We start from the raw sequence: 66,772 nt of genomic DNA, 5'->3' as shown, positions 1-66,772 counted from the left end.
ATATGTATGAAGATATTTTCCAAAAGAAAAAGAGTAAACAAATTTGCTTCATGAAGCAAGATGTTGAACGGCCAAAGAGGGAGAAAACAAATGAGGTAACAAATCAAAGGACATTGAATGCAAGGGTTGCACGTACAAGGGTAGTAAGAGGAAACAAGAATTTGCTCATGGATATGTGATATTCAATAGAAAAGAGGAAACTACCTTTTCAAGGCAAACCTCCTCTTATAAATACCCCACCTCATTCACAATTCACAACACACAATTTTAGAGATTGAGAGCTTATCTCTCTAAGCTTGTAGCCGCCCCCTCTCTCTCTCTAGAATCTCTTCTTGTTCTTTTTTTTGGCACCTAGGTCCTCATTAGACCTAGCGTTTTGTTTTAGCTCTTTGGCTCAAAGACTTGTTCTTGAGTCATAGTGTTTAAAAGTGCCCACACACTAAATCCTAACCATTCTCTAAAGACTCTAGTGGTAGAAACTTGCGTGGTTACTCACAGGTTCAAGAAGACTAGTGGGAGAGGCGAACTGAGTGTAGAGATGAGTGTTTCAACCTTTCTAAGGCTTCTCATTGTTCAAGCTCCATTCAAGGTGGGTACCGAGTAAAAACTAAATGTAGTTTTAAAATTTTAAATTATATGTTCATGCACTTTGTCTAGAAGAAATTTTTTATATTCCGCCGCTTGCTAGAAGCGATAAATCTTTACTTAATCGTAGATCTATTCCAACATGGAGAAGAGGCTGAATGATTTGCTAGATAACGAAGCAACGTATTCGCGCCAAAGAAGTTGGACCAAATGGTTCAAGAGCGGCGATAAAATACAAGCTTCTTTCATCGAAAGGAGTCGCAACGTAAGAAGAAGAACTGAATTGTGGGTTTGAAGGACGAAAAAGGTACGTGGACCGAGGAACCGATAGATTAAGACAACATAATTTCTCACTACTTCTAATAACTATTCTCCTCTGGAGAACCAAACAGATCGGAGGTGGAATGGGTCACTGAGTCCGTTGCTCCGATAATTTTGGTCGAGGAAAACTAGGAGCTCATTCGCGACATTACGGTGGATGAGGTCCTACAAGCTTTTCTCGAGATAGACCTGATGATGGCATTCGGGAAAGATGAATTCTCTGGCCAATTTTTTAGATGTAGGTTGTTGGGGGTGATGACACTCAGGTGTGCTTGGGTATTTTGAATGAAAAATGCGATTTTTGGGTTGTTGAAGGAAACCTTTATCACCTTGATCCCTAAGTGCAAGGAAACAAGATGTATCCAAGACTTTATAACGATCAGTTTGTGCAATATTATGTACAAGCCAAACTCTGAATGCATAGATAACCATCTTAAGCTCACCATGGATTCAGCTATTTCGGAGAATCAAAGCGGTTTTGTGGAGGGCGACAAATTTTTGGCAATGTTATGATTGGCTTTGAGGGTATCCATATGATGAGGATGGGGTGGTTTGGGAATGGTTATTGTAACCCTTAAACTCAACATTCCAAAAGCCTATGATCGGGTGGAGTGGAATTTTTTCGATGCCATGATGACTAGGCACATGTACGATTGCCGATGGGTCTCCCTTGTTATGAGATGTGTTCACACAGTGCGCTTCTCTTTTGTGCTCAACGGGGATATGAGGGGGGGGGGGGGATATTGTGGCTCAAAGATGGCTCCGAAAAGGAGACCATTTTTTCCCTTCATCTTCCTCTTTTGTTCCGAGGGTCTTTCGGCGCTCTTTTGGAAAGCAGAGTTTTCAGGCAAGATCAAGGGTTTAAATTTTGGCCGCCTGAGTATTCAAGTCTCCGATATTTTCTTCGTTAATGATTGTTTGATCTTATTCAAAGCCACGGTTCACGAGGGTCTTGAGGTGCGGAAATGCTTGGATCTTTATGCTTGGGCGTCTGGTCAAGTGGTCAACTATGAGAAATCGGACCGATGATTTGGAAAGAAGGTGAAAAAGGATATGAGCATGGTGGTAGCTTTGCCACTCGGTGTTAAGATCTCTCTTAGACACGAGAGGTTTGAACAAGGTGAAAGGGTGGAAGATCACTTTTTCTCTATGGGCGGGAAAAAGGTGGTCATTAAGGCGGTGCTACAAGCTATTCCTAGCTATGTTATGCATTTCTTTAAGCTCCCGGCTAGTCTCATCACGGTTCTACATCGCTTGGCCGCCAACTTTTTGTGGGGTAGTAGTGCGGAGACAAGAAATATGCATTGGGGGAGTTGGGACAAGCTTTGTCTCCGGAAGGAAAATGGTGGTCTCGAGTTTCGAGACCTAGCATGGTCCATCAAAGATTTATTGGCTAAAAGTCTTTAGATGTTGATGTGGTTTCCCTCTTCTTTAGGGGCTATGATCTTTAAAGCTAGTTACCATCCTAACACTACCATCCTTCTTTCCCTGAAGTTATTGTACGCGTCTAGTATTTGGAGGGGCTTGTTGTGGGGCCGTAGAGTTATTGAGCGAGGAACGAGATAAAGGGTCGATGTGGGGGAATCAATAGAGGCCTAAACGGGGAGGTGGATCTTGAAGCCGGGGGAGTTCACATTTATTAAAGTGTACACCGTTAGATTATCTCTTTTTAGTCATGAACGGTAGAGATCAATATCTTAAATGTCTTTATATTAAACACAGACCAAATTCTGTTAGCTAGTCAACCACAAATCACAACAGAATTCAGTTGTGCCAATAAGTATAAATATATATATATACCTCTCTCTCTCAATCGTCTCTTCCGCCTCGTTAAGCGAAATTAGCCGATGGACCTGAGAAGGAGTCATTTGTAGATATCGAATTGAGAGATTCGATTCGTATTTCTTTAGATTATATGGCGAATTGAACTTCTGGGGGAGTTAGAGTCTCCGATCGACTGGTTAGGTTGACAACCACCGATTCATATTCAGATCCGAGGCCTCCAAGGATGTAGAAGATTAGGTCATCATCCTTGACCACCATGCCGGCACAACTGAGATCATCGGCGATCAATTTCATCTTGAGAATGAACTATTGGCTTTGATGCCCACAAGAAGAGTAGTAGTTGTTGCTTATATTCATTTCATGTAATAAAGTCTCACAAAGACTCTTACATTGTAACTACTGAATAATTAATGAAGAGTCGAAACTTTCATTCATTCTTCCTTGTTTCTTTGAAGCTTTATGATAAACCTTAGTCTTTAGTCCTTAAACAAACCTAACAACAAATGAAGAGTCAAATACAGATTTGTATGAACAAACTCTTCATGGTTTGCTTAAAACAGTATAATCACAATCTAAGGATCAAAGGGCTATTGATATCAGTATGATTGTTAGGAGAACCTATGATGTCTGGTTATGAGATATAGAGAGTTGAAGACTCTATAGTTCTTCCTATGTATCTTCTGAAGATTCTGAATTGACCAGTGCACTTCTAGAGACAATGTAAGATCAAATCATTTAACCTCCTCTGTCCCAAAGTCACTATGTATGAATTGCATCATGCTTACCTCAATCCTGAAGTGAGAGTTGTCACTTCATAGATTACATAGTCTCATTTGAGAAAGTCAGAGTTCTAAATTCACTATGTGATATAGACAAGACCTATTGATGAAGTACTAAGTTATGAAGATGTAATGAACAACTTTGTGAAGATCTCATAGATATGGAATTCATGTACAAGATTGCTGAAATGCAATGTATCACCTCATTCTTTGTTCTTTGGAATGTGAATAAATGAACTGGCCAGTGTCCAAATTGTGTCATGACTCTTTTGGATGAATCAATGTGACTTGTTAGCTCCTCGTCAATACATTGTTTCTAACTTATTCACAAGTGACAAAGGAGTTGAGGAAATAACAACTAGAAGGGTAAAATGTTAATTTTATAAATCTCATCTACTCGATAATATTCATGAAGAGTAAACATAGATAATATTCAATGGATCCACTCATCACAATTAAATAGAATTTTGAATAGAAAACATATTCATTTGAACCGAGAGATTTTCAATTCAACTCTTTAGTGGAGTCAATTGACATTAAGCTAGAACTTGGAAAAGGTTTGTGAACTTTTGTGTCCAAGCATGCTAGCTCAAGCTTTGTTCATTTGGATCCATGAAGTCATTACCACAAGTCATTAGAGTAGGATTAGTTAAACTAGTAGCTAAGTCAAGACAAGTTCAAGTGTTGAACTAGACGAGTTTTACGAAAATTGTCTAAAGGGTAATTTTGTCCATAAAGACATAAGATGGTAATAATGTCAAAGTAAGATTTTTGAAATCATCATATGATGATAATGTGAATTAATTCACACGGCCAAGAATTGGATTTGGGCCTCAAGGATTGAATTTCATTTTATGTGAAAATTCTACATGGGCATTTCTTGTATTGTCTTGAACAAATAAAGAAACATCTAGAAGCATGTTCTAGATGAAGAATTTCGTGGCCACCATCATCAAAGAAAGAGGGAAATTATTTTGTGTATTGATTTATAAAGATACATGCCAAAAAAGAAAAGAGGAAACAAATTTATAGCACATGCTATATATGTTGGACGTCCAAGAGGGAAGAAAAAGGGAACCAATTTCCAACCTTGGTATTATTATGATAGGAATTGGAAATAAATATTGTGATCATGAATATATGATATTCAATAGAAAAGAGGAAATTACATCTTTTGCATTGATCCAAGGCAATCTCTTCTCCTATAAATACCACACATCATTCACAATGTTGAAATAAGTTTTTGATGAGCCTTTCTCTCTCTTACTTGGCCGTCCACCTCTCTCTCCCTCTCTTCCTCTTGTTCTTTTGTTTTGGCACCTAGGTCCTCATTAGACCTAGCGTTTTGTATTAGCTCTTTGGCTCTAAGACTAGTTCTTGAGTCATTGTGTTTAATAGTGCCCCCACACTAAATCCTTTCCAAACTCGAAGACTCTAGTGGTAGAAACTATCGTGGTTACTCGGATTCAAGAAGACACGAAAGAGACAAGCTAAGTGGGGAGATGAGCGATTCAACCAATCCAAAGGCTTCTCAATGCTCAAGCTTCAAGTGAGGTTGGTACCGAGTGAAAACTCATTATAGTTTTTATTTTAGATTACATGTTCATGCACTTTGTCTAGGTAGTAAAATCGTTTTACTTTTTAAAGAAGTTTTTATTTTCCGCCACTTACAAGAAGCGATAAATTATTTTTAATCATAGATCTATTCCAACAAATGGTATCAGAGCTATGGTCAAAGTTTAAGCATGTGCATGTAATTTAAACTATGAGTATGAAAATTGTTTTCTTAATTTTACTCGGGTAGTGAATTTGCTAGAATTGTTTTTATAGATTTTTAATTTGTTACTCGAGCCTTTAAATTAAAATACATGTTTATTTTCTACACTATTGTGATGCTATTAAAACACATTAGAATCAGTTCTAAAAGTTTTTAATTTTTACATAATCAAAATCGTGTTTTGAGAAGTTTGAGAATTTCGGGTAATTTCATGAAGTAGTAATATTGTCTTGCTTGCTTTATTTATTTACTTGCTTGTTTTATGTTTGTTGTTATTTTCTTTTGTGCTATATTGTTACCTTGTTAAGAAAACACCTCAATAAGACTTAACAACTCAATAAAACATTTCGTTACACTAAATTCTTTTGCACTTTTGTCCTCGGCCGAATTTCTATCCAAAATTCCTTGAGCTTAAGAATACCTCTCGTTAAAACGAGTGCATCTCTCTGCTCGGAACTCGGATATGAATGGTTCTTAAACCAAATTAAAGGCTGTGAGTCTAATTTCCAAATAATTCGTATTTAGCTCAATTGGACAATGGTGCCGCCGTCTACAGTGTTTTTACTCCGAGGTGCTTGCAGTCCGGGATTCCAGGATTTCTGAAAATTTTGGATTTCGGATCCCTTTTCGAGAGTTTTAGAACTCGATTTTTCAAGTATAATAAACATAATGTGTAAGATTGAAAAGTTTTGATAATTTGAATATTTACTTGAAATGTAGATTTTATAAAAACTAGTTTGAATTTTGAAAAGTTGTTTTCACTTTCAAACTTGAAAATGTTTTGTGATCCAAATCAAATATGTTTTCAAAATGTTTTCAAAACTATATCTATATCACTTATGTTCAAAATTTATTGCCCTTGATAATTTAAGTGGCAGGTCTCCTCGAAGACTAGTTGGCAAGAAGATGTTTAATCTCAAACTTCAAGTGTTCAAGTGAGTTAAAAGTTAAAACTTTTCTCACACACTTTCCCTTGTAGAAAAGAGGAAATTTCTAAGTATGTACCGCCTTTGTGCATTAACACTGATCTCCCTTGAAACATGTCGATCTAGGAATCAATTTCTAGAATTCCACTATATCTCTTTATACACTAGGAAACGTATAAGAGACGATGTGCCAACTCTAAAAACTAAGTGGGAGGGTTATACTTTTTGTTTGCAACCCACGATCCTAAACCCTAATGAAAAGTGCAAGTGTCGCCAGACTAAGAGTCACCCTCGTGGCCCTCTCTTAAATGAGAGTACTCAACGGTGCTTTGCTCTGATCATTGCTATAAGAGCTACGTCCGAGAGTGAAACAATGAGACAAGACCTCCCCTCGGTGGATTGCTTTTCAAAGTAGATCTCATGGACTAAGTGGTCGGTTACACAATTAGATTAAATCCCTTAGTAATCCTCTCTCGAGGCCCTGCAAAAGGATATGAGTTATTAAACTTTTTTACAAGGTGGTTACTCAAAAATCGATGTATTGACATCTTGGGTATGCATTGATGATAAGTCATTTACTTATGAAATGAGACTCTTTTCGGCCTTCCCTCGAAGGAGTAAAGTATCATTTCATTCATAACACCTTCGGATTTCTTCTGTCTTGTTCATCCTAAAAACTTAAACAAATTTAAATCCTAAACCAAAAGACTAATCATAAACTTGTTTCAACATAATTTTAGCAAAATGTCTCTTAACCCTCTCTCAACCATCATTTCCTTAAACAAACTCGAAGGCGAAAACTACGTTGATTGGAAACGTAACCTCGACATTGTCCTTACCGTTGACAAGCACAAGTGGGTACTCACCACCTTGTGTCTTCTCCAGACGAATGATGATTCAACTCAAGAGGACAAAGACGCCTTGGCAGCCTGGCTCCGCTCCGATGAGATTGGGAGGTGCTATATCTTAGCATCGATGAATAATGTGCTATCATGACATTGAGACAGTTGCTGACATGCTCTATAATCTCCATGAGATGTTTGGAGGGCAAGGGCGTCAGGCCAGACAACAAGCAGTCCGACAGTTTATTAACTGTCGCATTACGGATGGGACTTCTGTCAGAGACCATATGATGCTGATCATTTGTTATCCGACTGAAATGGAAATCCTAGGATCGGAGATTGATGGCGAGACTAAAATAGATATGATCTTGGAAACTCTCCCGGAATCTTTCGATACCTTCAAGATGAACTTCTCCATGAACAAGCTAGTGTACAGTGTTACCGAGCTAATGAAGGAGCTTCACACTGCTGAAGGTCTCACTAAGAGAAAGAGGAACCATGGAGAGGCACATGCTACTGAGCACAAAGCCTTCACCTCTAGATCTAAGAAGAGACCTCACAAGGCCGAAAAGAAGAACCAAGGCAAGGTTCAGAAGAAGAAGAAGCCTCGGGCAATCAAAGTGGACAAGTCTAACGATAAATGCCACCACTGCAATGAACCCGGACACTGGCGCAGGAACTGTCTTGCCTACCTCAAAGCAAAGGAAAATTGTATTGTACTTATTACTGAAGCACGCTTAGTAGTTGATAATGTATCAACATGGATTCTTGACTCTGATGCTACTAACCATATTTGTTGTTCCTTGACTGGTTTTAGGAAAAGCAAAAGCGTAGAAGAAGGTGACTTTTCCTTCAGATGGAGTGATGGGAGCTCGGTGTCCGCAAAGGGCGTGGGATCAGCGACGCTATCTTTTGAAGATCAAACTTTAAATTTGAATAATGTTTATTTTGTTCCTTCCTTCTGGAAAAACTTGATATCTGTTGCTCGTCGTTGTGAGCAAGATTATTGTTTAAAATTTATTAAGATGGAATTCGAATTTCTCTTTCCAATAATTTTTCGTCACTGATGCATGTATAAAGAATGCTTTCTTTTACATTTATCCCATTCAACCTTCACTTTTAGACACTGAAATAGATAACGATCTAGTTAGGGAGCCAAAAAGGATCAAACTTTCTGATTCATCCGACCTAATAAAATCAACATATCTCTAGCACTTAAGACTTGGTCATATCAGTCTAGACATGATTAAGAGACTTGTGAGGGACGGTCCACTCCAAGCCTCTACAATAGGTTCATTGTCTACTTGTGAATCTTGTGTAAAAAGAAAAATGACTAAACGACCTTTCTCAGCTAAGGGTCGTAGAGCCACTGAGTTGTTGGAACACGTACATTCTGATGTATGTGGTCCACTGAGTACACATGCATGGGGAGGATATGAATGCTTCGTTACCTTCACCGATGATTACTCAAGATACGGTTTTGTCTATATGCTCAAACACAAATCCGAGCTCTTTGACGAATTTAAGGTCTTCGGGGCTTTAGTGGAAAAGCAAACTGGCAAACAGATCAAAACTCTTCGATCCGATCGAGGTGATGAGTATATGTATGGAGAGTTCGATGACTTTCTTAAAGAAAAATGTATTGCTTCTCAGGCACACCTTAGCAAAACGGAGTGTCAGAGAAAAAGAACCAAACTCTAATAGAGATGGTTAGATCGATGATGAGTTACTCATCACTCCCTCTTTCCTTTTGGGGATATACCCTCAAAACAATAGCTTACATTATGAACCAAGCCCCGTCTAAAACGGTTCTTGGTACTCCTTATGAATGATGGACTGGGCGTAAAGTAACTCTATGCCACATCAGAATTTGGGGTTGCCCTGCACATGTGCTAAGGCAAAAGACTAGCAAGTTGGCTAGTAGATCAAAATTATGTCTGTTTGTTGGATATCCGAAGGAAACCAAAGGTTTCATATTCTATAGTCCCGATGATAACAAAACGTTTGTTAGCACAAATGCTCGTTTCCTTGAGGAGGACTTTATGACAAATGTAAAACCTAGAAGCAAAATTGTGCTTGAAGAAAAGTTGGGTGAGGATGCTTCTACCTCATCTGTAAGAACTGTTCTTACCCCAAGTGAAACATAACCTAACTCATCAGAATCTCGTCAGGTAGTACTTAAACGTAGTGGGAGGGCTTCTCAAAAGCCTAACAGATACATGTCTTATAGAGATACTTTCGTAGCCGTCTCTGACATGGATGACCCTACTACCTACAGCCAAGCAATGGCTGGTTCTGAATCAACCATTTGGCTTGACGCCATGAAAGTTGAAATGCAAGAAGGGATCAAACCCGTAGGGTGTAAGTGGATATACAAGAAGAAAATTGGTCCGGATGGGAACGTTGAGATGTTCAAAGCACGACTAGTGGCTAAAGGTTATACCCAAAAGGAGGGTATTGACTATGAGGATACCTTATCGCCAGTCGCGATGCTTAAATCCATCCGCATACTTCTATCCATTGCTGCAGCTCTGGACTATGAGATCTGGCAAATGGATGTTAAGCTGCCTTTCTGAATGCCAATCTTGACGAGCACATTTATATGGCTCAACCGGACGGTTTCGTGGAAGTATGTCAAGAGATCAAGGTTTGTGAGTTGCTTAATTCGATTTATGGATTAAAGCAAGCATCTAGGTCATGGAATATTAGATTCGATGAAATTGTGAAGAACTTCGGTTTTGAGCAATCGATAGATGAGCCTTGTGTTTACAAGTTAATGCACGAGGGCTAGATTGTGTTTCTAATATTGTATGTCGATGATATATTACTCATAGGTAATGACGTGTGTAAGTTATCTGAGGTTAAAATTTGGCTAGCAAAGCAATTCGATATGAAGGATCTAGGAGAAGCCGTGTACATTATGGGGATTCAAATCTTTCGAGATTGGAAGAACCGGACTATATCGCTCTCTCAAGCATCTTACATTGATAAGGTGATGGATCGCTTCTCAATGCAAGACTCTAGAAAGGCCAAACACCCTTTAGGCATGGAGTCTCCCAAGACTGCACAAGAGATTGAGGACATGAGAAAGATTCCTTACGCCTCAACCGTAGGAAGTCTCATGTATGTTATGCTTTGTACTAGACCAGATATCTGCTTCGCAGTTGGCGTAGTAAGTCGTTTTCAGTCCCACCCTGGACCCGAGTACTAGATTGCTATTAAGCATATTCTCAAGTATCTTCGGAGAACTAGGAACTTGATGCTTACATATTAAGGTACTGACCTGACTATGACAGGATATATAGACTCTAATTTTCAGGATATCCACTTCAGGATCTATGCTCATCCTAAATGGTGGATCTGTTGTTTGGAGGAGTATCAAGCAATCTTGCATTACTGACTCCATAATGGAAGCAGAATATGTGGCTGCTTGTGAAGCATCTAAAGAGGCTGTATGGTTTAAAAAATTCATTAAGTATTTGGAAGTCGTTCTAAAAGTCGACAAGCCCATGACACTTTATTATGATAACAGTGGGGCTGTCGCTAACTCAGAGGAACCTCGAAGCCATAAGCGCTCTAAGCATATTGAGAGGAAATACCATTTGATTCGAGAGATCGTGCAGCACAGAGATGTGGATGTGAAGAAGATCTCGACGATGGACAACGTAGCATATCCATTCACCAAGGCTTTAGCCAGCAAGGTCTTCGACCAACATCGAGAGGGATTGGGCATAAAGGACTACTCACATCTTCTTTGAGTCAAGTGAGAGTTTGTTGGCTTTGATGCCCACAAGAAGAGTAGTAGTTGTTGCTTATATGGATTTGATGTAATAAAGTCTCACAAAGACTCTTACTTGTAACTGCTGAATAATTAATAAAGAGTTGAAACTTTCATTCATTCTTCCTTGTTTGTTTGAAGCTTTATGATAAACCTTAGTCTCTAGTCCTTAAACAAACCTAACAACAAATCAAGAGTCAAATACAGATTTGCATGAACATACTCTTAATGGTTTGCTTAAGATAGTATATTCACAATCTAATGATCAAAGGGCTATTGATTTCAGTATGATTGTTAGGAGAACCTATGATGTCTGGTTATGAGACATAGAGAGTTGGAGATTCTATAGTTCTTCCTATGTATTTTCTGAAGATACTGAATTGACCAGTGCACTTCTAGAGACAATGTAAGATCAAACCATTTAAAATCTTCTGTCTCAAAGTCACTATGTATGAATTGCATCATGCTTACCTCAATCTTGAAATGAGACATGTCACTTCATAGCTTACATAATCTCATTTGAGAAAGTCAGAGTTTTAGATTCACTATGTGATGTAGACAAGACCTATTGATGAAGTACTAAGTTATGAAGATGTCATGAACAACTTTGTGAAGATCCCATAGATATGGAATTCATGTACAAGATTGCTGAAAGGAAAAATGATATTTTTGGCCCTTCAACTTTGTCACCAGTAACAAATTAGTCCCTAAACAAACAAAAAATCTGCAGTTTTACCCTGCTCATTGTAATTGTATCATATTTGGTCCTTATGTTACTTATATCGTGAAAATAAACGAAATTTGATCGTGTGTCTATCATGTGTTGAAAAAAAAAGTATATTGGTAATAACGTGAATTCACAACATTCGAATCCATTCGGCAGTGTTTCTTAGGCGGTTTGGCTTTCATAAAGTCGTTGTCGCCACCATCGGTAAGTAATTAATCTCTCTCGGAATGGGTCTGTCTCGAATTAATCTCTCATGTTATAACTAATACAGCATTGTTTTTCAACACATGATAAACACACAATCGAATCTCGTTTACTTTGGCGATATAAGTAACATAAGAACCAATTATAATACAATTACAATGACGAAGGGGTAAAAATGCGGATTTTTTTTGTTCATGGACCAACTTGTTACTGGTGACAAAATTGAAGGGCCAAATTTATCATTTTTCCTTGCTGAAATGTAATATATATCACCTCATGCTTTGTTCATTGGAATGTGAATAAATGAACTGGCCAGTGACCAAATTGAGTCATGACTCTTTTGGATGAATCAATGTGACTTGTTAGCTACTCCTCAATATATTGTTTCTAACTTATTCACAAGTAACAAAGGAGTTGAGGAAATAACAACTAGAAGGGTAAAATGTTAATTTTATAAATCTCATCTAGTCGATAATATTCATGACGGGTAAACATAGATAATATTCAATGGATCCACTCATCACAATTAAGTAGAATTTTGAGTAGAAAATATATTCATTTGAACCGAGAGATTTTCAGTGTCAACTCTTAATTGGAGTCAGTTGACATTAAGCTAGAACTTGGAAAAAGTTTGTGAACTTTTGTGTCCAAGCATGCTAGCTCAAGCTTTGTTCATTTGGATCCATGAGGTCACTACCACAAGTCATTAGAGTAGGATTAGTTAAACTAGTAGCTAAATCAAAACAAGTTCAAGTGTTGAACTAGACAAGTTTTACGAAAATTGTCTAAAGGGTAATTTTGTCCATAAAGATATAAGATGGTATAAATGTCAAAGTAAGATTTTGGACATTATCATATGATGATAATGTGGATTAATTTACACGGCCAAGAATTGAATTTGGGCCTTGAGGATTGAATTTCATTTTATGTGAAAATTCTACATGAGTATTTCTTGTATTGTCTTGAAGAAATAAAGAAACATCTAGAAGCATGTTCTAGATGAAGAATTTTGTGGCCACCATCATCAAAGAAAGAAGGAAATTAGTTTGTGCATTGATGTATGAAGATACTTTCCAAAAAGGAAAAGAGGAAAGAAAGTTATAGCACATGTTGTATACGTTGGACGTCCAAGAGAGAAGAAAAAATTAAACAAATTTCCAACCTTGGTATTATTATGATAGGAATGGGAAATAAATATTGTGATCATGAATATATGATATTCAATAGAAAAGAGGAAATTACATCTTTTGCATTGATCCAAGGCAATCTCTTCTCCTATAAATACCACATCTCATTCACAATGTTGAAATAAGTTTTTGATAAGCCTTTCTCTCTCTTACTTGGCCGTCCACCTCTCTCTCCCTCTCTTCCTCTTGCTCTTTTGTTTTGGCACCTAGGGCATCATTAGACCTAGCGTTTTGTATTAGCTCTTTGGCTCTAAGACTAGTTCTTAAGCCATTGTGTTTAATAGTGCCCACACACTAAATCATTTCCAAACTCAAAGACTCTAGTGGTAAAAACTATCGTGGTTACTCGGATTCAAGAAGACACAAAAGAGACAAGCTAAGTGGGGAGACGAGCGATTCAACCAATCCAAAGGCTTCTCAATGCTCAAGCTTCAAGCGAGGTTGGTACCGAGTGAAAACTCATTATAGTTTTTATTTTAGATTACATGTTCATGCACTTTGTCTAGGTAGTAAAATCGTTTAACATGTTTTAAAGAATTTTTTATTTTCAACCGCTTACAAGAAGCGATAAATTATTCTTAATCCTGGATCAATTTCAACATGAACTCGTTGGTTGTTAGGTTTCCTTTCTTCGTCGATTGCAGAGCAAATTGGAGTCGAAGAACTCTAACTTTAGACGTCTTCTGGAAGATCTGGTTCAGTGTTGACTAGACTGTCATCGCCGTGAGACAACGATTGACGTGACCTAGCGTTCCTTCAAAGATGGAGGCAAAAATCCAACTCATGAGGAATTGATCATGTCTGAGCCACAGATAATACTCTGGATTTGGTACTTGACTTGTTTCACCATTTTTGTTGACTAAGCTCTGAGATTGAGAAGGACATGTGAGAGTACCAAGAGGAAAACCTTCTAATCCATGAGCGCGAGCTGTAGAGAGTACTTGTGTGCTCCAGAAGTGGAAATTGTTTCGATCCAATTTGATAGATAATGGATTGATATGCGGAACTGCATTCTGATACATTTAGACTTGATTCTCCAGCGATTGAAGCTGAGGATCGTTCACTGTCGGTGACGCTGCTGTGCCGATTGAAGATGCCATTGATGAAGTTGATGAGCTTAGTTGAGCCTTTGCTCTGATACCATAACAAAATCTAGAGATGATTGAGAGAGAGAGAGAGACTGATCGGCACAACTAAATTTTGTTATGATTTGTGATTGACTAGCTAACCGAATTTGGTCAACGTTTAATATATTTGAGATATTGATATCTATCGTTCATGACTAACAAACACTAATCTAACGGTGTACACTTTAATAACATTCCACTTCAACACTCGGATCCTGTAGGGAGTTAGAGTGGCAGATCTTAAGCTTCGAAATTGCTCGTCGAACCTGGGCTCCCTTATGAGTCATGTTCGACTGAGGATGCGATGGAAATTCTAAAGATCCTAGATAGTGAGCTATTCTAGGGCTGATGAACTTTGCTGGTCCTTTGGGCAAGACGAGGAATTTTCTGTGAAGAGTGGCTATCGACTTTTGAACAACCTACACGAAGAAGGGAGTTTTTCGATCTTAATCCGATGGAGAGATGTGGAAGGATATCTGGAAGCTCTGAGTCCCCATGAAGATCCATATGTTCATGTTGAGGGTAGCTTGAGGTTGGTTCTCGTCAAATCACAACCTAGTGAGACGTGGCATCTAGGTGAGTCCCATGTACCCTCACTACGATCCAGGTACGGAAAGCGTGTTTCACGTGATCTGGGGCTGTCGGGAGATCAAACCGCCGTGGAAGGCTATGGGTTAGTGGTGCAACATAAAAAAAACTCGTACAATGGAGATATGAATGGTTTCCTTGGTCAAATGAAAAACCTCCTCTGCGTGGATAACTTTGAGGTGTTTGTGACCCATATGTGGAGCTCTTGAAATCGATGAAACAACTCCTACCACAATAGAAAAAGGGGAAATCTTATAAATTACTCTATTCATTTCCTCAACGAGTTCCAGGTAGCTATAAGCGTGGAAAGGAAGACGTTTTCCTAGATGGTCTCCCCCGGAGGTAGGTACGATCGCAATTTCGGTTGATGTAGCCATCAGCGAGGCAGATTCTCGATGTGGCATTGATTAAGTGCTCAATGCCTTTTCGTTCCACTGAAATCGCCCTTATTCACCACTCAAAATCTGAGTTGTTTGCCATCGTCAAGGGCCTTAGATTTTCTTGAGAAATGGGCCACAGAAGAGTGTTTGTGGAGTCTGACTTTGCCACTGCGGTGGTACTTTTTTCACAGGAAGAATCGACGCATCACAGAGGACGGAACACTGGTAAATGATTCTCATGCTGCAGCCAACCAGTTTGTTGTTTGTAATGTTGTTTATCATTCTCGAACTTCTAATGGTATAGCCCATGTTTTGGCTAAAAAAAGTTTTAAGCCTAGAATTTGACTATGTTTTAACTGAATAATTAAACAAGCTAGCAACGAATTGAGCTCAAGATTACGAAAGAGAATGTCAACTAAAATTACATAAATAAATCAAACTAAAGATATATGTGGATTAACGTTAACGAATATGTAGAAGACATAGGCAACGGCTTCGCAAAACTCTCTTATGGTCGGGATTCCTTGAAGTACACATAATTTTTCAGCTCACACTCTTCACTAATCACATTCATATAATATTATCACTAAATCTCTCTTGATCATCTAACAATCCATGTCAATACCGAATTTTTATCTCTCGATCTCAAATCCTAAAAATACGACAAGCATTACATTCAGGAGTGTACACACGGCTCCGTATCAGCCTAGCTATCTCTAGTCCTAAGAATGTACTAGGCTTATCCAATTCACTTGCACAATTATTTACTCTCTCTCGAACGACTAAACAATCCTAGAAAACATGTACAAGCATTAAACATGAAATTGAATCAAGCAAGAGAAGATGAACACAAAAAATACTTCAATTAAATATATCAATCCACGACCATAATCAAAGATGCTAAACCATCACCCTCTCAGAGATTAGTTCATGGCGGCAAGAGTAACATATGAAGAAAATAAACAAAGCAAACCATAATCAAACTCAAACAATACTAAAAAAACGAGGGTTCCAAAATTAAAGAGAAAAAGATAAAACGCTGAATCGATGATGGCGAACGGTGGTGACGAACGAGTTTTCTTCTCCGGTCTTCCTTCTCTCCCACAATTCCAGCACTCAAAGGGTCATCCATGCTTAAATTGACTTTGGCCACTGCGTGACTTCGACCTACCATTTCCTCAGTTCTCATTTTGGTAGTGACTTCTCCCCATGTTCTCCACGTGAAAGGCCGAGCTCGTCGAGGCCTTGCCATAATCAATTCTTCACACTTCTTTAGCAAGAATGCAATCTCGCACGTCGTTGATCTTTGACTTCGCGCTTCCAACGGAATTGGGAACAACTGCCATTTTTGGCTCCCAGTTGTTCGGTAGAGATGCAAACAATATTATGTTGGTGAAAAACCGGGTTGGTATCAGACACGAACAATCGCTCTGACGCCAGGGGTTGTTGATTATTCACCTTATCATAATAACCGTGCGGAAAAAATAATTAATTACGCTATCTAAAGCTAAGCAATTTAATGGTTATTAAAACAAGATCTAGTTTTGTTTAATTAGTTTAACCATGAGAGCATATGTGTCAAGCAACCAATATAAAGAGACGAGTTATTAGAAAACTTAAGGGTTTCTCCTTAAGCTTTTTGAATCGGAATCTCCTTTGTTTCACCTTAATGACACCTTAGTCTTCCGAAACGTAATCTCCGGACGAACAAGAATACAGTGTGAGCACACTCTGAACCTCACTACGACTCTGATTTATGATTTCAGATCGTACCGTGTTTATGAGAATGGAATCACGGAATTCCGAGGGAGAGCTAAAGAGCGAGAATTTCGTCCACACTAGGTGTAATTGGCAAAAATTTTGCCTTAGCAAAAGTGTATGTGTTGCTTCCTCTTAGACTCCTATTTATAGTGGTAGAAAGGAGATATTCGAAGAAGATCCTAGAGATATTTAATTTTCCTTTATTCTTTCCTATTTTGTAGTTAAGTATGAGCCATTAGATCTTGACTACAAATCTCACTTTTTCTCTTATCCATCAGATCATAATTTAGCATATTTATTTCGCTTATTTTTCTCGTATATTTAAGGAATCTATATATTTGAGAATAATGAAGACAATATCTTATTTCCTTATTTAATGGAGAGAATATCTCTACCATTATTATTCTCCTAGATATTATGAAATTGATTATGAGAGAGAATAAATGAAAATATTTTATTTCCTTTTTTAATGGAAAGAAAATATCTAAACCATTATTATTCTCTCTCTTATTTAATTAGCTATCACAAATCTAGCAGCTAATTAAAGAGAGAATATTGGGTAATTAATATTGGGTAGTTACCCAACATAGTGCTATTGGGCCTAGGAATTTCGAATTAAATTAATTATTTACTTGATCCAACAATAAATAATTAATTACACAATAAATATTTAATTCGGCAAATAGACAAATTTCCGAATGAATGCTGCTAAACAATTTCAAGCTGTGAGATTGCAATAATAATATTTATTATTACCAGAGAGTTCTTATTCGTCTTTAGTAGAGCCGAATCGGGGACTATAGACCTAGTAATAGAAACTTAACAAATCCGATGAAAAAGATGAAAAAGTCATTTCTCTTTTTCCATCGATTTTTCTAATCTTGGTCAAATACTCCAATATGTAAGCTAAGACTGAACCCTCCTTTATACTAGAATTATATTTACTCATCGTGACGAGTGTTCACTGATCTAGTCAGTTCGTGATCAAGATCCTCCAGGTTCAACCCGTATCGAGAAAGGTCAATTATTCCATTATACCTTTCTTGATACATATATATCCTAAGCAACGTTGCTTCCTCAGCGAAAGATTCTTCCAAATGTACATACTTCATAAGTGCCGACAATATATTGATTATGGAATCAACCCTTAGGTGAGTGAACATTGACCTTCTTTCAGGAAGGCTGGATTCCGTATCTATCAACCACTTCCCACTGAATCATGTTCCAAAACTCCCAAGACATAAGCTGTGATTAGCACGATAGTAGCCTTTTTTGCGAATGAGTCAAAGAGCGCGGTAACATGATCCAGTGTCCATGATCACTTCAGGATTTAGATCAAGTCTCACTGTGACCATAATAGTGACATCGGTTAGTGTGTCGTAACGGTACTTACACGACACATCTACAACCAAAGCATGTCCGAGTCGTGCACTTACCACAAATGTGGAATGCTCGCACGTCATGATCAACCTTTACTAGTGTTCCACATATATGACTTTAGATACAGCTATCCAAGTGTGTATCAGTCATCGGCCATGTTTTAGCTCACCGCTCGAACTCAGGTTCCCAGCATGTGACTCAGTTTAATACGGAGGCTACGGATGATAGTTGCTATTGATTTTGATATTCAGAGCTCAACCCACTAATCATATGTTGCTAATAAAGTAAACCATTATTCTATTTAGTAATCATTTATGATTTATTCATTATCTCTCATGGGCAAGACTTCCTAACAATCTCTCGCTTTGACCAGAGAAGATAAGGCAATTCCTTTTAGCCATTTTATTCTAAGCCATGTCATACAGACAGTTAGAAGTCTGACCAAGATTGAGATTCCCATCATCATATGGAGTCTCACATTAATCTATTAATCTATCGATTTTGTCTCATCAATGTATTTCTCGTCTAACATTCTTTAGTTCATGCTGCTTAGCAAGTGATCCTTGACTTACCTTTATAAGGTCAAGTCAAGTTGTCCATTAGTAAATCAATTTACTATAGAACACATTAACAGTTTGCATACGATTAGATCATACACCAGACTTTATATCTTCTTGATAATAAGTCCCCAATCACAGGTGTACATCCCTTTGGCACCAAGACTAGTTGTACCACGGCATGTTTTAATCTCATCACCACTAACTATAGTGTAGTATCATTGAACATATTTTTAAAAACTTTTATTGACATGTTTTCATTACTTGGTTATTACATAGTCGATCTTTATTGGTCGTGTTCATATTCAATATACACGGGACTCAAGGTTCTACTATATCTATAATAACTAAGTATCTCACGATTTTCAGAAATCATCGTGTTTTAAACATTTGTTAGATTTCGCAGAAATTAAGAATTGTCAAGGGACTAATGGTTAGCCCTTCTAATGAAAATATCTTCAGTCTCGTCAGTCGAGCTATATACCTTATGTCAATAAGAATATTTGAGATAATATGGAAAGAGCTAGTTCTTTCTAAAACTTAGGTTATAGAAACGGTCAGCTCTGTCAATTTCCTCGAGTCAATAGTTGACACGTGTTTAAGGAGTTACATATATCGATCATTCTCGTAATATTGGTTTCATTCAATAAATTCTTAAGTACAATCGTACTTAGTTTATTTCATTATTGGATCAACCTTTGTGAAGGTTTTAGTAGCTACACTACTTAGATCAATGTCATAAGTTTTTCAAAATTTTATCCACAAGGACATTTCAACTTTCAAATGGAAGACCCAATGAATTGGTTCGTGGTATCAGAAGAGCATTATCGTTGCCAATGTCTCTAATCAAGGGCTCAAACCCTTTTTGTACCAATAAGCTTATTTAAGCTTGAATGCATTCATTAACCATTTATACATCCCTTTTAATCTATTAAGTCGAAGACTTAACTGGCAGATCTACTAAATTGGGTTTATGACATCTTTTAAGTTATTATGATCTTCATGATCAAATCTTTATTGAGTGAAAGATATTATTGATGGTATTGAGGTGGCGAGGATCCTTGCAAGGATGCTTCCACTATTTCATTAACCATGCTCATAAGGAAAGTATCATTTTTTCTATTTATTGAACCATGTGGTAAGGTAATTTTAATTATCCTTCCACTCAAATTATTTAATGATAGCAAAATGTCATCATTAATGATAAGCTGGAACATGTGAACGATGTTGCTTGCATTGAACAACAAGTGGCTAGATTTGGAACCTCCCACATAATTGACGAACAACAGTGACTAGGATCCAATTAAGGATGCTTCCACTTAATAATTTAAAACATAGTGGCTAAGGTCCTTTTAAGGATGCTCCCACATATTATTGAACTAGAGTAGTTAGGTTCTTATTAAGAAAGCTCCCACTTATTTAGTGAACTAGCTAGAGTAGCTAGGTTCCAATTAAAGATGCTCCCACTAATTCATTATCATCAACACTATCTTTGCGTTATGTTTCCTTGTTACCTCTTATTCGCACAACTCATTGTCGAGACAAGGTAATTTTTCTTTAGACGCTCTCGGAGCTCTAAAGAGTTCTTAAACATATAAACATATTCAATTATAAGAAATAAAGCAATCAAATGCTAATTAAATTTCTAACATAGATATAACTAATAGAACATCACAATGCTCACTTATAGTGTATGAATGGAACACTAAGTCATTCACACTCTATAACATCCACATTATTAATCACAATGCATTTATGCATAAACATTATCATAAAAACTTCAAATGCATTACAGGAATCATAGAGGGAAAAATATTCATATGACACGACCATGTGTCCAAAAAAGAATATAAAACATAATGTATTGTATAAGGGAAAACAAGAGATTCATCCTATCTGAAATAGCCACGAAGAGTACAGTTCAGAAAACCTCGGATGATAAAGACACATCAACATGCTCAAAGTATCAATCCAAAAATAAAACTAGCACAGAATTAGATCAAGACGGAGCATCGGCTTCTCTACAACTCGGGCTTGAATCCAACATTGTTCAGCAAGCTCATCAACACTTGCGTGTTCCATCATATCTACTCTGCAACAAGAGAAGAAGTATGCTCATGAATAATTATCCTCAAAAATATTTTTAGGATATATTTAATCATGAATTTTAAGGTACCATACCAGCATTCTTCTTGTTTTTCTCAAGCTCGACCAAATACAAAGGACAGTGCCTTCGCCAATGGCCTTCAGTATTGCAGTGGTGACATTTACCAGCGTTTTCTTGCTTCTTATCTTTTCCTTTTCCACCCCTCTTGAAGTTTTTCCTTTCCCTCTTAGCGGGAGCTTTCCCCTTTGAAGTACTAGGTCGTGCTTTAGATGACCACACCAGAAGTCCACTTCTTCTTGGTTTTCTGATGAGAACTTTTGTCAGCATAATTTACCGATCCTTTGTTCTTCCCATGTCGAGTGATAGACTCAAAAGTCTCTAATTCATTCAACGACTGAGACACTCAATAACTCAACTTATTCATGATATAGTTGGATGTGAACTGTATGAAGTCACTCGAAATGGAATTTATGATTATTCCCACCTTAGTGACCTCATCCATCTGTGCTCCATGGAGTTCAACTTCGGTGAAGTAGTTAGTTATTTTCATTACATGATACCTCACCGGGGTTCCCACAGTCATCCTAGTGCTAGTGCACTTACAGGTGAACTCTATGCGGGCTTACTCGCTTTGCATCCCAAACATTTCTTGCAGCGAGTCAAGGTTTACCACAACAGTCTCCTTCCCTTCTATTTTTGTTCGCAACGCATTAGATATGCTCGCGAGCATGTAGGCCATATCTTTGTTGTTAGCCATGACCCACTTGTCATAATCCTTCCTTAAGTTCTTGGAGGCATTAGGAGCAGGAAGGGGAGGTCTCTCTTCAGTGAGGATAAAGCGTATGCTTTCACTCACCAGCACGATGTTAAGGTTCGACATGGGAAGTTATCACCAGTGAGAATGTCTTTCGACAACAAGGCCATAATAGGGTTCGACATGATTACTACAATTTATAACAGCAATTATTAGCAACATGAAAAGAAATAACTATCAATATTAATTTAGGAAAATAAAAACTTAATTCATAAGCACGGGATAAAACACTAGAATAAAAGAACACAGTTTTTATATTCCATGGTAATTCACCAATAGCCACAGAATGTTTCACTAAGGTGACGTAACGGAGTGCACCTAGTAAACATGAGAACCATCTCAGATTAATGAGCAGTCACAGTACGACTGTTAAAAAGTAGATTTTATGACTGTTGTGCACAGTCATAAAAATCCGACAGTCATGAATAAACATTTTATGACTATCAAATATAAGATTATATGACTCTTGAGTGATTGATTATATGACTGTCACAAATTTTTAATGACTGTGGCTTCTAAGACTGCAAAGCAACAGTCGTAATATGTATTTTACGACTATTATGGACAGTCACCAATGGCCATTTTTTTAGTAGTGAGTTCATGTACATTCATAACTATGCTCATTAACTACCAGTTTATAAGAATCTTTGACCATATGAAACAACCACCGGTCATTTCATACATGAGTCAACCCAACATTTCAATAGACAAAGCTTAGCCCATGCGTGCTAGGGAAGCCTAGGTCAAGCACAAGATCCACTTCTCTACCTATCGTCAGAAACACAACCTTGGTATTTGCATGCGCTTACACATTCCAAAGGGAATGGACCACCATGTCTAAAAGACCGTCGGTCACGAGGCGAGCAAGACCACCCTCACGATGTTGTGTTAATGTTGGAGGCCTATGACTCAATATACTATCAGTATTTTAATTTTCCTAGCATTAACTTTAATCTAGGTGATCCACTCGAGTTAACTAAATCGTATTAAAAACTCGAATGTTTCTAAGCTACCCTTAAAAACATAAGTTTCGATATAGCTTAGTTATTATGAATTTTGTGACATCTAGTCTTGATTATCCTAATGGTAATCTATCACGGAAAAATTTCTTGTTGTGAGGGAAGACATTGTCTTTTATTAACCCCCCAGCTTAGCCTCTATATCGGCTTGGTGACAAAGATTTCCGATCCGTTCAACTCATTCATTAATTAACTATCCTAATCATATTAGACAATTTCAAATGAATGAAAGCCCATGATAACCCACAAAGCAAGTTCCAAGTTATATCAAGCATGGCATGAAGCAATAAATAAACAAGCATAGCAAGCATGGTTTGATTCGGTTTGATCGTATCCTATTTGACTCTATAAAATAAAAAATAAAAAAGATGCACCCAATCATATTGGCCCATGGATTCAATTGGGCCCATTCATATGTCCCTTAGAAAAATAAAACAATATCAAATTATTTGATTTTTCTAGTTTTATCGAAAAATAAGTTAATTAAGTAACGGTCCATTCATATGTCCCATTGAAAAATAAATCGATATCATAATCATATATTTTCCAATGTTTTAAATAAAAATCTTAGGGCCCAGCCCATACAATTAATTAAATAAAACATTTAGAACTTTAAAAAAATAGTAATAAATTCGATAAAACTTTGTACATTGGTTAGACTTTCATGGGTAAATAAAACTTGCGTTCGCTTTCAATGATATATGGAGACACATATAAGGTGAGGGAAAATAAATATCAAAGAGAAAAAGAAAAAGAATTTAATAAAGAAAATATAAAACTATTTAAAGATATATATATATATATATATATATATATATATATATATATATAATCACATACACTCAAAATAATGTATGTTATTGATATAGTATAATATAGTATTAGTAATTATGATTATAAAATACATAAAAAAAATACAAAATATATTGATGAGAGAGGGAGAAAAAAAAAACAATATACATAAAAAAATTACAAAATATATCGATGAAAAAAAAATTAAAGGAGAAAAAAAGAAAAAAAATTAAGGCAACCACGTGTTGCCGCCTGGCGATGCCACGTGGCGGCCTGAGGATGAAAATTAGGGAAGAAGTGGTGTTTATTATCTATGTTATATATATGATGCTTATACTATTTTTTTTTTTGCTACGGCTATTATCTTTCACTTCCGTGTGTGTTATCTTTCACCAGATGATAATAAGCATTATGTTTTTATGCTAGCTCTTTTTAGTACAGTAACTCTGATATTTATATTAATAACTAAGAATTAGCTTTAGGATTTCATTATATACATCGAAATTTATATATATATAACTTGACATTAATTCATGTTATGCTTTAGTATGTGTTGTTAATGCTTTAAAATGTATCAGCACTAAAAATCAAAATGTTTTGATCCAGTGCCGGACCTCGTAATCTCACTAAGGTCCAAATTGGTATGAGAATCTCCAATCCAAACTCCACGTAAAGGAATTGTAGGTTAGTTTGCGAGTTCGCTCCAAGCTATGAGCTCATTCTTCGCTCCAAGCTATGTGTTTAGTCTTCGCTCCAGCTACGACGATGTTGTAGCTGTGAGGACGCTCCAACTATGCTTGTGTGTTCCTGAGAGACAAAGAACACTTGAGCTATTGGGGATTTGTTAATAAAATTCGTATAAAAATAATATAAAAATGTTTGCAATTTTTCCTAATAGTTAAATTTTTTGCTATTTTGCTCTTAGAAAAACTAAAAAAACTCTTATCATTTTGCTTAATAAATTAAAATTTCTATTATTTTTTTAGAGAAAGTTTAAAACGATCATATTGTCTAATTTTTACTTAAATTTTTATATCTTCAATCATATCATCATATCTATATACATATTTATAATTTAGCTCCCCCTCAAGCTATTTTCTAGATATATATATTTTTTTATTTTCAATATTTTACAAAACAAAGACCCAAATACAATAAGTTCATACTAATTGTTAGAATTTTTGTGCCATTTGTCCCTAATAATTTCTCATTATTCTTCTTAAAATATATTGTTCCCCATGTGCATATATTATTATGTCTTTACTTCAAGTCATTGACGAGCTGCCTTAGGCCCACCAGGGGCTTAAGCCCCTCCTCAATCTGATTTTGGGCTTAAATTTTTTTTAATTGTTTTATGGGCTTTACTATTATTTGGAATATAAAATATTTCAGCCCAATAACAACAGGTCTACGTATTTAGATAATTATTTGATGCTCTCCTCTTTTAATATTCTCTTCTCTCTCTTTGTGTGCACGGTTTCAAAGGAAAAATTACTGTCTCCGAGAATTGAAAAAATGGACGCTAGCCAACAAAAAACTGATGGAGATAAAGGTATTAGTTATTTTATTGTATGTTTGTGTCATTGTGTGTTGTTTTTAAAGGTGATCATATGGGATCCCGCGGGACGCCGTTTCCCGTATTTTTTGTACCATATGGGAAATGGGAAAAAACCGTATTAGGAAATGTTGTACCGGGACTTTTGTCCCGGAACCATCCGGGAAATGAGATGGAACTGGTATCCTCGTTTAGCATCATTTAGTACCATATTTTTAAAATTGTATTTTTTTAATTGAAAATATATGAATTTTTATTTATTTTTAAATGTATTTATGATTAAAATAAAATGAAAAAAATAAATATGGGAAATATGGGAATCCCGGAACCGCGAAATATGGTACCGGGAATGAAAATGGTTCCGGGAAATCCCGATACCATTTTTTACGGTTCCGGGAGTCCCATTTCCCGCAAAATATGGGACGGGACCAGGGGATCCCATTTCCCGGGTTCGATATGGCCAGCTTTAATTGTTTTCATTAAGAGTAACAAACGGGTATTGATTATTGTTATATTTTTTTTGTCTCTTTATACTTGTTTGGATGATGTATTACCCTTGCTACCAAATTCATGGCTACAGAGTCTGGAGTCCAGACCATATTTATATGACTTTGAATTTTTTGTGTATTGATTTAAAGCTCTAGACCAAATTCATGGCTCAAGTTAACGCTTTTTTTTTCAATTTTAAAGCTATGTTTAGTAAGAGTAACTAAGTTCACTCATGCTGCTGTTGTGTTTTTTTTTTAATTAATGCTTGTGTTACTGAGATAAGCTGTATTATTTTTTGTATTAGCAGTTAAGACTACTTTGTTGAGGTATTTCAAGCGAAAGGCGGAAAACTCTTTTATGCTTATTGAGAAAAATGGCACATAGAATAAATCTAGCAAAGTGGATTCAATCCGGCCGAATTGCAAACTGATCCTGGATTGCGGACTCCGATTTCTGAGTATCATCCTAATATATGTGATCAAGTTCGATGAGCATACACTCAATTAGGCCCTTGTCAGCCTCGAGACCATTCATTTCCTTTGATGAATTTTGGGAAACAGTCAAGACGGTTCAATGTGGCATGGTTTGATGAATATTCTAATTGGATAGAATATAGTAAAGATAAAAATGCTATATTTTGTCTTTGTTGCTACTTATTCAAGCCAAATGTCGGAGGCCAAGCGGGTGGTGATGCATTTGTTGGAAAAGGGTTTCAAAATTACAAAAAAAAAAAAAAAAAAAAAATTCAAGAACACGTTGGAGGCCCCTTAAGTTCTCACAATCAAGCATGGACAAAGTATGAAGCCTTGAAGAATGAAAAACAACATCTCGAAGGAATTTTTGCTAGGCAAACTGAAAGTATTCACAATGAATATCGACGGAGATTGGAAGCTTCGGTTGATTGTGTTCGATTTTTGTTAAGACAAGGGCTTCCCCTTCGCGGTGATGAAGAATCTGAATATTCAAACAATTGAGGTAATTTTATTGAGCTTCTACAGTTTATTTCCAATCATAATTCCGACATAAAATCCGTTGTATTTGATAAGGCTCCTGATAATCTAAAACTTATATCACCTGAAATCCAAAGAGATGTTATAAGTTCTGCAGCGGCTCAAACAATAAAGGTCATTATGCAGAACCTTGGTAGTTCATTGTTCTTGATATTGGTTGACGAGTCGCGTGATATCTCAATGAAAGAGCAGATGGCGGTCATATTGCGTTATGTGAACAAGGATGGACAAGTCATTGAACGTTTTGTCAGGATTGAGCACGTCGCTAATACTACCGCTTTGTCACTGAAAGGCCACGATTGACAAGTTATTTAGTAGATACGGATTGAGTGTGTCGAGATTACGAGGACAAGGCTATGATGGAGCAAGTAATATGCAAGGAGAATTCAATGGTCTAAAGGCACTTATTTTGAAAGAAAATCAAAGTGCTTTTTATGTTAATTGTTTCGCTCATCAATTACAACTCGCGCTTGTTGCTCATGCAAAGAAACATGATCAAGTGACTTCATTCTTCATATCGGTCACAAGCATAGTAAATGTTGTCGGATCTTCGTCAAAGCATTGCGATATTCTTCGAGAAAAACAAAGATCGATAATTATTGAAGAAATCAAGGATGGTGAGATCTCAAGTGGTCGAGGTCTTAATCAAGAAACTTCTCTCAAGCGCCCTGGTGATACTCGATGGGGATCACATTACGGTACATTAGTTAGCTTCATCACCTTGTTTTCATCTATAACCGAGGTTCTTGAAATTATGACAAACGATGGTACAAGCTCGGAACAAAGATTAGAAGCGGGCAACTTATTAGATGTGATGCTGTCATTTGAATTTGTGTTCAACTTATTTCTAATGAGAAGCTTGCTCGGGGCTACAAATGAGTTGTCGAAAGCACTCCAAAGGAAAGATCAAGATATTGTAAACGCCATGAGCTTGGTGAAAATTTGCAAGCAACGACTACAAAACATGAGGGACAATGGATGGGCTTCTCTTTTCGATCAAGTTTCCATTTTTTTTATGGAAAACACGACATATGTGTTCCAATAATGGAGGAGTCATTCATAGCTCGAGGCCGATCGCGACGTAAAGCTAAAAAAACCACAAATTTGTATCACTTTCAAGTGGAGTTATTCTATGCGATCATTGATATGCAACTCCAAGAATTGAATGACCGCTTTATTGAGGTGAACACTGAGTTGATTCTTTGTCTAGCATGCTTGAGTCCAAAGGATTCATTTTCGGCTTATAATCATGGAAAGCTCATCCAATATGCCAAGTTCTATCCATGTGATTTTTCTTCTTCGGAGCTTACGAGACTCGAGGATCAACTTGAGACTTACATTTTAAATGTAGTTCCAATGTTGAGTTCATAGGATTAAAAGGCATTGGTGAACTTACTCACAAAATGGTTCAGACGCAAAAAGATAAAGTCTATCCTTTGGTTTACCGACTTTTGACATTAGCCTTGATTTTGCTCGTGGCTACTGCCGGAGTTGAAAGAACATTTTCTGCGATGCATTTTGTGAAGAATAGGCTACGCAACAGAATGGGAGACGAGTTGTTGAATGATGTCTTAGTTGTATACATTGAAAAAAAAAATATTTGATAGTCTTGGCAATGAAGTTATTATGCAACACTTCCAAAAAATGAAAACTCGTCGAGGAAAATTGTAATATTTATTTTTATTATATGAAAGTTATTTTGAAACATTATATTATTAGCCCCCCTTGTCGAATTCTCTGGCTCCGTCCCTGCTTCAAGTCTTCGTCTTTTCCTTAAAAAAATGAGTTATTTTCAGAATTTTCATGGACGATAGAGGCAAGTTGATATGGTACAATCCCAAAAGTATTTTTTATATATATTTAGCTTGTGAGGCATACATAAATGATTTCAAACGTAAAAAATTTAAATAATTTTGTCCATTTTGAAGTAATTACACAAGTAAAATTAGGGATGACAATTTCGTGTTCGTGTCGTGTTAATCGTGTTTGTATAAATAATTGCTAGAACCAAATCCGATCATTTATTAATCGTGTTTGAAATCTAGATCCAAATCCGACCATTTATTTTTTTTACAGATCCATAACCGTTTAAATTAAACCGTTTGATAGTCGTATTAAATGGGTATTTAACCGTGTTTTAACCGTGTTTAGACATTCGGACTCAATTAGTTGCGATATAATTATAAAAAACATAATAGTCATACGATCAGAATTGTCCTCTTTCTTTTTGTACTAACTTCCGATACATCGACACTGTTTGTTCAACTGACTTAGAATCACAATCCATTTATTGCCTGTAAAAAAATAAAAATAAAAACACTTACACCTAAAACAAACACACTTTAAACTCAAGTCAAAATCAGAAGTTCAACAATGCCCAAGACCAGAAGTTCAACAATACCGAAAATCAAAAGTTCAACAAGTACATAATCAATACCCAAATTCACATTCACATATTCAACAAATATACTACGAGTGACTCTCTAACCAATACTCATACGATTTAAAGAAACTGAATATGATACGTTATAATGAGACTATAGTTATTGTGACTGTCAATTATAAATTATGATTTTTCAATATGAATTTAATTGAATGGAAATCAAACAAAATTGAATATGATTCGTTATTATGAGATGATAGTTATTGTGATTGTGAATTGAATTGAATTAAAATCACATAAAATTGAATATGATACGTTATTATGAGATGCTAGTTATTGTGATTGTAAATTGTAATTGTTCAATATGAATTGCATTGAATTGAAATAAAATAAAATTGAATGTGATACGGTATTATGAGACTACATTTATTGTGACTGTCAATTTCAAATTGTGATTTTTCAATATGAATTTAATTGAAATCCAATAAAATTGAATATGATACGTTATTATGAGATGATAGTTATTATGATTGTGAATGAAAATTGTTCGATATGAATTGAAATAAAACAAAATTGAATATGATACGTTATTATGAGACTAAAGTAATTGTGATTGTTCGAAATGAATTGGGATTCTTATTGCTCCCGTTAAGTCAATTGGTATACTATTGACTATATGTTATCATACCTGAATTGATATTTATATGAATATACTTTATTTATTACATCATGTTTTCTAATATCAATTTTATGTTTATAATTATAATTTTATGTTTATATTTATAATTTTGCATATATAATATTAATCGTGTTTAAATGGATCGTAATCGTGTTATTACTCGTAATCGTGTTAATTGGATCATATTCGTGCGGGTCGTAATCGTGTTTCGTGTCGATCATTTAATAATCGTGTTAATCGGCTTTTTATCGTGTTACCGTAATCGTGTCGTTTTGAACCATTATTTAATCGTGTTAGCGTGTTCGATCCAATTAATAACCGACCCATTTATTGAGATCCAAATCCGCTTTAAATCGTGTCGTAACCGTTTCGTGTTTCGTGTTTCGTGTTCGGATCAAATTGCCGCCCCTAAGTAAAATACCAAAAAATATCGGTACATAACCCACAATCTGCTTGATGCAAAAATCAACACCAATTAGCAGCCTATAAATAAAGACCGCACATGCATCTTTACATGAAAACATCATTTGGCAGTATGGATAGGCACAGAACATTACATAATATTATTTTTAAAATACGATACTTATAAATAACAATTGTTTTGTTAATTATAAACATTTAATTGAGATTATTTTCCTTCTATATGAAATTGTAAACACTAAACAAAATTAATCAAAGCCCAAAACAATAAACAATTTTTTTATAACATATGTAAACATCACAAACTAATATGTTAAGTAAATGAGTCACAAATATACAAATGCAATATGTTAAGTAATAAAAAACTATATATATAAAAAAAAATATATATATATATATATATATATATTTCATTGAAAGTATTTTTGTACCAACAAATATAAAGAACTCATATTTTTTTTTATCAATTTTGACATATTGAATTTCGATTAAAAAATAGTGAGGATATCATATTTTGGGAATAATCCCGATATATTCGATTTCGGTTTAAAAATAACGAGAATGTCATATTTTGGGAATAATCTTTTACTTTTTAGACACGTGCTAAAAAAATCAATTTTTTTAAATAAATCATGACTATTTTATTACATGTTTCCCATTTACTATGAGAGAGAGAGAGAGAGAGAGAGAGAGAGAGAGAGAGAGAGAGAGAGAGATGGGGTAAAACGGTGAAAATGAGAAGTAATTATTCACTTACATATTTCCATAACACAATGGGGAGCGAAGAGATATGGTGGTACTTTTCTTGTCTTAAAAAAGTTGGAAAAAAAGGCGAAGAGAAAGAGAAAAATGGAAAAGAAGCGAGAAAGTTAATAGAGAAAAAAATTAATTAAGAAAAAAGAATTAGCTCTCTTCTCACTGTCACAGTTAACGAAGCTCTCTCTCTCTCTGTCTCCAACTACTGAAGAACAAGAACAAAATACAAACCCAAGTTGATTGTGGATACTCAGTCCCAGACACTGAACGTGTTTATTCTCTGCCAAAACCCCCATAACCATTCATGATTTCTCTGACACTACTTAGCTTGAACGAATTCACATCTCAGTGATCTTATTCCCCTCTATTCGGGGTTCGTTCGGAGTTCAGAGAGCCATGAGAAGAAATTCATTTTTCCTTCTCACTCTCGTAGCACTTTTTATTACTTACTCCTTCCATTTTCAAGCTCAAGCCGCTCCTGCAGGTAATATAACTCTTGATTTGGGGTTCTTTTTTTTTTTTATCCCTTTTTTCGTTATTCGTACTCGGTTTCTTGAGATTTCGTGAGCCATTGAAGTCAATCCCGCTTAAAATTCTCTGTTGCTACTTTTATATATTGCTATAATTGGTTCATGTGATCGATTTTTTATTCGGGATATCGGATCGTTATTGTGATTTAGGACCATTGATAAAGCACTTGTCGTCTCTGCTCAAATGGACAAGGTCATACTCATCCTCTAAAGCACCTCAAACAGGTTCTGTGAAATAGCTCTCTATAAGATTTTTTATTTAGTTCAGTAGATTCATGGTCATTTTATCACACGTTATGTACGTTGTTTTTGCAGATGGAAATGTTGTTCAGTTTGAGAATGGGTACTTAGTTGAGACTGTTGTGGAAGGGAATGATATCGGAGTCGTCCCTTACAAAATCGGTGTTTCCGAGGACGGAGAACTCTTTGCTGTTGATTCGATTAATAGCAAAGTTGTCCGAGTCACACCACCACTGTCCCAATGTAATTATAATTTTTTTTTTCTTTTTTCTGTTTTCGTTGTTTGAGGATGTGTGAACAGTGAATGAATTAAAATATATATATATATATATATATATATATATATATATATATATATTTGGGTTCTTCTGGTTTAATTATGTTGCAGATAGTAGGGCAAGATTAATTGCCGGATCGTTTCAAGGCTACACCGGCCACGTCGATGGAAAGCCGAGCGAAGCACGTTTCAATCATCCCAAAGGAGTCACCATGGATGATCAAGGGAACGTTTACGTAGCTGATACCTTGAATCTTGCTATCCGAAAGATCAGCGATTCTGGTATTAATAATACATGTCTCTCTTCTGAAGTTTTGATGAAAAATGTGTGCTATAAATGGGTTTCAAATTTCAATAATGGGATCCAGTTCAACTAAGCTGTAATGATTAGATATTCAATTGCTTAAAATAGTAGAACTTTCTTCTCTGCTACTGCTATAAATGTGGTCGGAAACTGTTGTGTATGCCCTGAATAGGCTTAAAAAACTTGTAATCGTAGGGATGTAGTTGTGGGTTGAGGGATCGGATTTACGTCTTGGGTTTTGGACACTTTCTCATTTTTTTTTTATTTTTAGTGGATTTCACCCCACTACCGGTAGTTTTTTCTGATCTTGGGTTTTCTGCGTATTCTTTTTTTCTTTTTCTTTTTTTATAGTATATTTACTGTTTTATTGGCATCCAGTTATAACGTAAACTCGTACAGGTGTCACGACCATCGCCGGGGGAAAATCAAATGTGGCAGGTTACACAGACGGGCCTAGCGAGGACGCCAAATTCTCCAATGATTTCGATGTGGTCTATGTCCGCCCGACTTGTTCCTTGTTGGTCATCGACAGAGGCAACGCGGCTCTGAGACAGATTCCCCTCGGTGTAGAGGATTGCAACTATCAGTACAGTTCGATTTCTCCCATAGGTTCGGATTATCTATCTTTTCCTCATCTTTCGAATCTAGTTTTCCCGGTGAATCTCGTTTTTATTTTGCTAATTTAGTAGTGTTTAAGTGGGCTTAGAAAGCATTGTCATTCTTAAAATACATCGAAAATTTGGCTTGTCATAAACTTGATATACAACTCATTAGAGATGCAATTCCACTTGAAGATCTTTAGAGGGACAGCTCTTTGTTTTCTTGGAACTTTATAACACCCTTCGATTACATTGGAACATTGTTTCGGCTATGATGAATAAATTATGATGCAAGTTGAGAATTAATTGAAAAATATGGAATCTATTCTCAGATGTGCTCATGGTTCTTGGTGCTGTTGTGATTGGTTATGCCACGTGCATGCTTCAGCAGGGATTCGGACCTTCCTCTCCAAAATTGGTACGCCTTTTACAACTTCATAACCAAAACGACATTGTGATTGTAAATAATGGTTTTTTTGCAAGTTTATCTAAACTGGTATGCGAGTCCTTTTCGCATGATTTACTTTCTATCCTCGTCCCCCGGCTTTGTTAGTATTAATAAAATACTTTTGTTTCTTTAAAAAAAACATGATTTATTTATTTTTCTATGAAATTCAACTGCTAAAAAACTGAAAAACATATTTACAAATTAAAATAAGCTAATATTATAACAGAAACAAATTAGATTATATTGTAACTCTAAACAACATTGCATAATTTTATTTTAACGAAAATAGGATAATTAGAATCAGTTATTTTTTTTAATGATACTTTTAAAGATTATAAACAAGTTAATTTGTGTTTGAAAATATGTTAGAGCTCATTTAGGTGTGAATTTCATCAAATAAGTATTACCTTCTTACACGAAGAGTACTAAAATGCTACAATATTAGTAGCGTCTAGACCATTTTTCTCCAAAAACTAGTTCATGGGGGGGCCATATGTTATTTTTATAATCCATGCATGTTATAGGGCTTGAAATGATCCAGAAACTTCCACTCTAAATTGATTCGATGCATTGATGTTATGGCAGCCATCGGAACACGAATCTAAAAGGAAACAGACAACCTGGTTTGCGGACCCCACAAAAGAGGAACCGGGATGGCCATCTTTCGGACAGCTCGTCATCGACCTATCGAAGATCGGAGCCGAAGCTCTGGGCGGCGTGTTCCTCTACTTCGTTCCGTCCCGACTCGGCCCCAAGAAAGGCCTCACTCCGTTGAAAGACTCTCTCAGGATGCCCGAAGACGACCGGCCAGCGGGGCCCACCTCGGTCCAGAGGCACGTCGCAAACCCACCTCCGGTCTCCGAGGCTCGCCACGTCCACGGGCCCAATCTGAGCGAGAAGTATTCGGAAAACTCGAAGCCCGCGAAGATGAAATCGAGCAGTTTCAAAGAGCGGCCTTCGAAAAGACATGACTACGCCGAGTTCTACGGGGCCGGCGGCGAAGCCCCTCCTCCGGCTGGAAGGTCGAAGAGCCAGAAGGAGAGGACGAGGCACCGGCAGCGAGAGAAGAGCGGCGAGGTGGGTTTCGCGTCGGAGCAGAAGCCCAAGCCCAAGACCAAGCCTGTCGAGCCCAAGCCCGTGGATTACGACAACCCGAAATTCGATCACTACAACATGAGGAACAGCAGGTACGGGCCCGATGATTCCTTCCGATTTTAAATATTAGAATGTCCGGTTATCGTGACTGCCTTGGAGCCTGTTTTTTTTTTGGGATTGAAACAGAAAAGAAAGATGAAAATAGTGAGTTTGTTTTGTCAGCATCAACTACTAAAGAGGACTTTTCTGTACAAGTGATTATTGATCATTTTTAGCAGTTGAGAAACTTTGACTTTGTAGTAAATCAGTCTCTAGATTCACGAGGACGATTCCATGTATTTTCATTGGTTATTGTTATTCAGCATGAAATCTCATTTATACCAAAGCAATAGAGAAAATCACTATTCTGTTTCTAAGTGGATGAGCTGAGGAGTAGATGCTTATTATAGTGATATAGATGAGCTTCTCAAAACAAGTCATTTTCATGATTATTGGAAACACGAAGAAATACCCAAAGGAAGGCCTCGTGTTGTGTTGTATAAAATTGAGTTGATGGGTCAAAATCATGTCATCACTTAAAGGGTTGCGATATATAATTTTTTTTTTTTTTTTTTGGGGGGCGAACAAAGTGACTGGAAAGATATATTGATGGTCATGCTAATCTTGGTGTGGTTTTGATTGCATTTGAAACTATCACGAGAATCTTGACCTCATTACTTGAAATTAAGTTTTTAGGGTTATGCAGTTGGATATGAAAGAATTTTATTTATCTCAATATTATCAAAGATATTTTATGTTCTTTCTTTCTTGGATAAGATCTTTTTTTTTTCTGTTCAGATTTCGCAATCCAATTACGATTTCTATATCAGCATATATATGTCTTAAGTCAAACGTGTAAGGCATCCGTTTTTTTTTTCGTTATTGAAATGATATTATTCTGTCTGTACTAAAACAAGACTATCCTTAGATTCATTTTTTAAATTTTATTTTATTAAAAAATAGATCATCAGGCTTGCATTAAATTAATTATTAAATAATAAATTTAAACTCATATTTTTTTAAAGACATCTATGTTGCCGGAGAAAATTGAACTCACAATCTCCACTTTAGAGGTAATGTAAAATCACCAACTAAATTATGATAGGTATCACATAAAAACTCATGTCTTTTAAATTCAATTTTTACTACGGATCTGATGGACTGTTTTTGTTTTCATAAAATAAAACTTTACCTGAATTTTTTAAAAGAAGTAAGAACTAAGAAAATGAGCCGTCGTAACAAATTCTTCATATCATATTTTATTTATGTTAATTTGTTTTTCCCCGAATGAAAATTCCTTGAACACTTTGAACACTTTGTTAAAGTGAGCAAGAAAAATATCTTTAAAAAAAGGATAAATTACAAGAATACCCCCTGAATTCAAGGGTCGATAACGAACTGCCCCCTGAACTCAAAATTTCCACAAAAACTGTCCTGAACTATTGTTTTGCTGCGGCGTTGCCCCTTCCGTCAAATTTATTCTAACTCTGTTAAAATTTTGGTGACGTGGATATCAAATGTGATTTAAAACATGTTTAATTATCAAGTTACCATCAGTTGTTATTATTATTATTATTATTATTATTATTATTATTATTATTATTATTATTATTATTATTATTATTATTATTATTATTATTATTATCATCAAGATACCCAAATTGATATCAAATTGGCTCCGATTCGTAATTCTTCTCAATTGCTCGTGTTTCTCGATCATGAGGACTAGGAACCCTTGCTCGAGGATGAAATCGCCGGCCATGACCCGATACTCGCAGACGAGCTTTGCGTCGTCGGAGATCGGGTCGAGATCAAACCAGGTTCGGCTCGGCTCATCTGCTTCTCGACGAACCGGCGTTCTTCGATCAGCGATCGCCACTTCTTCGACACAGACTTACACCTCAGCAGGGACTTTATCGAAAGCCTAACCAGAATGTGCCCGCCGATCACTTCGAGAGGAAGCTTCGAGGCCTCGTTTTCTCTGTGGATCTTTCGACCGGTCCGTGGCTGGGTCGGTTTCTTGAAATCTCCGCCGTGTTTCTTTGAGGAAATCTTGAAGGCATAGTCACCCCTCTTTGGGGAGACATTCCTGAATGAAAAGAAGAAGTGTATGTCATGGAATCATAGGCTTGGCAAGTGGATATCAACTGTGATTTAAAACAGCCCGAGCTCTTGAGGAAATCGACCGAGAAAACAAAAGAGAAGGAAAGAGGGAAAGACCGAGAAAAAGAAAAGAAGAGAGAAAGATAGAAACGTGAGTGAGAGATCGTAAAAAAAAGAGATAAGAAACAGAGCAAATGTGTGAAAGCTAACCCTTGTGGTCTCGTTGGAGCCGCACGCGAGGAAGAAGAGCTTCGTCGAAGGTTCTTCGCGGGTGTTCGACAATGTCCAACAAGGAGAAGAGACACGCTGAGAAATGAGCAACGGAGAGAGAGAGAGAGAGAGAGGGACAAAGAAGAAGAGACCGACGAGGAGTTGATGACTCGCGCTCTCTGTGGTTGCGCGCGCCATGGGTCAGCCGAAAGAAAGAGATTCTCTCCAGAAAACTTCGGCGGTAAGCCATGTACCTTCGTTCTCTTCCTCTGATTCTTCATGGTGGTGGTTTATGAGCAGAATGAATTGAATTGCATCCTCTAGGGTTTCGGTTTTCCAAAATTGATTTAGGGATTTTGGTTCTGATTGCTTGATTTCGTGGTCATATGGTGTTTGGCTTCGGGTTTGGCTCGTTTTTGTGTGAATTCGTGTGTTAGGTTTGATTTATGAAATCTCTTCTTGTTTTAGCCGAAAATTTGATTTGAAATTAGGGGTTTATTATTCTTTTTGGACATGGTTTGGCGTTTCTGAAATTGGGTTGGTGTTCTTGGATGTATGTTTTGGTCGGCGACAATGTGTTCAAGAATTCAACTATTTCTCTTTGCCAGGTAAATTTTGTTCTCAACTCGAAGGGCTTTTGGGGGTACGAAATAATAGGAGTCTTCGACGGGGTCGTCCAGAGGATATGGGACAAGTACTTCGTGAAGAACCCGGCGACTCTGCAGATTCTCGCCCTGTCACAACCGCTCGGCCAAATCCGCCGAGTGTGGTTCGATCTCGATCCGATCTCCGGCGACGCAAAGCTCGTCTGCTAGTATCGGGTCTGGACGGCGATTTTGTCCTCGAGCAAGGGTTCCAAGTCATCACGATCGAGAAAGAGGAGCAATGGATAATAATAATAATAATAATAATAATAATAATAATAATAATAATAATAATAATAATAATAATAATAATAATAATAATAATAATAATAATAATAATAATAATAACTGAGGGTAACTAAATAATTAAACATGTTTTAAATCACATTTGATATCCACGTCACCAAAATTTTAACAGAGTTAGAATAAATTTGACGGAAGGGGCAACGCCGCAGCAAAACAATAGTTCAGGACAGTTGTTGTGGAAATTTCGAGTTCAGGGGGCAGTTCGTTACCGACCCTTGAATTCAGGGGGTATTATTGTAATTTATCCTTAAAAAAAATATCTTATACTCAAATGTTTCTAGTTATAGAAGAAAATATGTTTGCTTAATATATCATCTTGCTATTGTTATTAAATAAAATCCATAAGCAGATTCTCTTAACTTTTTTTTATTGCATAAAAACGTAGATTCTCATCCTCCTCCAATAAATTAAATATAATCTCTGATCGTCGCACCTAACTAAAATTCTTAAAACTTAAAAATACACACACAAAAAAAAAAAAAAAAAAGAAGCCTTCCCACAAGGCACAAAGTATCCTCACGAAGAAGGAACGTGACAGCCAACCACTACTTTCACTATCCTCCACTGTCCTTTTAACTAAAAATAAAATAATAAAATGTTTTTCATAATAAAATAAATAAAAAGATTTTTATTTTTATTTTTATTTTTATAATTGAGCAATGATTGATTAAATATAAATAATAATTATTATTATAATTAAAAAGCAAAAATAAAAATAAAAAATAAGAAAAACAATCCAAATAAATAGGCCATTTGGGCCTTGTCCGATATATTAAATCCACCGGAAAAACCGTGGGAACTCTCACCGGTGAACATCTATTTTGATTAGTTAGAAAAAATCTCAAACTCTTTTATTTTCTTTTCTTTTCTTTACTTTTCCTTTCTGTTATTTTGTTTTGACTTTGCGTCTCAGTTAAGCCTTCATATACTTCTGTGTGTAAATTAATCAATATATTTGAGAAACTGATTGCGATTTGAAAATAGAATAGCTTCAATGGGTTGCGCTGGATCTTCACAGGCCAAAGGAGATGGTGAGTTCGTTTTCTTTTTCTCGTTTTATATTCAATCCATGTCGAAGCTTTTACTTCTGTCGGGTTGTTCAAAAAACGAAGGAAATCGAATTGATAGAAGAATAAAAGGACAAAAAAAACTCGGTTTAATCAAAGATCAAGCGTTTGCGATTTGGCGGTATTTTCTCAGCCGCCAAACAAAAGTGCAATGTTTACTCTTTTTCAGGGGACCTTCAAAACTCATACCTCTGAAATTCAGTTTTTTTTTTTTTTTTTCCTTCTCCTCAAAGGATGAAGTGAATTCTATTTTTTTTATTTTTACCTATTTTGTCTTGCGTACTTATTTAATTAGTTTACATGAATGCGGTGAATAGCCTGTAAAAACAGCTTACATTGTTTTAAGGTGATTCGATGAAGGATTCATAAGTGTAATGGAATTCAGATTGGAAAGATAATATAAGATCTCATGTTTTTGTCTCAAAAATCTGGAATTTAGCTTGCATCTATGTTTTTCAATTGTTTTTCAGGGACTTATATCATCAAAATTAAGCGTGATGATGATATAAGTTAATCAAGATATTTTGGTTTCTCATACTCTTCGATATGATCGCCCGTGATTTCGTGGCTCGTTGTTTTTGACGCTTCGAAAACGTCTTTTCGACGTGTCGTACGAGCCTAACACGAAATTTGTTTGCTATAGATATATAACACGTTTTTAGGTCTAGATTCTGAAGTAACTGTTGTTGTGATCATGAACGCAACAAATCTCAGGTTTCTTTGAAAAGGGAATTTTAGAGCACGTGTCACTCTTTTCTTCGTAATGCATTGTGTTCAGCTTTAATCTCTTTCCTTTTCAATTTAATCCATCACACATTTTTACTTCTTGTCTGGATAAAGATTCATATACGCAATAAAAATTATACCTTATTTTTTCCTCGATTTGATATACCTTCTGAAATAGGGGCTGTGAAAAAGATTCGGAAGCCTAAACCTTGGAAGCATCCACAGCCCATAACGAAGACACAGCTGATGCAATTGCGGGAAGAGTTTTGGGACACTGCTCCGCACTACGGTGGCACGAAAGGTAAGTGATTTCTCGATCATTATCGCTAAAAAATTACGGAGAAATGGATTTCGATCTTAATAAAGCACAATTGTGCAACATTTTCTAGGATAAGACAAGAATTTTTTTTACTTGGAGGTGATGAGCGAAACATTGTATCAGTGGTGATATACATGTATGCTTTGTCTCACTCAGAAACTCTCAGATAAGTACTGCGTGCTAATTTTACAACGAGAGATCTTAATATTTAGATAGGAAACACTCTTAATCCCCTTTAATCTTCTTGTGGTCTCTCCATTACTAAGTTTTATTACTTAGTTGGAGAATTAGTGGATTTCGCAGTGCTATGCATTAAAAAGGCTTGTCTTACAGGTCATACGATCCATTTTTTGTTTTTCCTGCTCCCTAGAGCTGATATATTTCCATAACAGACGAGGTTTAAGATTCTATTAACTGGTCGTTACTGTCAGCAAAAGCGAAAACGGAGAAAAAGGGAAAGTTCATTGTGTGAACTGAACTACGGTGGAGAGGATTGGAACATGAAGAATAGGATGAAGGGTACTTAAAGGAAGACACAGAAAAGCAGTTTCTTAAGATTCAAAGGAATATTAGTATGAAGAAGCCGCTTTGGATTCTGAGGGGCCTTCAGTGATTCTACCCGCATGTATTGGAAAATAGATATTTTTTGTATTTGAGTTATGTGGTATAGCTGATATCTCTTGCGTTATGAGTTATGAGGCATTAAGTAAATGGTAGTACAATCGATTATGATTGTACATGGCTTCAAAGAAGCCCAAGCAATTCTTTGGCCATGTGCAGGGTTTTCACATTGACAGAATCTGGACCCACATCATGTGATGCAATATGAAGAGATTTTGAAGTGGGTCATTGCTGTTCGTCCCAGTGAACTGTAAATCGATGAGACGGCGTTTAAGCTTCGAGTGTTAACAAGCTAGTGAGAAGAATCGTTCTTATGGACCGACTATTAGCGGACTCGATCATTAGGAAGTTTTATGCTCGGTTGAGGCTCAAAACTGTCCCATATACCACACTTTTTTTGCTGAGCATGAATACTGAATATGATTAGTTGCAGTTTGAAGGATCACATCTATTTAAGGCTGCCTTCAATTTTCAAAATTTCCTCGTACAAATAGCCGTTGCAAAGATTAAGGTGCTAGGAATTGGTAATAAATTCTTTAGCTAGATATGCTTTTATGATGTTTGACTGATGTCAGTCATTGACGAGATATCTGCTCGGTGTATCCCTGATGTTTCCTCTAGATTTCATTTTGATTTTTGTTTTTTAATCTTGGTTTTATCAGTTTGATATATATACCATTTTATTCTACTGTGCACACATGACTAGGCCGATTGTTTCATTGGTGCAACATTTGATTGTTATTATACGTGGTTTTATCTAATTTCAGTTTGCATTGATTTCGTAAATGTCAAAAACATGATTTCTATATTTATTTTTCCAACCAATAGAGATCTGGGACGCCCTGAGAGCCGCAGCTGAAGCAGAACTGTCCCTTGCTCAAGCTATTGTGGACAGCGCTGGAGTCATTATCCAAAGTGCTGATTTGACAATATGTTACGATGAAAGAGGTATGCAATGAAAGGGAAAACTTGTCTTTTAATTGTTTCGTTCTTCTTATTTTGGAGTTTTTCTTCCTCCGATATACTTTCCCTACTAAGGAGCTAATTGTCACAGGTGCTAAATATGAGCTGCCGAAGTATGTATTGAGCGAGCCGACCAACTTGATCCGGGACAGTTAGTTATGGAGAGAAAACACACACCGGCTATTTGTGCTAAAGATTGAATGTAAATCATGTATATTACTCTCTCATCTTTCATATCTTCAATAGATTTCGCTTTCTTTTGCACCACAATGTAACTTGCTTAAAAATCCTTTAATTTATTGGACGAGAACAGTTACATTACATCTCTTTGGATTTGTCTCATTTTAACTTACTCGCAGAGGTGGTAGTTGAGACATTTAGGGCAATAATGTTGAAGATACCTTTTTGAGGCAAATTTTGCTACATTTTTCTTAAAGGGGATAAGGTCCTACCGAGTCACATGATACTTTTGTAGCAGATATTTAATTTTAAAGTTTTTTTTTTCAAGTTTACCAAAATTGGCCTCATTAATGACGTGTAGTTACCTGAACCAGACAATTCCTTGCGATTCTCAAGTTCCTGATAGAGAAGTGGGTCCAAGAGTAAACTCTATTCTGAATCAAGCGGAATCGGTTTGTTGAGGGACTGATGAGAGAATAAAACCATTGTACAGGAAAGTAACAGAACAAGGCATATGTACACAACCAACTTAACCAAACGCAACAAAATAATGCCGAATCTATGTAACAAGGACATGAAACTCGGAGAAGAAAAGGAAAAAAAAACACCCTACTTTGGTGAAGTAAAGATGGAGATGTGTAAGCTCTCTTTAAGCCTTCTTGAAGAAAGAAAGAATGTTGCCTTGCTTGGGATCCTTGTTTGCAGTTTTCTTGTTTCCTGCTTTGCCTGTCGGATTGGATGCACCGATCGCTGGCGACTTCTTTGTGATGGGGTCCCTGAATTAATTATATAAAATAAATTATCGAACTTCGGTCATTGGTCGAGTGAAAAAATTGAGGAACCAATACATATATGTAGAGGTAAAGTTGGAAATGGTATGTATTGTCAAAGGTAAAGCTCTTTCCAAACATGATCCAGTTTCCTGATTCGAAACATTTTGTAAATGAAGAATGAGTGACCAAGATTATTTTGCAGTTTAGTTTTCCGAATTTATCAAAACTATAAATTTAAAGAAAAAAGAGTGTAGCGGATTACTGGAACAGCAAGCAAGCCATGTCACACGATTAATCATGCGGTAGTAGTTTAAAGAAAATACAACTTTGCGCATGAAATCATGGACACCGAGAACTAATTTCACCTGTTATTGTCTCTGGAAGCAGTACTATTCTCAGCTTTCTTTGTAGCACCATTGTCAGATTTCTCAGCCGCACCAGTATTAGGTTTCTTTGCTTCTGTCTCCTCTCCTTCCCAAACCACTTCAGTGACTTCGGAAAAAACACAGTTCAATTAGGAAACCATTTTAATATCGATGATTTGAAGTATCAACTTCAAATGGGACCTAAGCGACTTCTAAGGTCCATTTTCCACATCAATATATCATAAACCTAAACTATTGCCCTTTCAAAAAAAAAAAAAAAAAAAAAACCCCTACAATACTTAAAAAATGAAACAATAATTTTTTTAATGAAAATTTCCCTTTTGACCTTAAGCTACCTTCTCTTCCACGCTCATCGATTCGTGTCTTCATAACCTTTCTCCTTTTAGGAGAATCTGGAGTCTTGGTAAGTTTATCCTTCTTGCCCATACCATTTTCAGGAACGGTACTTTGTGCTTTCTCTTTTGTGCTAATCTCTTTAGGCTTGTCATTGATTACAGCCAAAGAATGTTTCTTGGTAGGTTGGTTAATTTTTTTTTCTTCTACCACCTTTTCCGCGACCTTTGACTTATCCTCCGCTGGCTTACTATCCGCCTTCGAATCGGATTTCTTTGGAACCAAAGATGCGATACTTTCTTCCATAGACTGACCCAATTGCCCTCTTTCTGGGGATGATAGACTGACTGCATCTCCATATTCATCATCATCATCATCTGAGAAATCGAGAACCACCCTCCTTTTCCTGGCGCCTTCTTTGTTCGAAGATCTCTTAAAGTTCATACCTTGACCATCATCATCGCTGCTGATACCCTCCACATCTTCTGCTTCTCGTGCACAAATCTGAGCCTCTGTACTATCTCCTAAAAGGCAAAACAAATGATAAACGATTTTTAAGTAACACCCAAAATACCAGTCAGTGTCATATTCAAAAGAAAGTCACTGTGGACAAACCGGCAGTAGCTTCAACTGGAGAGCTGGCCTTGGGCTTTGCTGATGCGCGATTCCAAAGATTTGCCAATGAACCTTCTGCCCCAGAAGAGCTTTTGCCATTTTGAACTTTTGTTTTGCTTGCCGGAAGAGGAGGCTTGGGCTTTTCTTTATTCATAGAAGGTTTATTAGGCTCGTCTTGAATTCCTGTGCTGTTACTTTCATTTTTTACATCTTTTACCACCTTCAAACTTGTCTGCTCTACTTTCTGTTGCAGAGGCTCTGGAACGGAGGTTTTTTTCCCACTGAAAGTACATTTAGATGGACCTAGGCTTAATCCAGTTTGAATTTGGGGTGTTGATACACTCACTAGAGATCCTTCTACAGTGCGCTTGATAAAGGAATTGGTAATGCCACAGAACCTGAGAAAACATTGCAGGACAAAAAAAAAATACAGAAAAATGAAACACTTACAATCTAGCAATAATATCCTTAAACATTGAATTCTTGGAAAATTGAGGCTTAAGATTTGCACATACCGGTTATCTCTAAGGCAATTGTCAACCGTTGAAGGCTGCTTAAAGAGCTCTTCTGCTTGTACAAACTCAGCATTCCAAAGCACAGCTGGATCCTTTGGGATGCATGATTGCACACTATAAACCTGAACCGAACAGCTTCCATCAAATTCTCGTTTTGCTTCTGCATAAATACCAGTACACTGGTTAAAATAACATTACATCCTTTCTCTACTGCATTGAAAAATATTTAAAGATTGGTATGCGATAAACCCAGGTTAATTAAGAGCACAATTCGATACCATTATATTATCGCGAGTGAACTTCATGATGATACCGAATTGGACAACAATTCGAGAGGTAGGGCAATCTATCCCTCTAGACGATTCTACTCCAATGCGAACAAAACTAAATAAGCCACTCAATTTTGCAATGAACCCTAATGACCCTCTCTAAATAGAAATAAATCAATTAATCCATAATTAAAAAAATGAAATTACACTTATACCGGTAATATTAAGAGCCTAACAGTACGCAGAACAGAGATGCCAATTACTTTAAATAACTTCACCGCTGAGTTGTTTCCTGAAAAAACATACTTTTTACCCTTGCCACACGGAGTTGCTTATAAATATCAAGGCTTGGAAATAATCATGTTCACCTCTCAAAAATTAACAAATGGAAACCTCCTTGTATTTAAATTGGAAAGTAAGTACATCAGGGAAGAGGAGAAAGAGAGCTTACCGTTAAGCTTAGGCCCTGTAACAAGCCTTATATGATAGCTTGGAGGGCTGCTCTTCAACCAGCCAGATAAAGCATACACAACTGCCAACTCCTTCCCGTGTTTTTCCACAAATTCTTGGAGCAAACTTTTGATCAATAAACAAAATATTTCAGCAACAGAGCTTTAAAAAAAAAAAAAAGTGGAGCCATCAAGCTTAGTAAAGAAAGGCTCACCTCTTTGCAGTATTTGATGGCAACAAGTAATTGCGACTCAGCCATTTGTAAGAAACCTGATCCGAAAACAAGGTACTGCTTCACAAACTATATATATATATATATATATATAAAGTGGATCTTTGTCTTGATAACTTCTAAATCTTAACAAGTTGCCTGAATTTGTGGATAATTTCTATAGAACAAAAATCATAGCTCGACTTGAGCGCAATTCCAGTCATGTTATCCATAAGTAAACATGGTGCATCCGCAGTTTAGTGACTATAAGTGTAGGACCCAATCTTTCATATGCAACAAGTAATATTTCATCAACCAAACTTACAGTATAAAACAAAGTATTCTCTTGCCCACTTAAATTCCCCAATAAGAGGTCAATTGTAAACCTAAAACCACAGAGATAGCTCAGATCTGTCTATACCCAATCAAGTTTCAATTTTGCAACAGAACCAATACCCGGATTGGAATTGATTAGGTCTTCCAAATCACAATGAACCATATGCGCCGACAAAGAGAAATATTTCAAAGGAAAACCGAAACAACGCATTGTATGTCTATATAGCCCTAAAAATGCCTAATCAGGGAGACAGAGGGAATAAGCCTGGAAAAACGACCAAGAATGAGCGGAAAATCGAGAATATGAATGGAAGATCAAGAGTACCACTTGAAGCTGGTCGGAGACGAGGGATTCAACGTCCTGTAGGATTCCTAGGGTTTCGATTTCAGCCATGGCGTGAAGAACAGGAGAGAGAAAGATGAAGAAACGAGATTCGATGACTCTGTGATTTCCCTCCGGATTTCTGTCTCCCTTGCTCTCTTTCCCGCCCTTTCTTTCCACCACCTCTCTCCTCTGAAATGAGATGGATAAATTAGGGAATATTTCACACGTATTGCTTGAGCACTCACACGTGAGAACCCGCATGTGCTTGGGTTTTCAACAAAATTGGTGCATTGAGGAAAATCGTAAAAATGTCCAAAATCACATAAAGCCCAAAATAAATTGAGCAAAATTCGCAAAAAAAAAAAAAAAAAAAAACTATAGATTTTTTTTTTTTTTTTTTTTATATATATAATATATGTAAGCATATTAACTCCTAAAATACTAATATGCAGGGAAAAAGCCATGATTCTAAACTATAGGGAGTAATATGTAAAAAATAAAAAATAAAAAACTAGAGGGGCATATACAATTTATTTATTAAAAATAAAAATTGGCAAAAAGTTCAAAACAAAAATTTGAGGGGGACTATAACACACCCTGGGCTTGCCTTGATTTTGTTTCTGCTAGTAAGTGAGATACTAATAAAATTACAACTGTTCGGTATCTTAATCTTTAGCTTATAAATTCGAGAAAAAACATATGTTCATAAAGATGTTGATTCTCTTTTGAATGTGACTATAGTTAAAATTAAAAATTTAAATTTATCTCTCACTTTTCTACAAAAAGATATATCAAACTTCAATATATTTTTATTTTGTCTCACAAAACTTAATTCATTAAAGTTTAGAGAAATTTTATAAAGTAAAGTCATGTGTAAATTTGACTTTATTAATTATGATTTTTTGTTTTTGCTAAAACAACAACACAAAGATATTGATTTGTTAGAAAAGTACACAGAACGTTCTATTAGAATCAAGGATTAAAAATTTAAAATATTGCTTATCAATACTGTAGTGGTGGGATTAAGTTTGGGAAATTGCTCTGTAAATCAAATGTTTTTTACTTTTTTGGACTTTTTTTCAAAAAGGTCACAAATAGGACTTGGTATTAATTTTGATTTATGTAATTACCCTTTTACCCCCGTGAATATTAAAATTTAAATAAAAAATCACCAAAAAACCGGACACCACGTCACCTTCTCCTTCATTTCACTTTTGAGCGAGATAGTTTAACCAGAAGAGAGAGAGAGAGAGAGAGAGAGAGAGAGAGAGAGAGAGAGAGAGAGAGAGAGAGAGAGAGAGAGAGAGAGTGAGAGCGAGCGAAAAAAAAGACTTATTCAAAAAGACGTGTTTTGGGCAGTTTCTAGACATGCCCTTGATAACAAAATCATCCAGAATAATAAGTCATTTGGTATTGAGATCTGGTTATTATGATGAGGCCGGTGCATCTAACGATTCTCTGGTCATGGAGATTGGTGGAAGACCCCGCGAGTTCACCAAAGAGCACTTTTCCCTGATCACAGGGTTAAGATTCGTCGGAAGGTCAGCACTGCAAGCCATTTAACTCGGTGGAACAAGGTCTGGTTGTGTGGGTAGTATACAGCTATACTGTGTTGCTTCATATTTTTATAATGTGCTATATCATGCCATTGATTGATCTCTCTTGCAGGTTTTGTTTTGTTTTTTTTTTTATCGAAAGAACTAGCTAAACTCGGATAGTTCTGTATAACTGTTTCATTACCATAGGTTTTGACAAAAATAAATATCATTAGCCTACATGTATTTTGACTTACCATGTATTTTTTCAATTATTTCATCATGATCTTCTAAGTAAGTAGAGTTTGACATACCATGTATTTTTTCAATTCTTTTATTTTTATATTTATAACAATAAAAGAGAGATTCCTCATTAAATTTCATCAAAGTATCCAATTTCGTGATTGAAAAATCACGAAATCCCCATTTTTCGTGACAGGAAAGTCACGCAATCCTCAGTTTTCGTGATAGGAAAGTCACGCAATCCTCATTTTTCGTGACAGCTAAGTCACGAAATCCCCATTTTTCGTGACATAGAAGTCACGAAATTCTAATTTTTCGTGGCATAAAGGTAACGAATTCCCATTTTCCGTGACATAGAAGTCACGAATTTCTTTTTTTTTTCGTGACAAAGATGTCACGAATTCCAGCTCAATTACGTGCTCTCTTTTGCTCTTTTGATCTCGTTTTGTCCTCATAAACTTGCTTCTAGTCTGTTAAATGAGTTGATTTGGAGGACTAAAAACGCATAATACATGTGTTATCAATAAATCCTCACATTAAGGAGAAGTTGGAGGGGAAAACGACATGCCAGACGACATGACAGTAAATCTCATTTACTTATGTTTAGACTACTTGACACTTTGTCCCATTAATTTGAAATGATGAAATGAGACAAATAAATTTATATCAACGACACTTCACAATACAAGACACATTAGCTCCTCAATATCTTCTAGGTAAGTAGAGCTTGACTAACTACGTATTTTTTCAAATTTTTTATTTTTATATTTATAACAAATATTGGTCACCTAAGATGTATTTAATGAAATAAATGAGAGATTTGTCATTAAATTCCATCAAAGTATCCCATTTCGTGACTGGTCTGTCACGAAAACGTACTGTTTCGTGACTTAAAGAGCGTTGTTTCGTGACAGATAAGTCACAAAATCCTTATTTTTCGTGACAAATAAGTCATGAAATCCCAATATTTCGTGACGTATAAGTCACGAATTCCCACTCAATTACGTGAAACATGCTTTCTTTTGCTCTTTTGATCTCGTTTTGTCCTCATAAACTTGCTTCTAGTCTGTTAAATGAGTTGATTTGGAGGACTAAAAACGCATAATACATGTGTTATCAATAAATCCTCACATTAAGGAGAAGTTGGAGGGGAAAACGACATGCCAGACGACATGACAGTAAATCTCATTTACCTATGTTTAGACTACTTGACACTTGTCCCATTAATTTGAAATGATGAAATGGGACAAATAAATTTATGTCAACGACACTTCACAATACAAGACACATAAGCTCCTCAATATCTTCTAGGTAAGTAGAGCTTGACTAACTACGTATTTTTTCAAATTTTTTATTTTTATATTTATAACAAATATTGGTCACCTAAGACGTATTTAATAAAATAAAAGAGAGATTTGTCATTTATTCCATCAAAGTATCCCATTTCGTGACTGGTCTGTCACGAAAACGTACTGTTTCGTGACTTAAAGAGCGTTGTTTCGTGACAGATAAGTCACAAAATCCTTATTTTTCGTGACAAATAAGTCATGAAATCCCAATATTTCGTGACGTATAAGTCACGAATTCCCACTCAATTACGTGAAACATGCTCTCTTTTGCTCTTTTGATCTCGTTTTGTCCTCATAAACTTGCTTCTAGGCTCTTTTGCTCTTTATTAAAAAATTTGTCTGTTTTATTAATCATTTATTTGTGCACTTTATTATTTTCATGGAAATTAAATCGAACTAATTTCATAAAAATAAAAAAATTTGTCTGTTTTATTAATCATTTATTTGTGCACTTTATTATTTTCATGGAAATTAAATCGAACTAATTTCATAAAAATAAAAAAATTTGTCTGTTTTATTAATCATTTATTTGTGCACTTTATTATTTTCATGGAAATTAAATTGAACTAATTTCATAAAAATAAAAAATGTGTCTATTTTATTAATTATTTATGTGTGTACTTTATTATTTTCATGAAAATTAACACAAAATTATTTAAAAAAATAAAAAATGTTTCTATTTTATTAATTATATATTAAAAACTAAGATGACCGGATTTCTTCATTTACCTTGCCTCCACGTCACCTTCCTCACTTACCTTGCCTCCACGTCACCTTCCTCTTCATTTCTTCATTGACCGAGTTTAACCAGAAGAGAGAGAGAGAGAGAGAGAGAGAGAGAGAGAGAGAGAGAGAGAGAGAGAGAGAGAGAGAGAAAGAGAGAGAGAGAAAGAGATAGAGAGAGAGAGAGCGAGCGAAAAAAAAACCGTCCAACTTCCTTAACCAAACCGTCTCGATTTGAGTCGCCTTCAAATTCTGACTCCTCTGTTCCTTTTACATCCGAGAGACCTCAGAAGGTGAGTTTTTTTACTTGCAATTGGTGGTTTCAGTTTTTTGGTTGCTTAAATTTTTTATTTCGTGACAAAAATGAAAACTTTTGGGTTTGCATGTTAATTTTGTGTTGATTATGTGTGGATTTTGTGTTGATTCATGGGTTTGATTGTTTATTGTGTGTTTCATGTAACTGTTAGTTTGACAAAAGTGTTCATTTTTTATGTTATTGGGGATTATGTGTGTATTTTGTAAGAAAATTAGATTTTTCTAGGCTTGCTCATATTAGATGTAGGTTCTGTGAATTGTTTTGTGTCACACATTTCTGGGTATCGTGATAATTGTGTCATGAAATTTATGGATTTCTGTGACAATTGTGTCACGAAATATCTGGGTTTCGTGACACCTATGTGACGAAATTTCTGGGTATCGTGACAACTATATCATGAATTTCTGGGTAGATACCCTGAAATTCGTGACACAATTGTAGCGAAACCCATAAATTTCGTGACATAGGTGTCACGAAACCCTAAAAATGTCGTGACACAATTATCACGAAATGCAGAAGTTTCGTGACACAAGAGTCACGAAACCCAGAAATTTCGTGACACAATTGTCACGAAAACCACAATGTTTATGTGTTTAATGTTCCAACTCATATGTGTTTAATGTTTTAACTTTTATGTGTTTAATGTTGTAATTTTTAGGGTTTCATACGAAGGATAAAAGAAGATGAAATAGAGTCAGGCTACTCGTTTAACTTCCATGGGAACTTGGACGATTTCGAAAAGGAGACCGGCATGACCGCCAACCAAAAAGACTTATTCAAAAAGACGTGTTTTGGGCAGTTTCTAGACATGCCCTTGATAACAAAATCATCCAGAATAATAAGTCATTTGGTGTTGAGATCTGGTTATTATGATGAGGCCGGTGCATCTAACGATTCTCTGGTCATGGAGATTGGTGGAAGACCCCGCGAGTTCACCAAAGAGCACTTTTCCCTGATCACAGGGTTAAGATTCAGCGAAAACTACGCAGAACAACCATGGTACGCTAATGTGGTTGAGGGAGGGCTATACAATGTCACCTTCTGTAATGGTGCTCTTTGCCGGAAAAGGGCCAACATTGGTGCAGTCCTTGAGAGTAGCCAGGAATGGCCAGATGAGAGGAGGGTGAGACTACTCCTCCTCCACTTTCTGTACAATGTTCTCTTGGCGGCCGAGAAGACCGTCAACCTCCCCTGCGATAGCTACATCAAGATGGTGGATGACCCGGTTGTTTTCAATAACTACCCATGGGGAGACGTCGTCTGGAACTTCTTTCTAGGTTCTATCGTGGGCTTTGTGAGCAAGGCCAAGACCATCAAGGAGGGTAAGAACCCAAAACTCCACCTGCCGGGTTTCGTGCTCCCACTCCAGATATGGGGTTACGAGTGCATCCCACGATTCGTGGAGCTGGAGTTCGCCTCAATACTCGTTGCCGACGCAACGCCGCTGATGAGGCGTTGGACTACTAAATCAGGGAAGGTCTTGGAGTCCCACCTACAAAAGATTCGATTCCAAGAGGTATGAATATGATTGATAAGAATATGTACATTTAATTATGATTAACTTCGGACCTCTTCCAGATCGAATTCAAGCCGATCGGTGGTGAGGTAGAGTCTGCGAAAACTGCGAGGACTGTTGTGAGCCCCCCTGAGAAGAGGGGGAAGAAGAAAAAAGAAGACATTGTTACCACAGCATCATCATCAATTGAGGTAATGGTTTCTTAAGTAAAGTAAATTCGTGACAGTAAAGTCACGAAATCAAGTAAGTCACGAATTCCAATATTTTGGTGACATAACAGTCAAGAAAAGTAAAGTAAATTCGTGACAGTAAAGTCACGAATTCCAATATTTTGGTGACATAACAGTCAAGAAAAGTAAAGTAAATTCGTGACAGTAAAGTCACGAAATCAATTATATTCGTGACATGTAAGTCACGAATTCCAATATTTTGGTGACATAACAGTCACGAAAAATATTTGATTTCGTGACTTTCATGGCACGAGTATACGTGATGTCGTGACATCTATGTCACGAAAGTATGTAACGAATATAATTGATTTCGTGACTTGTATGTCACGAAAATACTTAATTTCGTGATTCTATTCTCATACAAAATTATTTGTTCATTGCAGATACGCATGTCCGCAATGGAAAAGGATCTGAAACATTTCAGAATTGAGTTTCTTGAGTGGAAGAAGCAGTTTTCCACTGAAATGCGATCAATTTCAGAAACCTTGAAAGAGGTTCTGGACAAGCAACAATCTCAGGATGATGATTTTGTCAACCTCCATAAATATGAGGAGGAGGTGACGGAGAAGCAAGGAGAAGAAGAAGAGAACAAGGAAGAGGAAAAGGACAAAGAAGAAGAGAAGGACAAAGAAGATGAGAAGGACAAAGAAGAGAACAAGGGAGAGGAGAAGGACAAAGAAGAGGAGAATGACAAAGAAGAGGAGAAGGAAGAAGTAGTTGTGGACAAATCAAATGAGTTGGAGAACAAAGAAGCCGAGAAAAATGATGAAGATCAGCCATCTATTGGAGGCCAATGTAAAGAAGATGATCTTCAGAAGAAAAAAGATGATAGTGAAGATGACGAAGACGGTGGGAGAGGTCCTGAAGATGAAGGGCCAAAAGAAGTAGACAGGAACCAAACGCACGCTGATGGCGGTGAGGACCAGACCCGAGCCGGCGAGGACCAGACCCGAGCTGAAGAGACCCAGGAGTCTAAAACACCTATGCGACGTCCAGAGGCGGCTGATGAGGTCTGTTCCTCGTTGTTGAAGATGCCTGGAAAGCTCATAATGATTTCATCATCAGATGAAAAGCCTACTCGCCATAGGAGGGCGCCAGCGGTTTTCACACCGACACCCGCGCCGGCTGTGTTTACGAGGTTCACACGACCACTTCGGCCACCGTCAGTCTATCCATTCTCCTACCCTAAAGACGAGATTTCTGTGGGAGATATTGCAGCAATGGCTAAATGGATTAAAGTTGGTCTTAAATCGAATCACAAAAATGCGTAAGTATCTTTCTCCTTCTTACATATATTGTCTGGTAATTTTAAATAAAAATGAGATCTAATACTTGTGATTTTTCAGCAGTCCGAAGTACAAGTCACCAGAAGAAGATTTATCTCCCTCGTTCCATTTTACGATGGTTGAGATTACATCGAAGACGTGGTTTTACTCTTTGTGGACCCCGGTTGAGTGGCTTACGGGAGAGGTACGTCCGCTCAACCAGGTTTTTTAGAGCCAGGGATGACAAACACCACTGCACTTCGGATTGTTTTTTGTTTTTTGTTTGTGTGAATGTAAATAGATAAAATCATGGTTTTTCTAGCTTTGTTGTGACCTGTTTTTTATTTGGTTTTTTGAACTTCATGTAATAAATTCTATATGTCGTGACAATGAATTTCTGAACCTGGATGTTCACTTGGATTTCGCTTGTTATTCTACATACTCAATAGTCAACTGCATTTATTTGTTGTTGTTAATATTTAGTACGTGACAACATTGTCACCAGAAACTGTGTTGTTGTCACCACATGAAGATAAGAATCTGGTGACAATATTATCACGAAGTGAACACTTGTATGTCACTGATTTCTGTGAATTTTTTATTTTGCAGCATATGGACGTCATTTTCTACTACTTGAGAAAGAAGGGGAAGTATGGAAATGTCCGAAAGCCGTTTACGACAACCAACTCATACTTTCTACCAATGCTCACCCGATGCCATGATGCTTGGTCCAAAGCGAAGAACAAGGACGTGTTTGATTGGACGGACCATTTAGTTGTGCTTGACTACATAACTGCCGAAAAAAAACAGGTTTTGCAAACACTCCATGGGCAGATGTTAACACTATCTACGTCCCTGTCCATGTGCCGGACCACTGGCTCCTTGTCGTAATTTCCCTAAGCCGTAGAGCGCTAACAATATACGACTCTATGGACTCGAAGTATGCACGCAATGTTCGTGATAGCATACGGATGATGGCGGATTTTATCCCCATTGTGTTGGCCGTCGTCGGTTTGGGAGATGGCAACTCGGAGCCATTTAAAATAGTAATAGCGCCTATGCCACAACAATCCAATGGGTAAGATCTCTTCTCATAATTGTTTATCATGTTCTATTTTGATGTATATTTAATACTAGTAAGCAACCATGAACAGGGGAGACTGTGGCATGTTTTGCGTAAAGGTCGCCGAATATATGATCCATGGGATTCCGGTGAGTAGTTTGCATCAAGACAATATTTCCATGTACAGAAAGAAGATGGCAACCGAGTTGTACAAGCACGGGGCATTAAAGATCACAAACAATGTTGAGTCAGACGAAGAGAATTGAAAGTAGGAGAAGCGATTAGTGATCCAAATTTTATAAATAGGGTGAAGTGTATTCTTTTGGAATGTCTTTGTGATGGCGGTGTGACTCTTAATTCTCCTTTGTAGAATTTGTGTGACAAGGTCGTCACGAAGACATGGTCTATGTTTTATAAGTACGTATAGGGGCCAGTAAATTATTAAATATGTAACTCTATACTCTTTTGGATGTGATTATATGAAATACAATTCATATGATTTATATGAAAAATGGGGATTTCGTTACTTCTCTGTCACGAACAATGGGCACTTCGTTACTTCTCTGTCACGAAAATTAATATAATGTCATGAAAGTGGGATTTCGTGACGTTCCTGTCACGAACAATGAGTATAACGAGTCTAACCTGAACTCCAGCTTTTAATTGTATAAATTTAAATTTAGTGCTCCACCTATCACGACTCTCCCAATAGCCTAGACGATTGCTATGTGGCTTCCTCTAGGTAACGGGTTCGAACCGTACTCAAGTTAAACAACTACAAAATAATAAAATGAGGTATTGTAAAATACCTCTTTTTTAATTTTTATATTTATCATTCGCACTTGTCACGAAAAATAGTGATCTCGTGACGTTCCTGTCACGAATATTGTGTACTTCGTGACGTTCATGTCACGAAAAAGGGGGACTTCGTGACGTTCATGTCACGAACAATGGGGACTTCGTGACGTTCCTATCACGAAACATGGGAACTTCGTGACGTTCCTGTCACAAAATATGGGGATTTCGTGACGTTCCTGTCACGAAACATGGGGATTTCGTGACGTTCCTGTCACGAAATATGGGGATTTCGTGACGTTCCTGTCACGAAAATGAAGTCATCAAGTCACGAAACGGTACGTTTTCGTGACATACCAGTCACGAAATTGTTCCCTTTGATGGAATTTAATGAGAAATCTCTTCTTCTTTTCATTAAATCCGTCGTAGGGGATCAATGGTTGTTATGAATATTAAAATGATAAAATTTGAAAAATAAATGGACATCTTACGTAGAATATCAAGAAAATATTAGAAGGATAAATGGTAAGTGAGTTCTACTTACCTAGAACATCTTGACGAACTAATGCGTTTTGTATCGTTAAGTGTTGTTGACATACATTCATTTGTCCCATTTCATTTCATCATCTCAAAGGGACAGAATTTAAAGTACTCTAATAAACATATGAACATAGGTGAATGAGGTTGAACGTCATGTCGTCCGACATGTCGTTTTCAACTCTAATTTCTCCTTAATGTTGGAATTTTTTTTATTAATAGCGTTGGTATTCCTCCCAAAACAACTCATTTAAGAGTCTAGGATGTCATGACGTTCCTCTCACGAAAAATGGGGGTGTCGTGACGTTCCTGTCACGAATATTATGCACTTCGTGACGTTCATATCACGAAAAAGGAGAACTTCGTGACGTTGATGTCACGAAAAAGTGGGACTTCGTGACGTTCCTGTCACGAAAAATGGGGACTTCGTGACGTTCCTGTCACGAAACATCAGGACTTCGTGATGTTCCTGTCATGAAACATGGGGATTTCGTGACGTTCCTGTCACGAAACATGGGGATTTTGTGACGTTACTGGCACGAAACATGGGGATTTCGTGACGTTCCTGTCACGAAAATGAAGTCTTCAAGTCACGAAACGATACGTTTTCGTGACATACAAGTCACGAAATTGTTCCCTTTGATGGAATTTAATGAGAAATCTCTTCTTCTTTTCATTAAATCCGTCGTAGGGGATCAATGGTTGTTATGAATATTAAAATGATAAAATTTGAAAAATAAATGGACATCCTACCTAGACTATCAAGAAAATATGAGAAGGATAAATGGTAAGTGAGTTCTACTTACCTAGAACATCTTGACGAACTAATGCGTTTTGTATCGTTAAGTGTTGTTGACATACATTCATTTGTCCCATTTCATTTCATCATCTCAAAGGGACAGAATTTAAAGTACTCTAATAAACATATGAACATAGGTGAATGAGGTTGAACGTCATGTCGTCCGACATGTCGTTTTCAACTCTAATTTCTCCTTAATGTTGGAATTTTTTGATTAATAGCGTTGGTATTCCTCCCAAAACAACTCATTTAAGAGTCTAGGATGTCATGACGTTCCTCTCACGAAAAATGGGGATGTCGTGACGTTCCTGTCACGAATATTATGCACTTCGTGACGTTCATATCACGAAAAATGAGAACTTCGTGACGTTGATGTCCAGAAAAAGTGGGACTTCGTGACGTTCCTGTCACGAAAAATGGGGACTTCGTGACGTTCCTGTCACGAAACATCAGGACTTCGTGACGTTCCTGTCACGAAACATGGGGATTTCGTGACGTTCCTGTCACGAAACATGGGGATTTCGTGACGTTACTGGCACGAAACATGGGGATTTCGTGACGTTCCTGTCACGAAAATGAAGTCTTCAAGTCACGAAACGGTACGTTTTCGTGACATACAAGTCACGAAATTGTTCCCTTTGATGGAATTTAATGAGAAATCTCTTCTTCTTTTCATTAAATCCGTCGTAGGGGATCAATGGTTGTTATGAATATTAAAATGATAAAATTTGAAAACTAAATGGACATCCTACCTAGACTATCAAGAAAATATGAGAAGGATAAATGGTAAGTGAGTTCTACTTACCTAGAACATCTTGACGAACTAATGCGTTTTGTATCGTTAAGTGTTGTTGACATACATTCATTTGTCCCATTTCATTTCATCATCTCAAAGGGACAGAATTTAAAGTAGTCTAATAAACATATGAACATAGGTGAATGAGGTTGAACGTCATGTCGTCCGACATGTCGTTTTCAACTCTAATTTCTCCTTAATGTTGGAATTTTTTTATTAATAGCGTTGGTATTCCTCCCAAAACAGCTCATTTAAGAGTCTAGGATGTCATGACGTTCCTCTCACGAAAAATGGGGATGTCGTGACGTTCCTGTCACGAATATTATGCACTTCGTGACGTTCATATCACGAAAAAGGGGAACTTCGTGTCGTTGATGTCACGAAAAAGTGGGACTTCGTGACGTTCCTGTCACGAAAAATGGGGACTTCGTGACGTTCCTGTCACGAAACATCAGGACTTCGTGACGTTCCTGTCACGAAACATGGGGATTTCGTGACGTTCCTGTCACGAAACATGGGGATTTCGTGACGTTACTGGCACGAAACATGGGGATTTTGTGACGTTCCTGTCACGAAAATGAAGTCTTCAAGTCACGAAACGGTACGTTTTCGTGACATACAAGTCACGAAATTGTTCCCTTTGATGGAATTTAATGAGAAATCTCTTCTTCTTTTCATTAAATCCGTCGTAGGGGATCAATGGTTGTTATGAATATTAAAATGATAAAATTTGAAAAATAAATGGACATCCTACCTAGACTATCAAGAAAATATGAGAATGATAAATGGTAAGTGAGTTCTACTTACCTAGAACATCTTGACGAACTAATGCGTTTTGTATCGTTAAGTGTTGTTGACATACATTCATTTGTCCCATTTCATTTCATCATCTCAAAGGGACAGAATTTAAAGTAGTCTAATAAACATATGAACATAGGTGAATGAGGTTGAACGTCATGTCGTCCGACATGTCGTTTTCAACTCTAATTTCTCCTTAATGTTGGAATTTTTTTATTAATAGCGTTGGTATTCCTCCCAAAACAGCTCATTTAAGAGTCTAGGATGTCATGACGTTCCTCTCACGAAAAATGGGGATGTCGTGACGTTCCTGTCACGAATATTATGCACTTCGTGACGTTCATATCACGAAAAAGGGGAACTTCGTGTCGTTGATGTCACGAAAAAGTGGGACTTCGTGACGTTCCTGTCACGAAAAATGGGGACTTCGTGACGTTCCTGACACGAAACATCAGGACTTCGTGACGTTCTTGTCACGAAACATGGGGATTTCGTGACGTTCCTGTCACGAAACATGGGGATTTCGTGACGTTACTGGCACGAAACAAGGGGATTTCGTGACGTTCCTGTCACGAAAATGAAGTCTTCAAGTCACGAAACGGTACGTTTTCGTGATATACAAGTCACGAAATTGTTCCCTTTGATGGAATTTAATGAGAAATCTCTTCTTCTTTTCATTTAATCCGTCGTAGGGGATCAATGGTTGTTATGAATATTAAAATGATAAAATTTGAAAAATAAATGAACATCCTACCTAGACTATCAAGAAAATATGAGAAGGATAAATGGTAAGTGAGTTCTACTTACCTAGAACATCTTGACGAACTAATGCGTTTTGTATCGTTAAGTGTTGTTGACATACATTCATTTGTCCCATTTCATTTCATCATCTCAAAGGGACAGAATTTAAAGTACTCTAATAAACATATGAACATAGGTGAATGAGGTTGAACGTCATGTCGTCCGACATGTCGTTTTCAACTCTAATTTCTCCTTAATGTTGGAATTTTTTGATTAATAGCGTTGGTATTCCTCCCAAAACAACTCATTTAAGAGTCTAGGATGTCATGACGTTCCTCTCACGAAAAATGGGGATGTCGTGACGTTCCTGTCACGAATATTATGCACTTCGTGACGTTCATATCACGAAAAAGGAGAACTTCGTGACGTTGATGTCACGAAAAAGTGGGACTTCGTGACGTTCCTGTCATGAAAAATGGGGACTTCGTGACGTTCCTGTCACGAAACATCAGGACTTCGTGATGTTCCTGTCACGAAACATGGGGATTTCGTGACGTTCCTGTCACGAAACATGGGGATTTCGTGACGTTACTGGCATGAAACAAGGGGATTTCGTGACGTTCCTGTCACGAAAATGAAGTCTTCAAGTCACGAAACGGTACGTTTTCGTGACATACAAGTCACGAAATTGTTCCCTTTGATGGAATTTAATGAGAAATCTCTTCTTCTTTTCATTAAATCCGTCGTAGGGGATCAATGGTTGTTATGAATATTAAAATGATAAAATTTGAAAATAAATGGACATCCTACCTAGACTATCAAGAAAATATGAGAAGGATAAATGGTAAGTGAGTTCTACTTACCTAGAACATCTTGACGAACTAATGCGTTTTGTATCGTTAAGTGTTGTTGACATACATTCATTTGTCCCATTTCATTTCATCATCTCAAAGGGACAGAATTTAAAGTACTCTAATAAACATATGAACATAGGTGAATGAGGTTGAACGTCATGTCGTCCGACATGTCGTTTTCAACTCTAATTTCTCCTTAATGTTGGAATTTTTTGATTAATAGCGTTGGTATTCCTCCCAAAACAACTCATTTAAGAGTCTAGGATGTCATGACGTTCCTCTCACGAAAAATGGGGATGTCGTGACGTTCCTGTCACGAATATTATGCACTTCGTGATGTTCATATCACGAAAAAGGGGAACTTCGTGACGTTGATGTCACGAAAAAGGGGGACTTCGTGACGTTCCTGTCACGAAAAATGGGGACTTCGTGACGTTCCTGTCACGAAACATCGGGACTTCGTGACGTTCCTGTCACGAAACATGGGGATTTCGTGACGTTCCCGTCACGAAACATGGGGACTTCAAGTCACGGAACGGTACATTTTCGTGACATACCAGTCACGAAATTGGAAAAAAAGCCCATACCCAACATTAGTACATCACGAAAAAGTCTTAAAAACATATGAACATAGGAGGAGGAGAATTATAAAAATAATTTTAAAACATGTGATATAGTCTAAACATTAAAACATTAAAACATTGTAAATATTGAGTACCTCATCTCGAACTACATTTTATTTCTTTCCATCCACCCCCCTTTGGCAAGCCGGCAAATCTTTATGGTCTTCGACAATAGCTCCCTTTGATTTCAAAAATTCCTCCCAATTCTCGCCGAATATTTCTTGAAGAACGGAGTTAGCCATCAAAACCGGAGATTTGTAATCCTCACCTGCATGCATCTACATACTCGTTGTATTCAGCTTCGCTCATGTCATGACGCTTCTTTAATTTCCTGGGATGGCGCGGAGATGGAATCATGTAATATCTCGCGGTCGAGTTTGCACTTCCTGAAGGCATCTCCGACGTCTCATTCACCGTCGAAAGTTTTTTACTCGAATCGCTTCCCTTCGTCGTTGGATCTTTAGCGTCCATTTCACCGTTAGACTCTTTCGAACAATATTATCAGTTTGATATGAGGTAAATATCAAAGGTCGGATAAATATGAGGATTCCTTACCTAACTTTTGTGGTAAGTAAATGCTAAAATAAATATTCTTACCTAACTTCCAAAGTTGGTTGTTCAGTAATTTAATTGCTATGAATGCCATTTATTGCTATTAAATATTCATATCCCAAATACCAACTCGGTCAAAACAGCGAAAGATATCATGGTTCACGAAAATGGCACGAACTTCGTGACTTCTATGTCAAGAAAAATGATGATATCGTGACTTCTATGTCACGAAACAATTGAATGTCGTGATTTCTATGTCATGAAAAATGATGATTTCGTGACTTCCCTGTCACGAAAAAATTGGATGTCGTGACTTCTATGTCATGAAAAATGATGATGTTGTGACTTCTCTGTCACGAAATAATTGGATGTCGTGACTTATATGTCATGAAAAATGATGATTTCGTGACGTCTCTGTCACAAAAAAATTAGATGTCGTGACTTCTATGTCACGAAGAATTGTTATTTCGTGACTTCTCTGTCAGTGAGAAATTGTTTAATGGGACTAAAACGTCACGAATGAGAAATATAAAAATCCATAACAAACATAAAAAACTAAGTGAGAAATAAAGTAAAGTACAAATCCAAATTGGTACATCAAATAAAAAGTTTAAAAAAAAGGAACAATCGAGCTCATGTTCGGAGTCGGCTATGGTGGGTCGGGATCGCGTTGCGACATGTGGCTCGATTATGTCCTACTCCACCACACCGACTGCATTTATTCCTTCTATCCTCATCCCCTTCCCATTGAGAGGGTATTCTTTTCTTTTTCGGTCTTCCGGCGGCACGAGCCGCAACATGAGGTGGATTTACTATTTTTTGCGTGACTTCCTCTGGAAAATTCCACGACTCCTCGCTGCCAATTGGATGAATTACACCTGCATAACAACTTCTCCAATATTCGGTGGTGTAGTAATTTGATATGTACTTCTCAACTGCGAAGTTTCGAAAACCGCAAGCCGCAATGCCGTGGGGACAAATAAAGTTGTCAGTTTGAAAGACACGGCAACTACATGTCTTCTGTCTCAAATTTACAGCCCACTTTTGCCCCTCTCTATCAACGACTTCAAACTCGTACACCGATGATGGACGCACCTGTTCCGCACCCAATACCATTTTTTTACGGGTTATAATAAAAAACATATTATAAAAAAATTAAAAATTGAATGCCTATCACGTACCCCCAGTCCAGCAGATTTAGCGTGGTATTCTTCAAGTTTTTTATTCGCGTCAATGCAAAGGATCGTCAACGTTCCCAACGCTTTTTCTCTACGTTCGTAAAACCATTTACTCATTCTCTCTCGGAGAAAATCAAATAGCTTGGCAATAGGGAACTCTCTCGGTTTGACATTCATTGCATTCAGCGACTCGGCATTGTTTGATGTCATTATTGAGTACTTCTTCTCCGTGTAGAAACTACGAGCCCATTTTTCGTAGCCTACGTCGTTCTGAAGATACGCTCGGACTCTTGGATCTTCCTCATCTATCATAAGCATATACTTTTCAAACTCTGCATACGTGTATGCCTTTGCTGCAGCATAGAACGTCCAATTCACCTCTTTTGATAGACCTTTGATTTGGTTCTTCACGTTCTTCAAAAGATGAAACATGCAATAACCATGGTCTGAGTTAGTGAAAACCTTTTTCACACTGTTAATGATTCCCGCGTTCCTGTCAGACACTATGACCTGATGTGACCTCTCCCCGATTGCTTTCTTTAACCTTGTCAAGAAGTAAACCCAGGATTCAGTAGATTCTGAATCACCAGCGCCGAATGCGAGGGGGTAAACTTGTTCATTCGCATCCATACCACATGCTGAAAACAGTGTGCCTTTATAGTAACTCTTCAAAAAAGTGCCGTCGATGATAACTACGGGCCGTAGATACTTCCACCCCCTTTTCCAAGCACTAAACGACATGAAGAAGTATTTGAAACGGTGGGATCGAGGAGTTGTGACAAGGTCGAATGACGAACCTGGATTGTTAGTCGACCACATGTACATGAATTTAGGCAGAGATCTATACGATGCATCATCGGTGCCAAACAATGATGATAGTGCCGCCTGTCTTGACCTCCATGCTTTTTTGTAGGACATGTCCACTCCAAAATCTTGTTGCATGTAGGACATGATGTTTTTGGGTTTGCATGGTGAACATGAGGGATCGATGTACCTGTGTTTCATAGTCTCGCCTACAAATGTGGACGTAGCCTGAGGATGTTCTCCTTGTCTGAATTGTGTAGCACACGTGTGCTCAGAATCATACCTGCAAGAATGTAAGAGCAATGTTAATTTCGGGTCACCACGATAATATCAATGTAGAAATAAGTAATAAGTCACCTCCTCACTTCAAAGATCTCGGATGTAGTCTTTTTTACTCCACGAACAGACCACTCGCATGAGTCATCTCGATAAACAACATGGATATACCGTTTGTTAGAAGTCTTCGTCTTGAACGTAAAATGTTTGGTGATTGCTAACATGCATAAATGTTTCTTCAGAGTTGCTTTGTTGGCGTACAATCCTCCTTTGACTAGTCTCAGCGGAGAGTGAATATCTGACACATCAAGGTCAGGATGCATATTTTGGTTATCCGTGGAAGGCGTAGCGCATTGACTCGTCCTCCTCGTTCTAGAGCAAGGCGTACTAAACCGTTTTGGAGTGCCTGAGGGCGGAGGGGTCTGCCATGGTGTGCCTGAATGACTCTGATTCGGGTCGGGAATCTCGGGAGAACTAGCCTCCGACTTAGGAGAACTAGCCTCCGACTTAGGAGAACTAGCCTGAATGTCCGCTTGTGCTGGTTGACCGGTGTTCGGAGTTGAACCAACGCCTGAGTCCGAAACCAACGGCTCTTGCTTCAATGGCTCCATATCTACTACCAAACTAAATTTGGATCTGTCCGGTTTCTCCTTCCAAAGATGCAAGTAACATTTCAAACTTAGGTCGGAGTCAATACTTACTGGGGGTGTTGGAATCGATCTAGGGTTTGAGAAAATAATTAACGCTTCGGTAAGCGGCGGAATTTTAAAAATTTTCTTTTACAAGTAAAACAGTTTTTACTAACCTAGACAAGTGCAAGTACAGGTAATTAAAAACCAATATGAGCTAGAAGTTTACTAACCTTTCTTGAAGCTTGAACTTTGAAGAAGCTTGTGGAAAGTTTGCAACGCTCGTCTCCCCTCGCAGCACGTCTCTCTTTCTTTCCTCGGCACCTCGAGCAACCACGATAGTTTCTATCACTAAATCACTCGAAATAAAAGGAATCAGTGAGTGGGCACTTTTAAACACTACGACTTAAGAACGAGTCTTGAAGTCGCAGAGCTAAACACTAGGTTGAGTGAGGACCTAGGTGCCAAGACAAGAAAAATCGAAAATATAAACTAGAGAGAGAGAGAGGAAGGGGCGGCCAAGTCTAGAGAGAGAAGCTCTCAATCTCTAAAACTTTGGAATGAATCAATTGTGAGAAAAAGGGGCTCCTATTTATAGGAGAGGTCTCACCTTCTATAAGGTAGTTTCCTCTTCTATAGAATATCACATATTCATGAGCCAATTACCTATTTTCCCACTTGAGATGCTCGGCAAAGGATGCCTTCTAGAAGGCTTGGATTTGTTTCCATTTTTGTTCCTTGCCTTGCCTTGTTCTCTCTTGGCCGATTACCCTAAAGCATCCTCATGCAAATTTGTTTCCTCTTTTTCTTTTGGCAAGTATCTTGATACATTTATGCACAAAATATTCTCTCTTGGTTGGGTATGTTGGGCGCCTATGTCCTTCTAGAATGGGCTTCTAGAAGCTTTTCCATTTGTTCATGACAACATGAAAAAGGCCCAATAAGAATTTTCAATAAAATTCTTATGAAATGAAATTAATTCACAAGGCCCAATGATCAAGTCATGGCCGAGTGAAACATGTCATAAAATGACCTTGTCAAAAATTTATTGACATTCATTTCATCCTTTGTCTCAAAAGACAAAATTACCCTTTCAACTATTTTCGTTCTTGTTTTGACTTAGCTTCCAGTTTAACTATTCCTATCGATGTGATTCGTGACAGTGACCTCATGGACCCAAATGAACAAAGCTTTAGCTAAACACTTGGACTCAAAAGTTCACAAACCTTTTCCAAGTTTAGCTTAATGCCAACTGACTCCACTAAAGAGCTGACACTGAAAATCGCTCGGTTCAAATGAATTTATTTTCTACTCAAGAATTCGACTTAATTATGATGAGCGGATCCACTGAATATTATCTATGTTTACCCTTCATGAATGTCATCAGCTAGTCGGGATTTACTAAATTACCATTTTACCCTTCTAGCTGTTATTTCCTCAACTCCTTTGTCGCTTGTGAATAAGTTAGAAACAATGTATTGACGAGGAGCTAACAAGTCACATTGTTTCATCCAAAAGAGTCAGGACTCAATTTGGACACTGGCCAGTTCATTTATTCACACTCCAAGGAACAAAGCATGAGGTGACATACATTGCATTTCAGCAATCTTGTACATGAATTCCATATCTATGAGAACTTCACAAAGTTACTCATGACAGACTCACAACTTAGTACTTCACCAATAGGCCTTGTTCGGAATCACATAGTGAGTCCGAACTTTGACTTTCTCAAATGAGAATACTAAGGTGTGAAATGGCATGTCTCATTTCAGGATTAAGGTAAGCATGATGCAATTCATACATAGTGACTTCGAGACATAAGAGGTTAAATGGTTTGTTCTTATATTGTCTCTAGAAGTGCACTGGTCAATTCAGTACCTTCGGAAGATACCTAGAAGAACTATAGAGTCCCCAACTCTCAATGCCTCATAACCAGACATCATAGATTCTTCTAACAATCATACTGAGGTCAATAGTCCTTTGACCCTAAGATTGCGAATATATCGTTTTAAGCAAACTACGAAGAGTTTGTTCATGCAAATCTACATTTGTCTCTTCGTAAGTTGTTAAGTTTGTTTATGGACAAAAAGACTAAGGTTTTATCATAAAGCTTCAAACAAAGAAAGAATGAATGAACGTTTCAACTTTATTAATGAATAGATAGGCAATTACAAGCAAGAGTCTTCATGAGACTTTATTACATCAAATGTACAAAATAAAGACTACAATTCTTCTTGTGGGCACCATTGACAACAAACTCCCACTTGACTCAAAGAAGGTGTGTGTAGTCCTTCATGCCTAATCCCTCACGATGTTGGTCGAAGACCTTGTTCGCTAGGGCCTTGGTGAATGGATCTGTGAGGTTGTCCACCGTTGAGATCTTCTTCACTTCCACGTCTCCGCGCTGCACGATCTCTCGAATCAAATGGTATTTCCTCTCAATATGCTTAGAGCGCTTATGGCTTCTAGGTTCCTTTGAGTTTGCGACAGCCCCACTATTATCACAATAAAGGGTCATGGGCTCGTCGACGTTTGGAACAACTTCCAAATACTTAAGGAATTTTCTAAGCCATACAGCCTCTTTGGATGCTTCACAAGCAGCCACATATTCTGCTTCCATTGTGGAGTCAGCAATGCAAGATTGCTTAATACTTCTCCACACAGCAGCTCCACCATTAAGGATGAACACAGATCATGATGTGGATTTCCTGGAATCCTTATCCGCTTGAAAATCGGAGTCGGTATATCCCGTCATAGTCAGGTCAGTACCTGAGTATGTAAGCATCAAGTTCCTAGTTCTTCGAAGATACTTAAGAACATGCTTAACAGCAATCCAGTGCTCGGGTCTAGGGTTGGATTGGAAACGACTAACTACGCCAACGGCGAAACATATATCAGGTCTAGTGCAAAGCATAGCATACATGAGGCTTTCTACGGCAGAGGCGTAAGGAATCTTCCTCATGTCTTCAATCTCTTGTGCAGTCTTGGGAGACTGGTCCTTAGAGAGTGAAACTCCATGCCTAAAGGGTGTTTGACCCCTCTTGCAGTCTTGCATCGAGAAGCGATCCATCACCTTATCAATATAAGATGCTTGAGAGAGTGACAGGGTCCGGTTTTTCCTATCTCGAAAGATTTAGATTCCCAGAATGTACGCGGCTTCTCCTAGATCCTTCATATCGAATTGCTTTGCTAGCCAGACCTTAACCTCAGATAACTTACCCACGTCATTACCAATGAGTAGTATATCATCGACATATAGTACCAGAAACACAACTTTGCCTTCATGTATTAACTTGTAAACACAAGGCTCATCTATTGACTGTTCAAAGCCGAAGCTTTTTACAGTTTCATCGAATCTAATATTCCATGACCTAGATGCTTGCTTTAGTCCATAAATGGATTTAAGCAACTCACAAACCTTGGTCTCTTGACCTTTATCCACGAAACCGTCTGGTTGAGCCATGTAAATGCGCTCGTCAAGATTGCCATTCAGAAAGGCTGTCTTGACATCCATTTGCCAGATCTCATAGTCGAGAGC

At 37.1% G+C, this 66,772-nt stretch overlaps 5 protein-coding genes and 1 pseudogene across 5 annotated transcripts; 3 read left to right on the top strand and 3 right to left on the bottom strand.

Annotated features, from left to right (window-relative positions):
* Positions 1-20,687: 20,687 nt before the first annotated feature.
* Positions 20,688-21,691, bottom strand: LOC149401239 (uncharacterized). Its single transcript, XM_089610632.1, has 2 exons — positions 21,438-21,691; positions 20,688-20,796 (listed from the first exon to the last, which is right to left on the bottom strand). Exons 1-2 carry the CDS (start codon positions 21,689-21,691, stop codon positions 20,688-20,690), a joined length of 363 nt encoding a protein of 120 aa, XP_089466758.1.
* A 4,991-nt stretch (positions 21,692-26,682) lies between these two features.
* LOC149401238 (uncharacterized) lies at positions 26,683-28,161 on the top strand (annotated as a pseudogene).
* A 2,617-nt stretch (positions 28,162-30,778) lies between these two features.
* LOC149401237 (NHL domain-containing protein) lies at positions 30,779-34,637 on the top strand. Its single transcript, XM_089613065.1, has 7 exons — positions 30,779-31,212; positions 31,409-31,483; positions 31,574-31,741; positions 31,887-32,057; positions 32,479-32,688; positions 33,011-33,096; positions 33,712-34,637. The coding sequence occupies exons 1-7, from the start codon at positions 31,125-31,127 to the stop codon at positions 34,342-34,344; spliced, it is 1,431 nt and encodes a 476-aa protein (XP_089469191.1). The 5' UTR covers positions 30,779-31,124; the 3' UTR covers positions 34,345-34,637.
* Positions 34,638-38,284: 3,647 nt separating this feature from the next.
* On the top strand, positions 38,285-41,663 carry LOC149401236 (Ubiquitin domain-containing protein). Its single transcript, XM_089611826.1, has 4 exons — positions 38,285-38,554; positions 39,495-39,617; positions 41,085-41,204; positions 41,311-41,663. Exons 1-4 carry the CDS (start codon positions 38,518-38,520, stop codon positions 41,373-41,375), a joined length of 345 nt encoding a protein of 114 aa, XP_089467952.1. The 5' UTR covers positions 38,285-38,517; the 3' UTR covers positions 41,376-41,663.
* A 202-nt stretch (positions 41,664-41,865) lies between these two features.
* On the bottom strand, positions 41,866-45,797 carry POLD3 (DNA-directed DNA polymerase). Its single transcript, XM_089611825.1, has 8 exons — positions 45,613-45,797; positions 44,955-45,010; positions 44,742-44,866; positions 44,022-44,181; positions 43,507-43,904; positions 42,894-43,415; positions 42,538-42,664; positions 41,866-42,175 (listed from the first exon to the last, which is right to left on the bottom strand). Exons 1-8 carry the CDS (start codon positions 45,679-45,681, stop codon positions 42,049-42,051), a joined length of 1,584 nt encoding a protein of 527 aa, XP_089467951.1. The 5' UTR covers positions 45,682-45,797; the 3' UTR covers positions 41,866-42,048.
* Positions 45,798-59,908: 14,111 nt separating this feature from the next.
* LOC149401234 (uncharacterized) lies at positions 59,909-62,155 on the bottom strand. The gene is made up of 3 exons (XM_089610631.1): positions 61,529-62,155; positions 61,226-61,442; positions 59,909-60,063 (listed from the first exon to the last, which is right to left on the bottom strand). The coding sequence occupies exons 1-3, from the start codon at positions 62,153-62,155 to the stop codon at positions 59,909-59,911; spliced, it is 999 nt and encodes a 332-aa protein (XP_089466757.1).
* Between the last annotated feature and the right edge of the window lie 4,617 nt (positions 62,156-66,772).

The sequence above is a fragment of the Urtica dioica genome, chromosome 4 (assembly GCF_054948205.1).
Source record: "Urtica dioica subsp. dioica isolate 48M chromosome 4, U.dioica_male_clone48M_v1_H2, whole genome shotgun sequence".
NCBI classification, from domain to species: domain Eukaryota; kingdom Viridiplantae; phylum Streptophyta; class Magnoliopsida; order Rosales; family Urticaceae; genus Urtica; species Urtica dioica.
Note: the sequence above shows the minus strand (reverse complement) of the source record. Positions and strands in the feature narration are given on the sequence as shown.

What these genes read in the sequence shown, in the direction of transcription:
- LOC149401239 (XM_089610632.1), bottom strand. Translation starts at nt 21,691, where the DNA reads ATGTCGAACCTTAACATCGTGCTGGTGAGTGAAAGCATACGCTTTATC. An exon ending in ATGTTTGGGATGCAAAGCGA is followed by an intron (nt 20,797 to 21,437) that starts GTAAGCCCGCAT and finishes CTCTTGTTGCAG; the next exon opens with AGTAGATATGATGGAACACG.
- LOC149401237 (XM_089613065.1), top strand. Translation starts at nt 31,125, where the DNA reads ATGAGAAGAAATTCATTTTTCCTTCTCACTCTCGTAGCACTTTTTATT. An exon ending in AGCTCAAGCCGCTCCTGCAG is followed by an intron (nt 31,213 to 31,408) that starts GTAATATAACTC and finishes ATTGTGATTTAG; the next exon opens with GACCATTGATAAAGCACTTG. An exon ending in CACACCACCACTGTCCCAAT is followed by an intron (nt 31,742 to 31,886) that starts GTAATTATAATT and finishes ATTATGTTGCAG; the next exon opens with ATAGTAGGGCAAGATTAATT.
- LOC149401236 (XM_089611826.1), top strand. Translation starts at nt 38,518, where the DNA reads ATGGGTTGCGCTGGATCTTCACAGGCCAAAGGAGATG. An exon ending in GCACTACGGTGGCACGAAAG is followed by an intron (nt 39,618 to 41,084) that starts GTAAGTGATTTC and finishes TCCAACCAATAG; the next exon opens with AGATCTGGGACGCCCTGAGA. An exon ending in AATATGTTACGATGAAAGAG is followed by an intron (nt 41,205 to 41,310) that starts GTATGCAATGAA and finishes TAATTGTCACAG; the next exon opens with GTGCTAAATATGAGCTGCCG.
- POLD3 (XM_089611825.1), bottom strand. Translation starts at nt 45,681, where the DNA reads ATGGCTGAAATCGAAACCCTAGGAATCCTACAGGACGTTGAATCCCTC. An exon ending in CGATGAGCGTGGAAGAGAAG is followed by an intron (nt 42,665 to 42,893) that starts GTAGCTTAAGGT and finishes TTTTTTCCGAAG; the next exon opens with TCACTGAAGTGGTTTGGGAA. An exon ending in GCTTCCAGAGACAATAACAG is followed by an intron (nt 42,176 to 42,537) that starts GTGAAATTAGTT and finishes TAATTAATTCAG; the next exon opens with GGACCCCATCACAAAGAAGT.
- LOC149401234 (XM_089610631.1), bottom strand. Translation starts at nt 62,155, where the DNA reads ATGGATGCGAATGAACAAGTTTACCCCCTCGCATTCGGCGCTGGTGAT. An exon ending in CTAAATCTGCTGGACTGGGG is followed by an intron (nt 61,443 to 61,528) that starts GTACGTGATAGG and finishes GGTGCGGAACAG; the next exon opens with GTGCGTCCATCATCGGTGTA. An exon ending in TTGGAGAAGTTGTTATGCAG is followed by an intron (nt 60,064 to 61,225) that starts GTGTAATTCATC and finishes AGATGCATGCAG; the next exon opens with GTGAGGATTACAAATCTCCG.